This window comes from Scyliorhinus torazame, chromosome 5 (assembly GCF_047496885.1).
Source record: "Scyliorhinus torazame isolate Kashiwa2021f chromosome 5, sScyTor2.1, whole genome shotgun sequence".
NCBI lineage: Eukaryota > Metazoa > Chordata > Chondrichthyes > Carcharhiniformes > Scyliorhinidae > Scyliorhinus > Scyliorhinus torazame.
In genome coordinates, this window is record NC_092711.1 from 24,229,038 (window position 1) to 24,301,126 (window position 72,089).

Consider the following 72,089-nt stretch of genomic DNA (forward strand, 5'->3'; position numbering starts at 1 on the left):
TGTACTTTAGCTGAATGCTCGTAGTATTCGGAATAAGCTAAATGAGTTGATGGCGCAAATTATCGTGAATGACTATGATTTAGTGGCCATTACTGAAACATGGTTACAGGATGGTCACGACTGGGAGTTAAATATCGAGGGTATCAATCTATTCGGATTGACAGATTGAATGGTAAGGGAGGTGGTGTAGCTCTGTTATTTAAGGATGACATCCGGGCAATAGTGAGGGATTACATCAGTGTTATGCAGGCTAAGTTTGAATTCGTTTGGGTGGAACTCAGGGATAATAAGGCGAAAATGTCACTGATAGCAGAAGTCTATAGGCCACCAAAGGGTAACATTATGGTGGGGCAGGCAATAAACAAAGAAATAACGGATGCATGTAGAAATGATACAGCAGTTAGCATGGGGATTTTAATCTACATGTCGATTGGTTTAACCAGGTCGGTCAAGGCAGCCTTGAGGAGGAGTTTATAGAATGTATCCGGGATAGTTTCCTAGAACAGTATGTAATGGAATCTACGAGGGAACAAGCGGTCCTAGATCTGGTCCTGTGTAATGAGATAGGATTGATTAATGATCTCATAGTTAGGGATCCTCTCGGAAGGAGCGATCACAATATGGTGGAATTTGAAATACAGATGAAGGGCGAGAAGGTAAAATCAAACACTAGTGTTTTGTGCTTAAGCAAAGGCGAATACAATGGGATGAGAGAAGAGCTAGTTAAGGTAGACTGGGAGCAAAGACTTCATGGTGAAACAGTTCAGGAACAGTGGAGATCCATCCAAGCGATTTTTCTCAGTGCTCAGCAAAGGTTTATACCAACAAAAAGGAAGGACGGTAGAAAGAGGGAAAATTGACCGTGGATATTTAAGGGAGAGTATCAAATTGAAGGAAAACGCATACAAAGTGGCAACTATTAGTGGGAGACTAGAGGACTGGGAAATCTTCAAGGGGCAACAGAAAGATACTCAAAAAGCTATAAAGAAGAGTAAGATAGATTATGAGAGTAACCATGCTCAGAATATAAAAACAGATAGTAAACGTTTCTACAAATATATAAAACAAAAATGAGTGGCTAAGGTAAATATTGGTCCTTTAGAGGATGAGAAGGGAGATGAAGAAATGGCTGAGGAACTGAACTGGTGTTTTGGGTCGGTCTTCACAGTGGAAGACACAAATAACATGCCACTGACTGATTGAAATGAGGCTTTGACAGGTGAGAACCTTGAGATGATTGTTATCAGTAAGGCGATAGTGATGGGCAAGCTAATTGGGCTAAAGGTAGACAAGTCTCCTGGCCCTGATGGAATGCATCCCAGTGTGCTAAAATAGATGGTTAGGGAAATTGCAAATGCACTAGTGATAATTTACCAAAATTCACCAGACTTTGGGGTGGTCCCGGCGGATTCGAAATTCGCAAACTTGACACCACTGTTTAAAAAAGGAGGTAGCAGAAAGCGGGTAATAAGCGGATGAGCTTAACTTCGGTAGTAGGGAAGATGCTGGAATCTATCATCAAGGAAGAAATAGCGAGGCATCTGGATGGAAATTGTCCCACTGGGCAGTCGCAGCATGGGTTCATAAAGGGCAGGTCGTGCCGAACTAAATTAGTGGATTTCTTTGATGGCATTGCCACTGCGGTAGATAACGGGGAGACAGTGGATGTGGTATATCCGGATTTCCAGAAAGCCTTTGACTTGTCACACCTTGGTGCCACACAAAAGGTTGATGCTTAAGATAAAGACGCATGGCATTAAGGGTAAAGTAGTAGCATGGTTAGAGGATTGGTTAATTAATAGAAAGCAAAAAGCGGGGATTAATGGTTGTTTCTCTGGTTGGCTATCAGTAGCTAGTGGTGTCCCTCAGGGATGTTGAGCCCACAATTGTTCACAATTTACATGGATGATTTGGAGTTGGGGACCAAGTGCAATGTGTCCAAGTTTGCAGACGACACTAAGATGAGTGGTAAAGCAAAAAATGCAGAGGATACCGGAAGTCTGCAGAGGGATTTGGATAAGTTAAGTGAATGGCCTTGACTCTGGCAGATGGAATACAATGTTGACAAGTGTGAGGTAATCCATTTTGGTAGGAATAACAGCAAAAGGGATTATTATTTAAATGATAAAATATTAAAACATGCTGCTATGCAGAGAGACATGGGTGTGCTAGTGCATGAGTCGCAAAAAGTTGGTTCACAGGTGCAACAGGTGTTTAAGAAGGCGAATGGAATGTTGTCCTTCATTGCTAGAGGGATGGAGTTTAAGACTAGGGAGGTTATGCTGCAATTGTATAAGGTGTTAGTGAGGCCACACCTGGAGTATTGTGTTCAGTTTTGGTCACCATACATGAGAAAGGACATACTGGCACTGGAGGGAGTGCAGAGGAGATTCACTAGTTTAATCTCGGAGCTGAATGGGTTGGATTACGAGGCAATGTTGAGGAGACTGGGACTGTACTCGTTGTAATTTAGAAGGATGAGCGGGGATCTGACAGAAACATATAAGATTATGAAGGGAATAGATAGGATAGATGCGGGCAGGTTGTTTCCACTGGCGGGTGAAAGCAGAACAAGGGGGCATAGCCTCAAAAGGGGAAGTAGATTTAGGATTGAGTTAAGAAGCAACTTCTTCTCCCAAAGGGTTGTGAATCTATGGAATTCCTTGCCCAGTGAAGCAGTAGAGGCTCCTTCACTAAATGTTTTTAAGATAAAGATAGATAGTTTTTTGAAGAATAAAGGGATTAAGGGTTATGGTGTTCGGTGGGAAAGTGGAGCTGAGTCCACAAAAGATCAGCCATGACCTCATTGAATGGTGGAGCAGGCTCGAGGGGCCAGATGGCCTACTCCTGCTCCTAGTTCTTATGTTCTGTTCTTAAAGATCATTGTGATGTGGATGGGTTTCTGGAGGTTGTGCTATTGGGAAGTTAATGGAGGTGATGAGGTTGTGTTTCCGGATGTTGTGTTATTGGGAAGTTAGTGGCGGTGATGAGGATGTGTTTCTGGATGTTGTGTTATTGGGGAGTTAGTGGAGGTGATGAGGATGGGTTTCTGGAGGTTGTGTTATTGGGAGGTTTAAGGGGGTGATGAGGATGTGTTTCTGGAGTTTGTGTTATTGGGAAGTTAGTGGAGGTGATCTGGACGTGTTTCTGGAGGTTGTGTTATTGGGGAGTTAGTGGAGGTGATGTCGATGGGTTTCTGGAGGTTGTGTTATTGGGAGGTTTAAGGGGGTGATGAGGATGTGTTTCTGGAGGTTGTGTTATTGGGATGTTAGTGGAGGTGATGTGGATGTGTTTCTGGAGGTTGTGTTATTGGGAAATAAGTGGAGGTGATGTGGATGGGTTCCTGGAGGTTGTGTTATTGGGAAGTTAGTGGAGGTGATGAGGATGTGTTTCTGGAGGTTGTGTTCTTGAGGAGTTAGTGGAGGTGATGAGGATGTGTTTCTGGAGGTTGTGTTATTGGGATGTTAGTGGAGGTGATGTGGATGTGTTTCTGGAGGTTGTGTTATTGGGGAATTAGTGGAGGTGATGTGGATGGGTTTCTGGAGGTTGTGTCATTGGGAGGTTTAAGGGGGTGATGTGAATGGTTTTCTGGAGTTTGTGTTATGGGGGAGTTCGTGGAGGTGATGTGCATGTGTTTACTGGAGGTTGTGTTATTGGATGGTTAGTGGAGCTGATATGGATCGGTTTTTATAGGTTGTGTTGTTGGTAAGTTCGTGGTGGTGATGTGGATGTGTTTCTGGTGATTTTGTTATTGGGAAGTTAATCGAGATGGTGAGGATGTGTTTCTGGAGATTGTGCTATTGGGAAATTAGTCGAGATGGTGAGCATGTGTTTCTGGGGGTTGTGTTATTGGGAGGTTAGTGGAGGTGATGAGGATGTGTTTCTGGAGGTTGTGTTATTGGGAAGTTAATGGAGGTGATGTGGATGTGTTAATGGAGGTTGTGTTATTGGGATGTTAGTGGAGGTGTTGAGTATGTGTTTCTGGAGGTTGTGTTATTGGGAGGTTAGTGGAGGTGATGTGAATGTGTTTCTGGAGGTTGTGTTATTGGGAAGTTAGTGGAGGTGATGTGGATGGGTTTCTGGAGGTTCTGTTATTGGGAGGTTAGTGGAGGTGATGTGGATGTGTTTCTGGAGGTTGTGTTATTGGGAAGTTAGTGGAGTTGATGTGGATGTGTTTCTGGAGGTTGCGTTATTGGGAAGTTAGTGGAGTTGATGTGGATGTGTTTCTGGAGGTTGCGTTATAGGGACGTTTAAGGGGGTGATGTGAATGGGTTTCTGGAGGTTGTGTGATTGGGAAGTTAGTGGAGGTGATGAGGATGTGTTTCTGGAGGTTGTGTGATTGGGAATTAGTGGAGGTGATGAGGATGTGTTTCTGGAGGTTGTGTTATTGGGAGGTTAGTGGAGGTGATGAGGATGTGTTTCTGGAGGTTGTGTTATTGGGAAGTTAGTGAAGTTGATGTGGATGTGTTTCTGGAGGTTGCATTTTTGGGAAGTTAGTGGAGTTGATGTGGATGTGTTTCTGGAGGTTGCGTTATTTGGAAGTTAGTGGAGTTGATGTGGGTGTGTTCCTGGAGGTTGCGTTAAAGGGACGTTTAAGGGGGTGATGTGAATGGGTTTCTGGAGGTTGTGTGATTGGGAAGTTAGTGGAGGTGATGAGGATGTGTTTCTGGAGGTTGTGTTATTGGGAAGTTAGTGGAGGTGATGAGGATGTGTTTCTGGAGGTTGTGTTATTGGGAAGTTAGTGGTGGTGATGAGGATGTGTTTCTGGAGGTTGTGTTATTGGGAAGTTAGTGGAGGTGATGAGGATGTGTTTCTGGAGGTTGTGTTATTGGGAAGTTAGTGGAGGTGATGAGGATGTGGTTCTGGTGGTTGTGTTATTGGGAAGTTAGTGATGGTGATGAGGATGTGTTTCTGCAGGTTGTGTTATTGGGAAGTTAGTGGAGGTGATGAGGATGTGGTTCTGGAGGTTGTGTTATTGGGAAGTTAGTGGAGGTGATGAGGATGTGGTTCTGGAGGTTGTGTTATAGGCAGGTTAGTGGTGGTGATGAGGATGTGTTTCTGGAGGTTGTGTTATTGGGAAGCTGGTGGAGGTGATGAGGATGTGGTTCTGGAGGTTGTGTTATTGGGAAGTTAGTGGAGGTGATGAGGATGTGTTTCTGGAGGTTGTGTTATTGTGAAGTTAGTGGAGGTGGTGTGGATGTGTTTCTGGAGGTTGTGTTATTGGGAAGTTAGTGGAGGTGATTGTTTTTGTTTTAACAATACAGCGCAGTACAGGCCCTTCGGCCCACGATGTTGCACCGAAACAAAAGCCATCTAACCTACACTATGCCATTATCATCCATATGTTTATCCAATAAACTTTTAAATGCCCTCAATGTTGGCGAGTTCACTACTGTAGCAGGTAGGGCATTCCACGGCCTCACTACTCTTTGCGTAAAGAACCTACCTCTGACCTCTGTCCTATATCTATTACCCCTCAGTTTAAAGTTATGTCCCCTCGTGCCAGCCATATCCATCCGCGGGAGAAGGCTCTCACTGTCCACCCTATCCAACCCCCTGATCATTTTGTATGCCTCTATTAAGTCTCCTCTTAACCTTCTTCTCTCCAACGAAAACAACCTCAAGTCCATCAGCCTTTCCTCATAAGATTTTCCCTCCATACCAGGCCACATCCTGGTAAATCTCCTCTGCACCCGCTCCAAAGCCTCCACGTCCTTCCTATTATGCGGTGACCAGAACTGTACGCAATACTCCAAATGCGGCCCTACCAGAGTTCTGTACAGCTGCAACATGACCTCCCGACTCCGGAACTCAATCCCTCTACCAATAAAGGCCAACACTCCATAGGCCTTCTTCACAACCCTATCAACCTGGGTGGCAACTTTCAGGGATCTATGTACATGGACACCTAGATCCCTCTGCTCATCCACATTTTCAAGAACTTTACCGTTAGCCAAATATTCCGCATTCCTGTTATTCCTTCCAAAGTGAATCACCTCACACTTCTCTACATTAAACTCCATTTGCCACCTCTCAGCCCAGCTCTGCAGCTTATCTATATCCCTCTGTAACCTGCTACATCCTTCCACACTATCGACAACACCACCGACTTTAGTATCGTCTGCAAATTTACTCACCCACCCTTCTGCGCCTTCCTCTAGGTCATTGATAAAAATGACAAACAGCAACGGCCCCAGAACAGATCCTTGTGGTACTCCACTTGTGACTGTACTCCATTCTGAACATTTCCCATCAACCACCACCCTCTGTCTTCTTTCAGCTAGCCAATTTCTGATCCACATCTCTAAATCACCCTCAATCCCCAGCCTCCGTATTTTTTGCAATAGCCTACCGTGGGGAACCTTATCAAACGCTTTGCTGAAATCCATATACACCACATCAACTGCTCTACCCTCGTCTACCTGTTCAGTCACCTTCTCAAAGAACTCAATAAGGTTTGTGAGGCATCACCTACCCTTCACAAAGCCATGCTGACTATCCCTGATCATATTATTCCTATCTAGATGATTATAAATCTTGTCTCTTATAATCCCCTCCAAGACTTTACCCACTACAGACGTGAGGCTCACCGGTCTATAGTTGCCGGGGTTGTCTCTGCTCCCCTTTTTGAACAAAGGGACCACATTTGCTGTCCTCCAGTCCTCTGGCACTATTCCTGTAGCCAATGATGATATAAAAATCAAAGCCAAAGGTCCAGCAATCTCTTCCCTGGCCTCCCATAGAATCCTAGGATAAATCCCATCAGGTCCCGGGGACTTATCTATTTTCAGCCTGTCCAGAATTGCCAACACCTCTTCCCTACGTACCTCAATGCCATCTATTCTATTAGCCTGGGGCTCAGCATTCTCCTCCACAACATTATCTTTTTCCTGAGTGAATACTGACGAAAAATATTCATTTAGTATCTCGCCTATCTCTTCAGAATCCACACACAATTTCCCATCCCTGTCCTTGACTGGTCCTACTCTTTCCCTAGTCATTAGCTTATTCCTGACATACCTATAGAAAGCTTTTGGGTTTTCCTTGATCCTTCCTGCCAAATACTTCTCATGTCCCCTCCTTGCTCGTCTTAGCTCTCTCTTTAGATCCTTCCTCGCTACCTTGTAACTATCCATCGCCCCAACCGAAACTTCACACTTCATCTTCACATAGGCCTCCTTCTTCCTCTTAACAAGAGATTCCACTTCCTTGGTAAACCACGGTTCCCTCGCTCGACGCCTTCCTCCCTGTCTGACCAGTACATACTTATCAAGAACACGCAGTAGCTGATCCTTGAACAAGCCCCACTTATCCAGTGTGCCCAACACTTGCAGCCTACTTCTCCACCTTATCACCTCCAAGTCACGTCTAATGGCATCATAATTGCCCTTCCCTCAGCTATAACTCTTGCCCTGCTGTGTATACTTATCCCTTTCCATCATGATAAGGATGTGTTTCTGGAGGTTGTGTTATAGGGAAGTTAGTGGTGGTGATGAGGATGTGTTTCTGGAGGTTGTGTTATTGGGACGTTAGTGGAGGTGATATAGATGGGTTTGTCGAAGCTTTCTAATTGGGAAGTTAGTGTTGGTGATGTGGATGGGTTTCTGGTGGTTGTGTGATTGGGACGTTAGTGGAGGGGATGAGGATGTGTTTCTGGAGGTTGTGTGATTGGGAAGTTAGTGGAGTTGATGAGGATGTGTTTCTGGAGGTTGTGTTATTGGGAAGTTAGTGGAGGTGATGAGGATGTGTTTCTGGAGGTTGTGTTATTGGGGTGTTAGTGCAGGCCATGAGGATGGGATTCTGAAGTTTGTGTTATTGGGAAGTAAGTGGAGATGATGAGGATGTGTTTCTGGAGGATGTGTTATTGGGAAGTTAGTGGAGGTGATGTAGATGGGTTTGTCGAAGCTTTCTAATTGGGAAGTTAGTGTTCGTGATGTGGTTGGGTTTCTGGTGGTTGTGTGATTGGGACGTTAGTGGAGGGGATGAGGATGTGTTTCTGGAGGTTGTGTTATTGGGAAATTAGTGGAGGTGATGTGGATGTGTTTCTGGAGGTTGTGTTATTGGGAAGTTAGTGGCGGTGATGAGGATGAGTTTCTGGAGGTTGTGTTATTGGAAGTTAGTGGAGGTGAAGTGGATGTGTTTCTGGAGGTTGTGTTACTGGGAAGTTATTGGAGGTGATGTGGATGTGTTTCTGGTGGTTGTGTTATTGGCAGGTTAGTGGAGGTGATGTGAATGTTTTTCTGGAGGTTGTGTTATTGGGAAGTTAGTGGAGGTGATGAGGATTTGTTTCTGGAGGTTGTGTTATTGGGACGTTAGTGGAGGTGATGAGGATGTGTTTCTGGAGGTTGTGTTATTGGGAAGTTAGTGGAGGTGATGTGGGTGTGTGTCTGGAGGTTGTGTTATTGGGACGTTAGTGGAGGTGATGAGGATGTGTTTCTGGAGGTTGCGTTATTGGGAGGTTAGTGGAGGTGATGTGGATGTGTTTCTGGAGGTTGTGTTATTGGGAAGTTAGTGGAAGTGATGAGGATGTGTTTCTGGAGGATGTGTTATTGGGAGGTTAGTGGAGGTGATGATGATGGATTTCTGGAGGTTGTTTTATTGGGACGTTAGTGGAGGTGATGAGGATGTGTTTCTGGAGGATGTGTTATTGGGAAGTTAGTGGAGGTGATGATGATGGGTTTCTGGAGGTTGTTTTATTGCGACGTTAGCGGAGGTGATGAGGATGTGTTTCTGGAGGTTGTGTTATTGGGAAGTTAGTGGAGGTGATGTGGGTGTGTGTCAGGAGGTTGCGTTACTGGGAGGTTAGTGGAGGTGATGTGGATGTTTTTCTGGAGGTTGTGTTATTGGGAAGTTAGTGGAAGTGATCAGGATGGGTTTCTGGAGGTTGTGTTATTGGAAAGTTAGTGGAGGTGATGTGGATGTGTTTCTGGAGGTTGTGTTATTGGGAATTTTGTGGGGTTGTTGTGGTTGGGTTTCTTGAGATTGTGCTGTTGGAAGTTTCGTGGAGGTGATGAGGATGTGTTTACCAAGGTTGTGTTATTGGGATGTTGGTGGGGGTGCTCTGGATGTGTTTCTGGAGGTTGTATTATTGAAATTAAAAGAAAAATTGAAAATCGCTTATTGTTACAAGTAGGCTTCAACTGAAGGTCCCCAGTCGCCACATTCCGGCGACTGTTCGTGGAAGCTGGGACGGGGATTGAACCGTGCTGCTGGCCCGTTTGGTCTGCTTTCAAAGCCAGCGATTTAGCCCTGTGCTAAACCAGTCCCTACTGTAAACAGTGGAGGTTCGCTGGATGTGGTTCTGGAGGTTGTGTTATAGGGACGTTATTGGCGGTGATGAGGATGTGTTTCTGGAGGTTGTCTTATTGAGAAGTTAGTGGAGGTGATGAGGATGTGTTTCTGGTGGTTGTGTTATTGGGAGGTTAGTGGCGGTGATGAGGATGTGTTTCTGGAGGTTGTGTTATTGGAAAGTTAGTGGAGGTGATGTGGATGTGTTTCTGGAGGTTGTGTTATTGGGAATTTTGTGGGGTTGTTGTGGTTGGGTTTCTTGAGATTGTGCTGTTGGAAGTTTCGTGGAGGTGATGAGGATGTGTTTACCAAGGTTGTGTTATTGGGATGTTGGTGGGGGTGCTCTGGATGTGTTTCTGGAGGTTGTATTATTGGGAAGTTAGTTGAGGTGATGTGATGTGTTTCTGGAGGTTGTTTTATTGGGAAGTTAGTGGCGGTGATGAGGATGTGTTTCTGGAGGTAGTGTTATTGAGGAGTTAGCGGAGGTGATGAGGATGTGTTTATGGAGGTTGTGTTATTGGGAGGTTAGTGGCGGTGATGAGGATGTGTTTCTGGAGGTAGTGTTATTGAGGAGTTAGTGGAGGTGATGAGGATGTGTTTCTGGATGTTGTGTTATTGGGAAGTTAGTGGCGGTGATGAGGATGTGTTTCTGGAGGTAGTGTTATTGAGGAGTTAGTGGAGGTGATGAGGATGTGTTTCTGGAGGTTGTGTTATTGGGAGGTTAGTGGCGGTGATGTGGATGTGTTTCTGGAGGTAGTGTTATTGAGGAGTTAGTGGAGGTGATGATGATGGGTTTCTGCAGGTTCTGTTATTGAGAAGTTAGTGGAGGTGATGAGGATGTGTTTCTGGAGGTTGTGTTATTGGGAAGTTAGTTGGGTTGATGAGGATGGGTTTTTGGAGGTTGTGTTATTGGGAAATTAGTGGAGGTGATGTGGATGTGGTTCTGGAGGTTGTGTTATTGGGAAGTTAGTGGAGGAGATGAGGATGTGTTTCTGGAGGTTGTGTTATTGGGGAGTTAGTGGAGGTGATGAGGATGTGTTTCTGGAGGTTGTGTTATTGGGGAGTTAGTGGAGGTGGTGAGGATGTGTTTCTGGAGGTTGTGTTATTGGGAAGTTAGTGGAGGAGATGAGGATGTGTTTCTGGTGGTTGTGTTATTGGGAGGTTAGTGGCGGTGATGAGGATGTGTTTCTGGAGGTTGTGTTATTGAGGAGTTAGTGGAGGTGATGAGGATGTGTTTCTGGAGGTTGTGTTATTGGTAAGTTAGTGGCGGTGATGAGGATGTGTTTCTGGAGGTTGTGTTATTGGGAAGTTAGTGGCGGTGATGAGGATGTGTTTCTGGAGGTTGTGTTATTGAGGAGTTAGTGGAGGTGATGAGGATGTGTTTCTGGAGGTTGTGTGATTGGGAAGTTAGTGGAGGTGATGAGGATGTGTTTCTGGAGGTTGTGTTATTGGGAAGTTAGTGGAGGTGATGAGGATGTGGTTCTGGTGGTTGTGTTATTGGGAAGTTAGTGATGGTGATGAGGATGTGTTTCTGCAGGTTGTGTTATTGGGAAGTTAGTGGAGGTGATGAGGATGTGTTTCTGGAGGTTGTGTTATTGGGAAGTTAGTGGAGGTGATGTGGGTGTGTGTCTGGAGGTTGTGTTATTGGGACGTTAGTGGAGGTGATGAGGATGTGTTTCTGGAGGTTGCGTTATTGGGAGGTTAGTGGAGGTGATGTGGATGTGTTTCTGGAGGTTGTGTTATTGGGAAGTTAGTGGAAGTGATGAGGATGTGTTTCTGGAGGATGTGTTATTGGGAGGTTAGTGGAGGTGATGATGATGGATTTCTGGAGGTTGTTTTATTGGGACGTTAGTGGAGGTGATGAGGATGTGTTTCTGGAGGATGTGTTATTGGGAAGTTAGTGGAGGTGATGATGATGGGTTTCTGGAGGTTGTTTTATTGCGACGTTAGCGGAGGTGATGAAGATGTGTTTCTGGAGGTTTTGTTATTGGGAAGTTAGTGGAGGTGATGTGGGTGTGTGTCAGGAGGTTGCGTTACTGGGAGGTTAGTGGAGGTGATGTGGATGTTTTTCTGGAGGTTGTGTTATTGGGAAGTTAGTGGAAGTGATCAGGATGGGTTTCTGGAGGTTGTGTTATTGGAAAGTTAGTGGAGGTGATGTGGATGTGTTTCTGGAGGTTGTGTTATTGGGAATTTTGTGGGGTTGTTGTGGTTGGGTTTCTTGAGATTGTGCTGTTGGAAGTTTCGTGGAGGTGATGAGGATGTGTTTACCAAGGTTGTGTTATTGGGATGTTGGTGGGGGTGCTCTGGATGTGTTTCTGGAGGTTGTATTATTGAAATTAAAAGAAAAATTGAAAATCGCTTATTGTTACAAGTAGGCTTCAACTGAAGGTCCCCAGTCGCCACATTCCGGCGACTGTTCGTGGAAGCTGGGACGGGGATTGAACCGTGCTGCTGGCCCGTTTGGTCTGCTTTCAAAGCCAGCGATTTAGCCCTGTGCTAAACCAGTCCCTACTGTAAACAGTGGAGGTTCGCTGGATGTGGTTCTGGAGGTTGTGTTATAGGGACGTTATTGGCGGTGATGAGGATGTGTTTCTGGAGGTTGTCTTATTGAGAAGTTAGTGGAGGTGATGAGGATGTGTTTCTGGTGGTTGTGTTATTGGGAGGTTAGTGGCGGTGATGAGGATGTGTTTCTGGAGGTTGTGTTATTGGAAAGTTAGTGGAGGTGATGTGGATGTGTTTCTGGAGGTTGTGTTATTGGGAATTTTGTGGGGTTGTTGTGGTTGGGTTTCTTGAGATTGTGCTGTTGGAAGTTTCGTGGAGGTGATGAGGATGTGTTTACCAAGGTTGTGTTATTGGGATGTTGGTGGGGGTGCTCTGGATGTGTTTCTGGAGGTTGTATTATTGGGAAGTTAGTTGAGGTGATGTGATGTGTTTCTGGAGGTTGTTTTATTGGGAAGTTAGTGGCGGTGATGAGGATGTGTTTCTGGAGGTAGTGTTATTGAGGAGTTAGCGGAGGTGATGAGGATGTGTTTATGGAGGTTGTGTTATTGGGAGGTTAGTGGCGGTGATGAGGATGTGTTTCTGGAGGTAGTGTTATTGAGGAGTTAGTGGAGGTGATGAGGATGTGTTTCTGGATGTTGTGTTATTGGGAAGTTAGTGGCGGTGATGAGGATGTGTTTCTGGAGGTAGTGTTATTGAGGAGTTAGTGGAGGTGATGAGGATGTGTTTCTGGAGGTTGTGTTATTGGGAGGTTAGTGGCGGTGATGTGGATGTGTTTCTGGAGGTAGTGTTATTGAGGAGTTAGTGGAGGTGATGATGATGGGTTTCTGCAGGTTCTGTTATTGAGAAGTTAGTGGAGGTGATGAGGATGTGTTTCTGGAGGTTGTGTTATTGGGAAGTTAGTTGGGTTGATGAGGATGGGTTTTTGGAGGTTGTGTTATTGGGAAATTAGTGGAGGTGATGTGGATGTGGTTCTGGAGGTTGTGTTATTGGGAAGTTAGTGGAGGAGATGAGGATGTGTTTCTGGAGGTTGTGTTATTGGGGAGTTAGTGGAGGTGATGAGGATGTGTTTCTGGAGGTTGTGTTATTGGGGAGTTAGTGGAGGTGGTGAGGATGTGTTTCTGGAGGTTGTGTTATTGGGAAGTTAGTGGAGGAGATGAGGATGTGTTTCTGGTGGTTGTGTTATTGGGAGGTTAGTGGCGGTGATGAGGATGTGTTTCTGGAGGTTGTGTTATTGAGGAGTTAGTGGAGGTGATGAGGATGTGTTTCTGGAGGTTGTGTTATTGGGAAGTTAGTGGCGGTGATGAGGATGTGTTTCTGGAGGTTGTGTTATTGGGAAGTTAGTGGCGGTGATGAGGATGTGTTTCTGGAGGTTGTGTTATTGAGGAGTTAGTGGAGGTGATGAGGATGTGTTTCTGGAGGTTGTGTGATTGGGAAGTTAGTGGAGGTGATGAGGATGTGTTTCTGGAGGTTGTGTTATTGGGAAGTTAGTGGAGGTGATGAGGATGTGGTTCTGGTGGTTGTGTTATTGGGAAGTTAGTGATGGTGATGAGGATGTGTTTCTGCAGGTTGTGTTATTGGGAAGTTAGTGGAGGTGATGAGGATGTGTTTCTGGAGGTTGTGTTATTGGGAAGTTAGTGGAGGTGATGTGGGTGTGTGTCTGGAGGTTGTGTTATTGGGACGTTAGTGGAGGTGATGAGGATGTGTTTCTGGAGGTTGCGTTATTGGGAGGTTAGTGGAGGTGATGTGGATGTGTTTCTGGAGGTTGTGTTATTGGGAAGTTAGTGGAAGTGATGAGGATGTGTTTCTGGAGGATGTGTTATTGGGAGGTTAGTGGAGGTGATGATGATGGATTTCTGGAGGTTGTTTTATTGGGACGTTAGTGGAGGTGATGAGGATGTGTTTCTGGAGGATGTGTTATTGGGAAGTTAGTGGAGGTGATGATGATGGGTTTCTGGAGGTTGTTTTATTGCGACGTTAGCGGAGGTGATGAAGATGTGTTTCTGGAGGTTGTGTTATTGGGAAGTTAGTGGAGGTGATGTGGGTGTGTGTCAGGAGGTTGCGTTACTGGGAGGTTAGTGGAGGTGATGTGGATGTTTTTCTGGAGGTTGTGTTATTGGGAAGTTAGTGGAAGTGATCAGGATGGGTTTCTGGAGGTTGTGTTATTGGAAAGTTAGTGGAGGTGATGTGGATGTGTTTCTGGAGGTTGTGTTATTGGGAATTTTGTGGGGTTGTTGTGGTTGGGTTTCTTGAGATTGTGCTGTTGGAAGTTTCGTGGAGGTGATGAGGATGTGTTTACCAAGGTTGTGTTATTGGGATGTTGGTGGGGGTGCTCTGGATGTGTTTCTGGAGGTTGTATTATTGAAATTAAAAGAAAAATTGAAAATCGCTTATTGTTACAAGTAGGCTTCAACTGAAGGTCCCCAGTCGCCACATTCCGGCGACTGTTCGTGGAAGCTGGGACGGGGATTGAACCGTGCTGCTGGCCCGTTTGGTCTGCTTTCAAAGCCAGCGATTTAGCCCTGTGCTAAACCAGTCCCTACTGTAAACAGTGGAGGTTCGCTGGATGTGGTTCTGGAGGTTGTGTTATAGGGACGTTATTGGCGGTGATGAGGATGTGTTTCTGGAGGTTGTCTTATTGAGAAGTTAGTGGAGGTGATGAGGATGTGTTTCTGGTGGTTGTGTTATTGGGAGGTTAGTGGCGGTGATGAGGATGTGTTTCTGGAGGTTGTGTTATTGGAAAGTTAGTGGAGGTGATGTGGATGTGTTTCTGGAGGTTGTGTTATTGGGAATTTTGTGGGGTTGTTGTGGTTGGGTTTCTTGAGATTGTGCTGTTGGAAGTTTCGTGGAGGTGATGAGGATGTGTTTACCAAGGTTGTGTTATTGGGATGTTGGTGGGGGTGCTCTGGATGTGTTTCTGGAGGTTGTTTTATTGGGAAGTTAGTGGCGGTGATGAGGATGTGTTTCTGGAGGTAGTGTTATTGAGGAGTTAGCGGAGGTGATGAGGATGTGTTTATGGAGGTTGTGTTATTGGGAGGTTAGTGGCGGTGATGAGGATGTGTTTCTGGAGGTAGTGTTATTGAGGAGTTAGTGGAGGTGATGAGGATGTGTTTCTGGATGTTGTGTTATTGGGAAGTTAGTGGCGGTGATGAGGATGTGTTTCTGGAGGTAGTGTTATTGAGGAGTTAGTGGAGGTGATGAGGATGTGTTTCTGGAGGTTGTGTTATTGGGAGGTTAGTGGCGGTGATGTGGATGTGTTTCTGGAGGTAGTGTTATTGAGGAGTTAGTGGAGGTGATGATGATGGGTTTCTGCAGGTTCTGTTATTGAGAAGTTAGTGGAGGTGATGAGGATGTGTTTCTGGAGGTTGTGTTATTGGGAAGTTAGTTGGGTTGATGAGGATGGGTTTTTGGAGGTTGTGTTATTGGGAAATTAGTGGAGGTGATGTGGATGTGGTTCTGGAGGTTGTGTTATTGGGAAGTTAGTGGAGGAGATGAGGATGTGTTTCTGGAGGTTGTGTTATTGGGGAGTTAGTGGAGGTGATGAGGATGTGTTTCTGGAGGTTGTGTTATTGGGGAGTTAGTGGAGGTGGTGAGGATGTGTTTCTGGAGGTTGTGTTATTGGGAAGTTAGTGGAGGAGATGAGGATGTGTTTCTGGTGGTTGTGTTATTGGGAGGTTAGTGGCGGTGATGAGGATGTGTTTCTGGAGGTTGTGTTATTGAGGAGTTAGTGGAGGTGATGAGGATGTGTTTCTGGAGGTTGTGTTATTGGGAAGTTAGTGGCGGTGATGAGGATGTGTTTCTGGAGGTTGTGTTATTGGGAAGTTAGTGGCGGTGATGAGGATGTGTTTCTGGAGGTTGTGTTATTGAGGAGTTAGTGGAGGTGATGAGGATGTGTTTCTGGAGGTTGTGTGATTGGGAAGTTAGTGGAGGTGATGAGGATGTGTATCAGGAAGGTGTGTTATTGGGAGGTTATTGGCGGTGATGAGAATGTGTTTCTGGAGGTTGTGTTATTGGGAAGTTAGTTGGGTTGATGAGGATGGGTTTTTGGAGGTTGTGTTATTGGGAAATTAGTGGAGGTGATGAGGATGTGTTTCTGGAGGTTGTGTTATTGGGACGTTAGTGGAGGTGATGAGGATGTGTTTCTGGTGGTTGTGTTATTGGGAGGTTAGTGGAGGTGATGAGGATGTGTTTCTGGTGGTTGTGTTATTGGGAGGTTAGTGGCGGTGATGAGGATGTGTTTCTGGAGGTTGTGTTATTGAGGAGTTAGTGGAGGTGATGAGGATGTGTTTCTGGAGGTTGTGTTATTGGGAAGTTAGTGGCGGTGATGAGGATGTGTTTCTGGAGGTTGTGTTATTGGGAAGTTAGTGGCGGTGATGAGGATGTGTTTCTGGAGGATGTGTTATTGAGGAGTTAGTGGAGGTGATGAGGATGTGTTTCTGGAGGTTGTGTTATTGAGGAGTTAGTGGAGGTGATGAGGATGTGTTTCTGGAGGTTGTGTTATTGGGAATTTAGTGGCGGTATTGAGGATGTGTTTCTGGAGGTTGTGTTATTGAGGAGTTAGTGGAGGTGATGAGGATGTGTTTCTGGAGGTTGTGTGATTGGGAAGTTAGTGGAGGTGATGAGGATGTGTATCAGGAAGGTGTGTTATTGGGAGGTTATTTGCGGTGATGAGGATGTGTTTCTGGAGGTTGTGTTATTGAGGAGTTAGTGGAGGTGATGAGGATGTGTTTCTGGAGGATGTGTTATTGGGAAATTAGTGGAGGTGATGTGGATGTGTTTCTGGAGGTTGTGTTATTGGGAGGTTAGTGGCGGTGATGAGGATGTGTTTCTGGAGGTTGTGTTATTGGGAAGTTAGTGGAGGTGATGAGGATGTGTATCAGGAAGGTGTGTTATTGGGAGGTTATTTGCGGTGATGAGGATGTGTTTCTGGAGGTTGTGTTATTGAGGAGTTAGTGGAGGTGATGAGGATGTGTTTCTGGAGGATGTGTTATTGGGAAATTAGTGGAGGTGATGTGGATGTGTTTCTGGAGGTTGTGTTATTGGGAGGTTAGTGGCGGTGATGAGGATGTGTTTCTGGAGGTTGTGTTATTGGGAAGTTAGTGAAGGTGTTGAGGATGTGTTTCTGGAGGTTGTGTTATTGGGAAGTTACTGGAGGTGATGAGGATGTGTTTCTGGAGGTTGTGTTATTGGGAAGTTAGTGAAGGTGATGAGGATGTGTTTCTGGAGGTTGTGTTATTGGGAAATTAGTGGAGGTGATGAGGATGTGTTTCTGGAGGTTGTGTTATTGGGAAGTTAGTGGCGGTGATGAGGATGTGTTTCTGGTGGTTGTGTTATTGGGAGGTTAGTGGAGGTGATGAGGATGTGTTTCTGGTGGTTGTGTTACTGGGAAGTTATTGGATGTGATGTGGCTGCATTTCTGGAGGTTGTGTTATTGGGAAGTTAGTGGAGGTGATGTGGATGCATTTCTGGAGGTTGTGTTATTGGGAAGTTATTGGAGGTGATGATGATGGGTTTCTGGAGGTTGTGTCACTGGGAAGTTAGTGGAGGTGATGATGATGGGTTTCTGGAGGTTGTGTTATTGGGAAGTTAGTGGAGGTGATGTGGATGGGTTTCTGGAGGTTGTGTTATTGGGGGGTTAGTGGAGGTGATGTGTATGCGTTTCCGTAGGTTGTCTGTGTTATTGGGGAGTTAGTGGAGATGGTGTGAATGTGTTTCTGGATTTTGTGTTTTTGGTAGTTTCGTGGAGGTGATGTAAATGTGTTTCTGGAGGATGTGTTATTGGGAAGTTAATGAACGTGCTGTGGATGAGTTTCTGGAGGTTGTGTTATTGGGAGGTTAGTGGAGGGGATAAAGATCGGCATGTGGACGTTGTGTTGTGAGCTGCTGCAGATATTCAGTGAGAACAGATAATTTGGTGACCCAGTTCTGGACTAGGTCTTGGGACTGCAGTTACCGTGAAACTGGGTCTGGGACATGACTAACAAATGGAGCAAACTCTGCCGAGAGTGGAAAGGCTGGAAAGAGAGAGGAGGAAGGTCTCAGTGCCAGAATCTTGGGGAATTACAAGAACACTTTAACAATCTACTCCTAAACCAGGAGCAGAGCGTCTGGCACATCTGATACAACAAGGAGCTGGTTACAGAACGGTGTCACCTCCTTCAGCACGGCCTGGAGCCTGATACCAGGCTGTGGATGGTCCTGTCAAATCTGATATAACAAGGAGCTGGTTACAGAACGGTGTCGCCTCCTCCAGCACGGCCTGGAGCCTGACACCAGGCTGTGGATGGTCCTGTCAAATCTGATATAACAAGGAGCTGGTTACAGAACGGTGACGCCTCCTTCAGCACGGCCTGGAGCCTGACACCAGGCTGTGGATGGTCCTGTCAAATCTGATATAACAAGGAGCTGGTTACAGAACGGTGTCACCACTTTCAGCACGGCTTGCGGCCTGACACCAGGCTGTGGATGGTCCTGTCAAATCTGATATAACAAGGTGCTGGTTACAGAACGGTGTCGCCTCCTTCAGCACGGCCTGGAGACTGACACCAGGCTGTGGATGGTTCTGTCATATCTGATATAACAAGGAGCTGGTTACAGAACGGTGTCGCCTCCTTCAGCACGGCCTGGAGCCTGACACCAGGCTGTGGATGGTCCTGTCAAATCTGATATAACAAGGAGCTGGTTACAGAACGGTGTCGCCTCCTTCAGCACGGCCTGGAGCCTGACACTAGGCTGTGGATGGTCCTGTCAAATCTGCTACAACAAGGAGCTGGTTACAGAACGGTGTCGCCTCCTTCAGCGCGGCCTGGAGCCTGACACCAGGCTGTGGATGGTCCTGTCAAATCTGATACAACAAGGAGCTGGTTATAGAACGGTGTCGCCTCCTTCAGCACGGCCTTGAGTCTGACACCAGGCTGTGGATGGTCCTGTCAAATCTGATATAACAAGGAGCTGGTTACAGAACGCTGTCACCTCCTTCAGCACGGCCTGGAGCCTGACACCAGGCTGTGGATGGTCCTGTCAAATCTGATACAACAAGGAGATGGTTACAGAACGGTGTCACCTCCTTCAGTTCGGTCTGGAGCCTGACACCAGGCTGTGGATGGTCCTGTCAAATCTGCTACAACAAGGAGCTGGTTACAGAACGGTGACGCCTCCTTCAGCACGGCCTGGAGCCTGACACCAGGCTGTGGATGGTCCTGTCAAATCTGATATAACAAGGAGCTGGTTACAGAACGGTGTCGCCTCCTTCAGCACGGCCTGGAGCCTGACACCAGGCTGTGGATGGTCCTGTCAAATCTGATATAACAAGGAGCTGGTTACAGAATGGTGTCGCCTCCTTCAGCACGGCCTGGAGCCTGAAACCAGGCTGTGGATGGTCCTGTCAAATCTGATATAACAAGGAGCTGGTTACAGAACGGTGTCGCCTCCTTCAGCACGGCCTGGAGCCTGACACCAGTCTGTGGATGGTCCTGTCAAATCTAATATAACAAGGAGCTGGTTACAGAACGGTGTCGCCTCCTTCAGCACGGCCTGGAGCCTGACACCAGGCTGTGGCTGGCCCTGTCAAATCTGATATAACAAGGAGCTGGTTACAGAACGGTGTCGCCTCCTTCAGGACGGCCTGGAGCCTGACACCAGGTTGTGGATGGTCCTGTCAAATCTGATATAACAAGGAGATGGTTACAGAACGGTGTCGCCTCCTTCAGCACGGCCTGGAGCCTGACACCAGGCTGTGGCTGGTCCTGTCAAATCTGACATAACAAGGAGCTGGTTACAGAACGGTGTCACCTCCCTCAGCACGGCCTGGAGCCTGACACCAGGCTATGGATGGTCCTGTCGAATCTGATATAACAAGGTGCTGGTTACAGAACTTCGTCACCTCCTTCAGCATGGCCTGGAGTCTGACACCAGGCTGTGGATGGTCCTGTCAAATCTGATATAACAAGGACCTTGTTGCAGAACGGTGTCGCCTCCTTCAGCACGGCCTGGAGCCTGACACCAGACTGTGGATGGTGCTGTCAAATCTGATATAACAAGGAGCTGGTTACAGAACGGTGTCGCCTCCTTCAGCGTGGCCTGGAGCGTGACACCAGGCTGTGGATGGTCTTGTCATATCTGATATAACAAGGAGCTGGTTACAGAACGGTGTCGCCTCCTTCAGCACGGCCTGGAGCCTGACACCAGGCTGTGGATGGTCCTGTCAAATCTGACATAACAAGGTACTGGTTACAGAACGGGGTCACCTCCTTCAGCACGGCCTGGAGCCTGACACCAGGCTGTGGATGGTCCTGTCAAATCTGACATAACAAGGAGCTGGTTACAGAACGGTGTCGCCTCCTTCAGCGCGGCCTGGAGCCTGACACCAGGCTGTGGATGGTCCTGTCAAATCTGATATAACAAGGTGCTGGTTACAGAACGGTGTCACCTCCTTCAGCACGGCCTGGAGCCTGACACCAGGCTGTGGATGGTCCTGTCAAATCTGATATAACAAGGAGCTGGTTACAGAACGGTGTTGCCTCCTTCAGCACGGCCTGGAGCCTGACACCAGGCTGTGGATGGTCCTGTCAAATCTGATACAACAAGGAGCTGCTTTCCGAACGGTGTCGCCTCCTTCAGCGCGGCCTGGAGCCTGACACCAGGCTGTGGATGGTCCTGTCAAATCTGATATAACAAGGAGCTGGTTACAGAACGGTGTCGCCTCCTTCAGCATGGCCAGGAGCCTGACACCAGGCTGTGGATGGTCCTGTCGAATCTGATATAACAAGGTGCTGGTTACAGAACTTCGTCACCTCCTTCAGCACGGCCTGGAGCCTGACACCAGGCTGTGGATGGTCCTGTCAAATCTGATACAACAAGGAGCTGGTTACAGAACGGTGTCGCCTCCTTCAGCACGGCCTGGAGTCTGACACCAGGCTGTGGATGGTCCTGTCAAATCTGATATAACAAGGAGCTGGTTACAGAACGGTGTCGCCTCCTTCAGCACGGCCTGGAGCCTGACACCAGACTGTGGATGGTGCTGTCAAATCTGATATAACAATGAGCTGGTTACAGAACGGTGTCGCCTCCTTCAGCGCGGCCTGGAGCCTGACACCAGGCTGTGGATGGTCTTGTCATATTTGATATAACAAGGAGCTGGTTACAGAACGGTGTCGCCTCCTTCAGCAAGGCCTGGAGCCTGACACCAGGCTGTGGATGGTCCTGTCAAATCTGATATAACAAGGTGCTGGTTACAGAACGGTGTCGCCTCCTTCAGCGCGACCTGGAGACTGACACCAGTCTGTGGATGGTCCAGTCAAATCTGATATAACAAGGAGCTGGTTACAGAACGGTGTCGCCTCCTTCAGCACGGCCTGGAGCCTGACACCAGGCTGTGGATGGTCCTGTCAAATCTGATATAAGGTGCTGGTTACAGAACGGTGTCGCCTCCTTCAGCAGGGCCTGGAGCGTGACACCAGGCTGTGGATGGTCCTGTCAAATCTGATATAACAAGGAGCTGGTTACAGAACGGTGTCGCCTCCTTCAGCACGGTCTGGAGCCTGACACCAGGCTGTGGATGGTCCTGTCAAATCTAACATAACAAGGAGCTGGTTACCTTGTGGTACGCCACTTGTAACTGAACTCCATTCTGAACATTTCCCATCAACCACCACCCTCTGTCTTCTTTCAGCTAGCCAATTTCTGATCCACATCTCTAAATCACCCTCAATCCCCAGCCTCCGTATTTTATGCAATAGCCTACCGTGGGGAACCTTATCAAACGCTTTACTGAAATCCACATCAACTGCTCTACTCTCGTGTACCAGTTCAGTCACCTTCTCAAAGAACTCGATAAGGTTTGTTAGGCATGACCTACCCTTCACAAAGCCATGCTGACTATCCCTAATCATATTATTCCTATCTAGATGATTATAAATCTTGTCTCTTATAATCCCCTCCAAGACTTTACCCACAACAGACGTGAGGCTCACCGGTCTATAGTTGCCGGGGTTGTCTCTATTCCCCTTCTTGAACAAAGGGACCACATTTGCTATCCTCCATTCCTCTGGCACTATTCCTGTAGCCAATGATGACATAAAAATCAAAGCCAAAGGCTCAGCAATCTCTTCCCTGGCCTCCCAGACAATCCAAGGATAAATCCCATCAGGCCCCGCGGACTTATCTATTTTCAGCCTGTCCAGAATTGCCAATACCTCTTCCCTACGTACCTCAATGCCATCTATTCTAATAGCCTGGGTCTCAGCATTCTCCTCCACAACATTATCTTTTTCCTGACTGAATACTGACGAAAAATATTCATTTAGTATCGCTCCTATCTTTTCAGATTCCACACACAACTTCCCATCCCTGTCCTTGACTGGCCCTACTCTTACCCTAGTCATTCTTTTATTCCTGACATACCTATAGAAAGCTTTTGGGTATCCCTTGATCCTACCTGCCAAATACTTCTCATGTCCCCTCCTTGCTCATCTTAGCTCTCTCTTTAGATCCTTCCTCGCTACCTTGTAACTATCAAGCACCCCAACTGAAACTTCACACCTCATCTTCACATAGGCCCCCTTCTTCCTCTTAACAAGAGATTCCACTTCTTTGGTAAACCACGTTTCCCTCGCTCGACGCCTTCCTCCCTGCCTGATCGGTACGTACTTATCATGAACACGCAGTAGCTGTTCCTTGAACAAGCTCCACATATCCAGTGTGCCCAACACTTGCAGCCTACTTCTCCAACCTATCCCCCCCAAGTCATGTCTAATGGCATCATAATTGCCCTTCCCCCAGCTATAACTCTTGCCCTGCGGGGTATACTTATCCCTTTCCATCACTAACGTAAACATCACCGAATTGTGGTCACTGTCCCCAAAGTGCTCAAATACCTCCAAATCTAACACCTGGTGTTTCTCCCTGTTGTATGTGAGATTCAGGGCGTTTGCGGTCTGGAGGAATTTGCGGAGGTTGGCGTCGTAGTCCTGCTGGTCGTGGCCACAGATGATGATGTTGTCGAGGTACGGGAACGTGGCCCGCAAACCATCCCGGTCAACCATTCGGTCCATCTCCCGTTGGAAGACCGAGACCCTGTTAATGACTCCGAATGGAGCCCTTAAAAAGTGATAGAGCCGCCCATCTGCTTCAAAAGCAGTGTATTTGCGGTCGCTCGAGCGGATGGGGAGCTGGTGGTAGGCGGACTTAAGGTCCACCGTGGAAAGACATTGTACTGTGCAATCCGATTGACCATGTCGGATATGCGGGGGAGAGGGTACGCATCCAGCTGTGTGTACCTATTGATGGTTTGACTATAGTCTACGACCATCCTCTGCTTCTTCCTGATCTTTACAACTACCACCTGAACTCTCCAGGGACTATAGCTGGCCTTGATTATGCCTTCCCTCAGGCTGGGCCTCTGACCGGATAAATGTCTGGTCCTGGGCGCTGTACCGTCTGCTCCTAGTGGCGACGGGTTTGCAATCCGGGGTGAGGTTCGCAATCAGGGACGGTGGGTCGACCTTGAGGGTCGCGAGGCCGCAGATAGTGAGTGGGGGTATAGGGCCGCCGAATTGAAACGTTAAACTCTGGAGGTTACACTGAAAATCCAACCCCAGGAGTGAGGCAGCGCAGAGGTGGGGAAGGACGTAAAGCTGGTAGTTCTTGAACTCCCACCCCTGCACCGTGAGGTTTGCGATGCAGAACCCTTTGATCTCTATGGAATGGGACCCTGCCGCCAGAACATTTTTTTGATTACTCGGGTGGATCAAAACAGCGTCTTACCGTATCGGGATGTATAACACTCTCCGTGCTCCCAGAGTCGATCAGGCAGGTCTCGTACCCGTTTATAAATACTGTTGTTGTTGCTGTTTGGAGCCTTCGGGGCCGCGACTGGCCCAGGGTCACAGAAGCCAGTCGTAGTTGCTGCATTGGGGCGTTTTCTTCAGGCCCCGTGGGGACGTCCATCCCGGGGTCCTTAGCCGTCAGCCAAGATGGCGGCTTCCACGGGTCGCACACGGTCGGGGGTGGACAAGGTGGCACCGCCCATGGATCGCACGTTGCCGGAGGAGCACAAAATGGCGGCGCCCATCCCTCCCGCATGGAGTCCGGGACCCAAGATGGCGGCGCCGGTTTGCCGCACATGGATTGCTGGGGGGTGGGTTGAGATTGGGGTTCTCCCCCGGAGATAGCGGCTACCTCCCGGGCCTGGAACACTGCTAAAAAGTGCCCCTATTTGCCGCACCCTTTACAGGGGGCCGAGCGGGCCGGGCAGCACATTCGGGGGTGTTTCCCTTGCCCACAAAAGTAGCAGCGGGGCCCCCCTGGGTGATCTGCTGCTCTGGCAGCGCAGGCCTGTGGGGGGGGAGGGGCTGCCGCGCGGTCGGCGGCGTAGGCACGGGAGTTCTGCGATGCCACATCGAACGAGGCCGCGAGGGCCCGTGCTCTTTGAGGCCTAGTGTGTCTTTTTCCAGCAAGCGCTGGCGAATTTGGGACGAAAGCATACCTGCCACGAACGCATCTCAGACCAGCAGCTCTGTGTGTTCGTTAGCCGAAACCGATGGGCAGTTGCAGTTTCTCCCCAGTATTAACAGCGCACTGTAGAATTCGCCCAGCGATTCCCCGGGGATTTGCCGTCTCGCCGCGAGCTGGTGGCGTGTGTAGACCTGGTTGACGGGGCTGACGTAGATTCCTCTCAGCATGGCGATTGCCGTCGGGAAATCGTCCGCGTCCTCTATGACAGTGTAGATTTCCGGGCTCACCCTGGCAGGACCTGCAGTTTCTGGTCTTCTGTAACTATGCCATGGGCCGTTCGGAGGTATCCATGAAAACACGCTAGCCAGTGTTTAAAAGTGGCCGCTGAGTCTGCCGCGTGGGGGCTGATTCGCAGACACTCCGGAGTGAGTCGGAGCTCCATGTCCTTTAAGTCTGCGTAATAAATTGCAGCACAATCAATCATTCACGAGACGAGAAGAGAAGGAGTCGATCGATGGCTTTATTACGCAGACTTGTTCCCCAGCAGCACAGTTACAGAATGCGGCTGCTGGGAGAACCCGGGCTCTTATTCTCCGCCTTACTGGGTGGAGCCAGTAGGCGGCTGATCCACTCGGGACCCAGCGTCTATCCACCAATAGCCACTCGACATCACAGGGTACCGCAATACCCCTAATACATACCACCACACAGAGGTGTCTGAAACAGCTTTTTAATTGGGGCTCCCTGACCACATTGCCTGTCCCCTGCTCCCAGGGATTATTGAGAAGTAAATGGTTAACTATATACAGCACAGAGGTCACTGAAACAGCTTTTTAATTGGAGGCTCCCGAGGCCACACTGCCTGTCCCCTGCTCCCAGGGATTATTGAGAAGTAAATGGTTAACTATATACAGCACAGAGGTCTCTGAAACAGCTTTTTTATTTGGGGCTCCCTGAACACAATGCCTGTCCCCTGCTCCCAGGGATTATTGAGAAGTAAATGGTTAACTGTATACAGCACAGAGGTCACTGAAACAGCTTTTTAATTGGGGCTCCCGGACCACACTGCCTGTCCCCTGCTCCCAGGGATTATTGAGCAGTAAATGGTTAACTGTATACAGGCACAGAGGTCTCTGAAACAGCTTTTTAACTGTGGGCTCCCGGAGCCACACTGCCTGTCCCCTGCTCCCAGGGATTATTGAGCAGTAAATGGTTAACTATATACAGCACAGAGGTCTCTGAAACAGCTTTTTAATTGGGGGCGCCTGAGGCCACACTACCTGTCTCCTGCTCCCAGGGATTATTGAGCAGTAAATGGTTAACTATATACAGCACAGAGGTCACTGAAACAGCTTTTTAATTGGGGGCGCCTGAGGCCACACTGCCTGTACCCTGCTCCCAGTGATTATTGAGCAGTTAATGGTTAACTATATACAGCACAGAGGTCTCTGAAACAGCTTTTTAATTGGGGGCTCCCGGAGCCACACTCCCTGTCCCCTGCTCCCAGGGATTATTGAGCAGTAAATGGTTAACTATATACAGCACAGAGGTCTCTGAAACAGCTTTTTAATTGGGGCTCCCGAGGCCACACTGCCTGTCCCCTGCTCCCAGGGAATTTTGAGCAGTAAATGGTTAACTATATACAGCACAGAGGTCACTGAAACAGCTTTTTAATTGGGGGCGCCTGAGGCCACACTGCCTGTACCCTGCTCCCAGGGATTATTGAGCAGTTAATGGTTAACTATATACAGCACAGAGGTCTCTGAAACAGCTTTTTAATTGGGGGCTCCCGGAGCCACACTGCCTGTCCCCTGCTCCCAGGGATTATTGAGCAGTAAATGGTTAACTATATAAAGCTCAGAGGTCTCTGAAACAGATTTTTTATTGGGGCCGCCTGAGGCCACACTACCTGTCCCCTGCTCCCAGTGATTATTGAGCAGTAAATGGTTAACTATATACAGCACAGAGGTCACTGAAACAGCTTTTTAATTGGGGGCGCCTGAGGCCACACTGCCTGTACCCTGCTCCCAGTGATTATTGAGCAGTTAATGGTTAACTATATACAGCACAGAGGTCTCTGAAACAGCTTTTTAATTGGGGGATCCCGGAGCCACACTGCCTGTCCCCTGCTCCAGGGATTATTGAGCAGTAAATGGTTAACCATATACAGCACAGAGGTCTCTGAAACAGCTTTTTAATTGTGGGCTCCCGAGGCCACACTGCCTGTCCCCTGCTCCCAGGGATTATTGAGCAGTAAATGGTTAACAATATACAGCACAGAGGTCTCTGAAACAGCTTTTTAATTGGGGGCTCCCGGAGCCACACTGCCTGTCCCCTGCTCCCAGGGATTATTGAGCAGTAAATGGTTAACTATATTGAGGCACAGAGGTCTCTGTAACAGCTTTTTAATTGTGGGCTCCCGGACCACACTGCCTGTCCCCTGCTCCCAGGGATTATTGAGAAGTAAATGGTTAACTATATACAGCACAGATGTCACTGAAACCGCTTTTTAATTGGGGGCGCCTGAGGCCAAGCTGCCTGTTCCCTGCTCCCAGGGATTATTGAGCAGTAAATGGTTAACTCTATACAGGCACAGAGGTCTCTGAAACAGCTTTTTAATTGGGGGCTCCCGAGGCCACACTGCCTGTCTCCTGCTCTCAGGGATTATTGAGCAGTAAATGGTAAACTATATACAACACAGAAGTCTCTGAAACAGCTTTTTAATTGTGGGCTCCCGGACTACACTGACTGTCCCCTGCTCCCAGGGATTATTGAGAAGTAAATGGTTAACTATATACAGCACAGAGGTCACTGAAACTGCTTTTTAATTGGGGGCGCCTGAGGCCACACTGCCTGTCCCCTGCTCCCAGGTATTATTGTGCAGTGAATGGTTAACTATATACAGCACAGAGGTCACTGAAATTGCTTTTTAATTGGGGGCGCCTGAGGCCACAGTGCCTGTCCCCTGCTCCCAGGGATTATTGAGCAGTAAATAGAACATAGAACATAGAACAATACAGCGCAGTACAGGCCCTTCGGCCCACGATGTTGCACCGAAACAAAAGCCATCTAACCTACACTATACCATTATCATCCATATGTTTATCCAATAAACTTTTAAATGCCCTTAATGTTGGCGAGTTCACTACTGTAGCAGGTAGGGCATTCCACGGCCTCACTACTCTTTGCGTAAAGAACCTACCCCTGACCTCTGTCCTATATCTATTACCCCTCAGTTTAAGGCTATGTCCCCTCGTGCTAGCCATTTCCATCCGCGGGAGAAGGCTCTCACTGTCCACCCTATCTAACCCTCTGATCATTTTGTATGCCGCTATTAAGTCTCCTCTTAACCTTCTTCTCTCTAATGAAAACAACTTCAAGTCCATCAGCCTTTCCTCATAAGATTTTCCCTCCATACCAGGCAACATCCTGGTAAATCTCCTCTGCACCCGTTCCAAAGCCTCCACGTCCTTCCTATAATGCGGTGACCAGAACTGTACGCAATACTCCAAATGCGGCCGTACCAGAGTTCTGTACAGCTGCAACATGACCTCCTGACTCCGGAACTCAATCCCTCTCCCAATAAAGGCGAACACTCCATAGGCCTTCTTCACCACCCTATCAACCTGGGTGGCAACTTTCAGGGATCTATGTACATGGACACCTAGATCCCTCTGCTCATCCACACTTTCAAGAACTTTTCCATTAGCCACATATTCCACATTCCTGTTTTTCCTTCCAAAGTGAATCACCTCACACTTCTCTACATTAAACTCCATTTGCCACCTCTCAGCCCAGCACTGCAGCTTATCTATATCCCTCTGTAACCTGCTACTTCCTTCCACACTATCGACAACACCACCGACTTTAGTATCGTCTGCAAATTTACTCACCCACCCTTCTGCGCCTTCCTCTAGGTCATTGATAAAAATGACAAACAGCAACGGCCCCAGAACAGATCCTTGTGGTACTCCACTTGTGACAGAACTCCATTCTGAACATTTCCCATCAACCACCACCCTCTGTCTTCTTTCAGCTAGCCAATTTCTGATCCACATCTCTAAATCACCCTCAATCCCCAGCCTCCGTATTTTCTGCAATAGCCTACCGTGGGGAACCTTATCAAACGCTTTGCTGAAATCCATATACACCACATCAACTGCTCTACCCTCGTCTACCTGTTCAGTCACCTTCTCAAAGAACTCGATAAGGTTTGTGAGGCATGACCTACCCTTCACAAAGCCATGCTGACTATCCCTGATCATATTATTCCTATCTAGATGATTATAAATCTTGTCTCTTATAATCCCCTCCAAGACTTTACCCACTACAGACGTGAGGCTCACCGGTCTATAGTTGCCGGGGTTGTCTCTGCTCCCCTTTTTGAACAAAGGGACCACATTTGCTATCCTCCAGTCCTCTGGCACTATTCCTGTATCCAATGATGACAATAAAATCAAAGCCAATGGTCCAGCAATCTCTTCCCTGGCCTCCCAGAGAATCCTAGGATAAATCCCATCAGGTCCCGGGGACTTATCTATTTTCAGCCTGTCCAGAATTGCCAACACCTCTTCCCTACTTACCTCAATGCCATCTAATCTATTTACCTGGAGCTCAGCATTCTCCTCCACAACCTTATCTTTTTCCTGAGTGAATACTGACGAAAAATATTCATTTAGTATCTCGCCTATCTCCTCAGACTCTACACACAACTTCCCATCCCTGTCCTTGACTGGTCCTACTCTGTCCCGAGTCATTCGCTTATTCCTGACATACCTATAGAAAGCTTTTGGGTTTTCCTTGATCCTTCCTGCCAAATACTTCTCATGTCCCCTCCTTGCTCGTCTTAGCTCTCTCTTTAGATCCTTCCTCGCTACCTTGTAACTATCCATCGCCCCAACTGAAACTTCACACCTCATCTTCACATAGGCCTCCTTCTTCCTCTTAACAAGAGATTCCACTTCTTTGGTAAACCACGGTTCCCTCGCTCGGCACCTTCCTCCCTGCCTGACCGGTACATACTTATCAAGAACACGCAGTAGCTGATCCTTGAACAAGCTCCACTTATCCAGTGTGTCCAAAACTTGCAGCCTACTTCTCCACCTTATCCCCCCCAAGTCACGTCTAATGGCATCATAATTTCCCTTCCCCCAGCTATAACTCTTGCCCTGCGGTGTATACTTATCCCTTTCCATCCTTAACGTAAACGTCACCGAATTGTGGTCACTGTCCCCAAAGTGCTCACCTACCTCCAAATCTAACACCTGGCCTGGTTCATTACCCAAAACCAAATCCAATGTAGCCTCGCCTCTTGTTGACCTGTCAACAAACTGTGTCAGGAAACCCTCCTGCACACTCTGAACAAAAAACGACCCATCTAATGTACTCGAACTATATCTTTTCCAGTCAATATTTGGAAAGTTAAAGTCTCCCATAATAACTACCCTATTACTTTCGCTCTTATCCAGGATCATCCTCGCCATCCTTTCCTCTACATCCCTAGAACTATTTGGAGGCCTATAGAAAACTCCCAACAGGGTGACCTCTCCTTTCCTGTTTCTAACCTCAGCCCATACTACCTCGGAAGATGAGTCCCCATCTAGCATCCTCTCCGCCACCGTAATACTGCTCTTGACTAGCAGCGCCACACCTCCCCCTCTTTTGCCTCCTTCTCTGAGCTTACTAAAACACCTAAACCCCGGAACCTGCAACATCCATTCCTGTCCCTGCTCTATCCACGTCTCCGAAATGGCCACAACATCGAAGTCCCAGGTACCAACCCATGCTGCCAGTTCCCCTACCTTATTTCGTATACTCCTGGCATTGAAGTAGACACACTTCAAACCACCTACCTGAACACTGGCCCCCTCCTGCGACGTCAAATCTGAGCTCCTGACCTCTATACTCTCATTCTCCCTTACCCTAAAACTACAATCCAGGTTCCCATGCCCCTGCTGCATTAGTTTAAACCCCCCCAAAGAGCACTAACAAATCTCCCCCCCAGGATATTTGTGCCCCGCAGGTTCAGATGTAGACCATCCTGTCTGTAGAGGTCCCACCTTCCCCAGAAAGCGCCCCAGTTATCCAGAAATCTGAATCCCTCCCGCCTGCACCATCCCTGTAGCCACGTGTTTAATTGCTCTCTCTCCCTATTCCTCATCTCACTATCACGTGGCACGGGCAACAACCCAGAGATAACAACTCTGTTTGTTCTAGTTCTGAGCTTCCATCCTAGCTCCCTGAAAGCCTGCCTGACATCCTTATCCCCTTTCCTACCTATGTCGTTAGTGCCAATGTGGACCACGACTTGGGGCTGCTCCCCCTCCCCCTTAAGGACCCGGAAAACACGATCCGAGACATCACGTACCCTTGCACCTGGGAGGCAACATACCAAACGTGAGTCTCTCACGCTCCCACAAAATCTCCTATCTGTGCCCCTGACTATAGAGTCCCCAATTACTAATGCTCTGCTCCTCTCCCCCCTTCCCTTCTGAGCAACAGGGACAGACTCTGTGCCAGAGGTCTGTACCCCATGGCTTACCCCTGGTAAGTCGTCCCCCCCACAAGTATCCAAAGCGGTATACTTGTTTCTCAGGGGAACGACCGCAGGGGATCCCTGCACTGACTATTTTTTCCCCGTCCCTCTTACAGTTACCCATCTATCTCCAATCTTTGGTGTAACTAATTCCCTGAAGCTGCTATCTATGACCCCCTCTGCCTCCCGAATGATCCGAAGTTCTTCCAACTCCAGCTCCAGGTTAACTATATACAGCACAGAGGTCACTGAAACTGCTTTTTAATTGGGGGCTCCAGGACCACACTGCCTGTCCCTGTTCCCAGGGATTATTGAGCAGTAAATGGTTAACTATATACTGCACAGAGGTCACTGAAACTGCTTTTTAATTGGGGGCGCCTGAGGCCACGCTGCCTGTCCCCTGCTCCCAGGGATTTTTAAAAAATATATATATCTTATTCAAATTTTCCGGCCAAAAACAGTCCAAAGGTTTTTCCCTTTTTACAGCAACAAAACAATATAAATAACAGCGACCGTTTTTTAACAAATCAGTAGATATGATATATACTAAATGGCAACTGCCATAATAAAAATAATAACTCTCCCAAATAATAAAATCAAACAATCCAATATACATAACCAAGTACAAATATCTATACATAAACACCCCTGAGGACCAGCTCGAACCTTCCCCCTCCCCCTCCCCCCTGGGTTGCTGCTGCTACCTTCCCATTTCCTTTATCGTTCTGCGAGGTAGTCAATGAACGGTTGCCACCGCCTGGTGAACCCTTGAGCAGAACCCCTTAGTGCAAACTTTATCCGTTCCAGCTTTATAAACCCTGCCATGTCATTTATCCAGGTCTCCACCCCCGGGGGTTTGGCTTCCTTCCACATTAACAGTATCCTGCGCCGGGCTACTAGGGACGCAAAGGCCAAAACATCAGCCTCTCTCGCCTCCTGCACTCCCGGCTCTTCTGCAACCCCAAATATAGCCAACCCCCAGCTTGGCTCGACCCAGACCCCCACCACCTTCGAAAGCACATTCGCCACCCTCACCCAGAACCCCTGCAGTGCCGGACATAACCAGAACATGTGGGTGTGGTTTGCTGGGCTTCTCGAGCATTTCCCACACCTATCCTCTACCCCGAAAAATTTACTGAGCCTTGCTCCGGTCATATGCGCCCTGTGCAAAACCTTGAATTGTATCAGGCTTAGCCTGGCGCACGAGGACGATGAGTTTACCCTACGTAGGGCATCTGCCCACAGCCCCTCTTCAATCTCTTCCCCCAGCTCTTCTTCCCATTTCCCCTTCAGCTCATCCACCATTATCTCCCCCTCATCTCTCATTTCCCTGTAGATATCTGACACCCTACCATCCCCCACCCATGTCTCTGAGATCACTCTATCCTGAATCTCCTGCGTCGGGAGCTGCAGAAATTCCCTCCCCTGTTGCCTCGCAAAAGCCCTCAGTTGCATTTACCGAAATTCATTCCCTTGGGGCAACCCATATTTTTCCGTCAGTGCTCCCAGACTCGCAAACGTCCCGTCCAGGAACAGATCCCTCAGTTGTACAATCCCAGCTCTCTGCCATGCTCCAAATCCCCCGTCTATTCTCCCCGGGACAAACCTATGATTATTTCTTATCGGGGACCGCACCGAGGCTCCCGTCATTCCCCTATGCCGTCTCCACTGCCCCCAAATTTTCAGTGTTGCCACCACCACTGGACTTGTGGTGTATTTCTTCGCGGAGAACGGCAACGGCGCCGTCGCCAGTGCTTGTAGGCTGGTTCCTTTGCAGGACACCATCTCCAATCTCTTCCACGCCGCTCCCTCCTCTTCTCCCATCCACTTACACACCATTGAGATATTGGCGGCCCAGTAGTATTCACTTAGGCTCGGTAGTGCCAGTCCCCCCCCCCCCCCTATCCCTGCTACCCTCCAAAAAACCCCTCCTCACTCTCAGGGTCTTCCCAGCCCACGCAAAACACATGACACTTTTCTCGATTTTCTTGAAAAAGGCCTTCGTGACCATCACCGGGAGGCACTGAAACACAAAAAGAAATCTCGGGAGGATACCATTTTAACCGCCTGCACCCTACCCACCAGTGACAGGGGCACCATGTCCCATCTCTTAAAATCCTCCTCCATCTGTTCCACCAATGGTGTTAGATTAAGCCTATGTAAGGTTCCCCAACTCCTGGCTATCTGAATCCCTAAGTACCGGAAATCTCTTGTTACCTTCCTCAGCGGTAAATCATCTATTTCCCTGCTCTGCTCCCCCGGATGCACCACAAACAACTCACTCTTCCCCGTATTCAATTTGTACCCTGAGAATTCCCCAAACTCCCCGAGCGTCTGCATTATCTCAGGCATACCCTCCACCGGGTCCGCAACATACAGCAACAAATCATCTGCATACAAAGATACCCGGTGTACTTCTCCTCCCCTGAGCACTCCCCTCCACTTCCTGGAGCCCCTCAGTGCTATGGCCAGGGGCTCAATCGCCAATGCAAACAGTAACGGAGACAGGGGACACCCCTACCTCGTCCCTCTATAAAGACGGAAGTAGTCAGATCTCTGCCTGTTCGTGACCAAACTTGCCACCGGGGCCCTAGGGAGCAGCTGTACCCATCCAATAAACCTTTCTCCAAAGCCAAATCTCCTCAACACTTCCCACAGACAGTCCCACTTCACTCTGTCGAATGCTTTCTCGGCGTCCATCGCCACCACTATCTCCGCCTCCCCCTCTGGTGGGGGCATCATCATCACCCCTAGCAGCCTCCGTATGTTCGTGGTCAGCTGTCTCCCCTTGACGAACCCAGTTTGATCCTCGTGGACCACCCCCATAACACAATCCTCTATCCTCGTCGCCATCACCTTGGCCAGGAGCTTAGCATCTACGTTCAAAAGGGAAATGGGCCTGTAGGACCCACACTGCAGCGGGACTTTTTCCTTCTTCAAAAGGAGCGATATCGTCGCCTCCGACATAGTCGGGGGCAACTTAACCCTTTCCCTGGCCTCATTAAAGGTTCTCGTCAAAAGCGGGGCCAGTAGGTCCATATATTTCCTATAAAATTCCACCGGGAACCCATCCGGTCCCGGGGCCTTCCCCGCCTGCATGCTCCCAATCCCCTTTACCACCTCCTCCATCTCAATCTGTGCTCCCAGTCCCGCCCTCTCCTGCTCCTCCACCTTCGGGAATTCCAGCTGATCCAGGAAACACATCATTCCCTCCTTCCCTTCCGGGGGCTGAGCCTTATATAACCTCTCATAGAATGCCTTGAACACCCCGTTCACTCTCTCCGCTCCCCGTTCCATCTCTCCCTCCTCATCGCTCACCCCACCTATCTCCCTCACCGCTCCCCTCTTCCTCAATTGGTGGGCCAGTAGCCGACTCGCCTTCTCTCCATACTCATACTGTACACCCTGTGCCCTCCTCCACTGTGCCTCTGCCTTACCCGTGGTCAGCAGGTCAAATTCCACATGCAGCCTTTGTCTTTCCCTGTACAGTCCCTCCTCCGGTGCCTCTGCATATTGCCTGTCCACCCTCAGAAGTTCTCTCAACAATCGCTCCCTTTCTTTACCCTCTTACTTCCCTTTATGTGCCCTTATGGATATCAGTTCCCCTCTGACCACCACCTTCAATGCCTCCCAGACCACTCCCACCTGAACCTCTCCATTGTCATTAAGCTCCAAGTACCTTTCGATGCACCCCCTCACCCTTAGACATACCCCCTCATCCGCCAATAAGCCCATATCCATTCTCCAGAGTGGGTGCTGTTCTTTTTCCTCTCCTACCTCCAGGTGTACCCAATGTGGAGCGTGATCCGAAATGGCTATGGCCGTATACTCCATCCCTGTCACCTTCGGAATCAGTGCCCTTCCCAAGACAAAAAAGTCTATCCGTGAATATACCTTGTGAACATGGGAGAAAAATGAGAACTCCTTACTCCTAGGCCTACTAAATCTCCAAGGGTCTACCCCTCCCATCTGCTCCATGAAGTCCTTGAGCACCCTGGCCGCTGCCGGCCTCCTCCCGGTCCTGGACCTCGACCGGTCCAGCCCTGGATCAAGCACCGTATTGAAATCTCCCCCCATTACCAACTTTCCCGCCTCCAGGTCCGGGATACGTCCCAACATACGCCTCATAAAATTTGCATCATCCCAGTTCGGGGCGTATACGTTCACCAGAACCACCGCCTCCCCTTGCAATCTGCCACTCACCATCACGTATCTACCCCCACTATCCGCCACTATGGTCTTTGCCTCAAACAGTACCCGTTTCCCCACTAAGGTAGCCACCCCCCTATTCTTCGCATTTAAACCCGAATGAAAGACCTGCCCCACCCATCCTTTACGAAGTCTGACCTGGTCTATCAGTTTCAGATGCGTCTCCTGCAACATAACCACATCTGCCTTTAATTTCTTTAGGTGTGCGAGTACCCGTGCCCTTTTAATCGGCCCGTTCAGCCCTCTCACGTTCCACGTGATCAGCCGGGTTGGGGAGCTCTTTACCCCCCCCCCCCCGCCTTGTCGAGTCACCATCCCCTTTTTTAACCCAGCTCCTCACCCGGTTCCCACGTACCCGTATATCCCCCCGACGGTGCCCCCCCACCTCGACCACCCCATCCCATAACAGCTCCACCTTCTCCTTAGCAGCAGCAACGCAGTTACCCCCCCCCCCCTCCGCTAGATCCCCCTCTAGCGTAGTTGCACCCCCCATGTTGCTCCCAGAAGTCATCGAACTCTGGCTGACCTCGGCTTCCCCCCTTTTTCCCGGCCCCTCACTGTGCGAGGCCCCCTCCTTCCTGCGTCCCTGTTCCCGCCACAATTACCATAGCGCGGGAACAAAGCCAGCGTTTCACACTCGGCCCCGCCCCTAGTGGCGCCTTTCCCTTCTCCTTCCCCTTTCCTTCCCACGGCGCCCACAGTTCCTCATACTCCCCCCCCCACCCCCCCCCCCCACCCCCAACGAGGGGAAGAGAGAAAAGTTACAGGGTCGAAGAATTAACAAATTGAAACATCATTCCCCCCCTTCCCCCTCCTCGTCCCACATAGTCACCCCACCACTTTATCCCAGAAGCTCTTTCTCTCGCGAGACTATTCCAGCTTCTCGTCCACTATGAATGTCCACGCCTCTTCTGCCGTCTCAAAGGAGTGGTGCTTCCCTTGGTATGTGACCCACAGTCTCGCCGGTTGCAGCATTCCAAATTGAACCTTTTTGTGAAGCACCGCCTTAGCCCGATTGAAACTTGCCCTCCTTCTCGCCACCTCCGCACTCCAATCGTGGTATACGCGGATCACCGCATTCTCTCACCTACAGCCCCGAGTTTTCTTGGCCCATCTTAGGACCGTCTCTCTGTCGTTGTAGCGGTGAAACCTCACCACTATAGCTCGAGGTATTTCTCCAGCCTTTGGTCTTCGCGCCAGAACTCGATAAGCTCCCTCCACCTCCAAGGGGCCCGTCGGGGCCTCCGATCCCATTAGCGAGGGAAGCATCGTGCTTACATATGCCCCGACGTCCGCCCCCTCTGCGCCTTCGGGAAGACCCAGGACTCTTACATTCTTCCTCCTCGAATTATTCTCCAGTGCTTCCAACCTCTCCACACACCTTTTGTGCTGTGCCTCGTGCGTCTCTGTCTTCACCACCAGGCCCTGTATTTCATCTTCGTTTTCAGCAGTCTTTGCCTTCACGACCCGAAGCTCCAGCTCCTGGGTCCTCTGCTCCTCCTTTAGCCCTTCAATCACCTGTAATATCGGGGCCAACAGCTCCTTCTTCAGCTCCTTCTTCAGCTCTTCCACACAGCGCCGTAGGAAATCTTGTTGCTCCGGGCCCCATAACAAGCGGCCACCTTCCGACGCCATCTTGCTTCGAGCTTCCCTACCTTGCCGCTGCTCCAGAGGATCTTCTGCAATCCGGCCGCTCCTCCCAGGGATTATTGAGAAGTAAATGGTTAATTATATACAGCACAGAGGCCTCTGAATCAGTTTTTTAATTGGGGGTTCCCAAGGCCACACTGCCTGTCCCCTGCTCCCAGGGATTATTGAGCAGTAAATGGTTAACTATATACAGCACAGAGGTCTCTGAAACAGCTTTTTAATTGGGAGCTCCCGAGGCCAAACTGCCTGTCCCCTGCTCCCAGGGATTATTGAGCAGTAAATGGTTAACTATATACAGCACAGAGGTCTCTTAAACAGCTTTTTAATTGGGAGCTCCCGAGGCCACACTGCCTGTCCCCTGCTCCCAGGGATTATTGAGCAGTAAATGGTTAACAATATACAGGCACAGAGGTCTCTGAAACAGCTTTTTAATTTGGGCTCCCGGAGACACACTGCCTGTCCCCTGCTCCCAGGGATTATTGAGAAGTAAATGGTTAATTATGTACAGCACAGAGGTCTCTGAAACAGCTTTTTAATTGGGGGCTCACGAGGCCACACTGCCTGTCCCCTGCTCCTCGGGATTATTGAGCAGTAAATGGTTAACTATATTCAGGCACAGAAGTCTCTGAAACAGCTTTTTAATTGGGGGCTCCCGAGGCCGCACTGCCTGTCCCCTGCTCCCATCGATTATAGAGCAGTAAATGGTTAGCTATATACAGCACAGAGTATCTGAAACACCTTTTTAACTGGGGGCTCCCGAGGCCACACTGCCTGTCCCCTGCTCCCAGGGATTATTGGGAAGTAAATGGTTAACTACGTACAGCACAGAGGTCTCTGAAACAACTTTTTTACTGGGGGCTCCCGAGGCCACACTGCCTGACCCCTGCTCCCAGGGATTATTGAGCAGTAAATGGTTAACTATATACAGCACAGAGGCCTCTGAAACAGCTTTTTAATTGGGGGCTCCCGAGGCCACACTGCCTGTCCCCTGCTCCCAGGGATTATTGAGCAGTAAATGGTTAACTATATACAGCACAGAGGTATCTGAAACACCTTTTTAACTGGGGGCTCCCGAGGCCACACTGCCTATCCCCTGCTCCCAGGGATTATTGAGCAGTAAATTGTTAACTATATACAGCACATAGGTCTCTAAAAGAGCTTTTTAATTGGGGGCTCTCGAGACCACACTGCCTGACCCCTGCTCCCACGGATTATTGAGCAGTAAATGGGTAACTATGTACAGCACAGAGGACTCTGAAACAGCTTTTTAATTGGGGGCTCCCGAGGCCACACTGCCTGTCCCCTGGTCCCAGGGAATATTGAGCAGTAAATGGTTAACTGTATACAGCACAGAAGTCTCTGAAACACTTTTTAATTGGGGGCTCCCGAGGCCACACTGTCTGCTCCCTGCTCCCAGGGAGTATTGAGAAGTAAATGATTAATTATATACTGCACAGAGGACTCTGAAGCAGCTCTTTAATTGCGGGTTCCCGGACCACACTGCCTGTCCCCTGCTCCCAGGGATTATTGAGCAGTAAATGGTTAAATAGGTACAGCACAGAGGTCTCTGAAACAGCCATTTAATTGCGGGCTCTTGAAGCCACACTGCCTTTCCCCTGCTGCCAGGGATTATTGGGAAGTAAATGGTTAACTGTATACAGCACAGAGGTCTCCCAAACAGCTTTTTCATTGGGTGCTGCGAGGCCACACTGCCTGTCCCCTGCTCCCAGGGATTATTGAGCAGTAAATGGTTAACTATATACAGCACAGAGGTCTCTGAAACAGCTTTTTAATTGGGAGCTCCCGAGGCCAAACTGCCTGTCCCCTGCTCCCAGGGATTATTGGACAGTAAATGGTTAACTATATACAGCACAGAGGTCTCTGAAACAGCTTTTTAATTGGGAGCTCCCGAGGCCACACTGCCTGTCCCCTGCTCCCAGGGATTATTGAGCAGTAAATGGTTAACAATATACAGGCACAGAGGTCTCTGAAACAGCTTTTTAATTTGGGCTCCCGGAGACACACTGCCTGTCCCCTGCTCCCAGGGATTATTGAGAAGTAAATGGTTAATTATGTACAGCACAGAGGTCTTTGAAACAGCTTTTTAATTGGGGACTCACGAGGCCACATTGCCTGTCCCCTGCTCCTCGGGATTATTGAGCAGTAAATGGTTAACTATATTCAGGCACAGAAGTCTCTGAAACAGCTTTTTAATTGGGGGCTCCCGAGGCCACACTGCCTGTCCCCTGCTCCCATCGATTATTGAGCAGTAAATGGTTAGCTATATACAGCACAGAGTATCTGAAATACCTTTTTAACTGGGGGCTCCCGAGGCCACACTGCCTGTCCCCTGCTCCCAGGGATTATTGGGAAGTAAATGGTTAACTACGTACAGCACAGAGGTCTCTGAAACAACTTTTTTACTGGGGGCTCCCGAGGCCACACTGCCTGACCCCTGCTCCCAGGTATTATTGAGCAGTAAATGGTTTACTATATACAGCACAGAGGCCTCTGAAACAGCTTATTAATTGGGGGCTCCCGAGGCCACACTGCCTGTCCCCTGCTCCCAGGGATTATTGAGCAGTAAATGGTTAACTATATAGAGCACAGAGGTATCTGAAACACCTTTTTAACTGGGGGCTCCCGAGGCCACACTGCCTATCCCCTGCTCCCAGGGATTATTGAGAAGTAAATGGTTAACTATATACAGCACATAGGTCTCTAAAAGAGCTTTTTAATTGGGGGCTCTCGAGACCACACTGCCTGACCCCTGCTCCCACGGATTATTGAGCAGTAAATGGGTAACTATGTACAGCACAGAGGACTCTGAAACAGCTTTTTAATTGGGGGCTACCGAGGCCACACTGCCTGTCCCCTGCTCCCAGGGATTATTGAGCAGTAATTGGTTAACTATATACAGCACAGAGTATCTGAAACACCTTTTAAACTGTGGGCTCCCGAGGCCACACTGCCTGTCCCCTGGTCCCAGGGATTATTGAGCAGTAAATGGTTAACTGTATACAGCACAGAGGTCTCTGAAACACTTTTTAATTGGGGGCTCCCGAGGCCACACTGTCTGCTCCCTGCTCCCAGGGATTATTGAGAAGTAAATGATTAATTATATACTGCACAGAGGACTCTGAAGCAGCTTTTTAATTGGGGGCTCCCGAGTCCACACTGCCTGTCCCCTACTCCCAGGGATTATTGAGCAGTAAATGGTTAACTATACAGCACAGAGTATCTGAAACATATTTTTAACTGGGAGCTCCCGCGGCCTCATTGCCTGACCCCTGCTCCCAGGGATTATTGAGCAGTAAATGGTTAAATACGTACAGCACAGAGGTCTCTGAAACAGCCATTTAATTGCGGGCTCTTGAAGCCACACTGCCTTTCCCCTGCTGCCAGGGATTATTGGGAAGTAAATGGTTAACTGTATATAGCACAGAGGTCTCCCAAACAGCTATTTCATTGGGTGCTGCGAGGCCACACTGCCTGTCCCCTGCTCCCAGGGATTATTGAGCAGTAACTGGTTAACTATATACAGCACAGAGGTCTCTGAAAAAGCTTTTTAATTGGGAACTCCCGAGGCCACACTGCCTGTCCCCTGCTCCCAGGGATTATTCAGCAGTAAATAGTTAATTATATACAGCACAGAGGTCTCTGAAACAGCTTTTTAATTGGGGGCTCCTGAGGCCACACTGCCTGACCCCTGCGCCGAGGGATAATTGAGCAGTAAATGTTTAATTATATACAGCACAGAGGTCTCTGAAAAAGCTATTTAATTGGGAACTCCCGAGGCCACACTGCCTGTCCCCTGCTCCCAGGGATTATTCAGCAGTAAATAGTTAATTATATACAGCACAGAGGTCTCTGAAACAGCTTTTTAATTGGGGGCTCCCTAGGCCATACTGCCTGTCCCCTGCTCCCAGGGATTATTGAGCAGTAAATGGTTAACTATATACAGCACAGAGGTCTCTGAAAAAGCTTTTTAATTGGGAACTCCCGAGGCCACACTGCCTGTCCCCTGCTCCCAGGGATTATTCAGCAGTAAATAGTTAATTATATACAGCACAGAGGTCTCTGAAACAGCTTTTTAATTGGGGGCTCCTGAGGCCACACTGCCTGACCCCTGCGCCGAGGGATAATTGAGCAGTAAATGTTTAATTATATACAGCACAGAGGTCTCTGAAAAAGCTTTTTAATTGGGAACTCCCGAGGCCACACTGCCTGTCCCCTGCTCCCAGGGATTATTCAGCAGTAAATAGTTAATTATATACAGCACAGAGGTCTCTGAAACAGCTTTTTAATTGGGGGCTCCTGAGGCCACACTGCCTGACCCCTGCTCCCAGGGATTATAGAGCAGTAAATGGTTAACTATATACAGCACAGAGGTCTCTGAAACTGCTTTTTAATTGGGGGCTCCCGGAGCCACACTGCCTGTCCCCTGCTCCCAGGGATTATTGAGCAGTAAATGGTTAACTATATACAGGCACAGAGGTCTCTGAAACAGCATTTTAATTGGTGGCTCCCGGAGCCACACTGCCTGTCGCCTGCTCCCAGTGATTATTGAGAAGCAAATGGTTAACTATATACTGCACAGAGGTCTCTGAAACAGCTTTTTAATTTGGGCTCCCGGAGACACACTGCCTGTCCCCTGCTCCCAGGGATTATTGAGAAGTAAATGGTTAATTATGTACAGCACAGAGGTCTCTGAAACAGCTTTTTAATTGGGGGCTCACGAGGCCACACTGCCTGTCCCCTGCTCCTCGGGATTATTGAGCAGTAAATGGTTAACTATATTCAGGCACAGAAGTCTCTGAAACAGCTTTTTAATTGGGGGCTCCCGAGGCCACACTGCCTGTACCCTGCTCCCAGGGATTATTGGGAAGTAAATGGTTAACTGTATACAGCACAGAGATCTCGGAAACATCTTTTTAATTGGGGGCTCCCGAGGCCAACCTGCCTGTCCCCTTCTCCCAGGGATTATTGAGAAGTAAATGGATAACTCTGTACAGCACAGAGGTCTCTGAAACAGCTTTTTAATTGGGGTCTCCCAGACCACACTGCCTGTCCCCTGCTCCCAGGGATTATTGAGCAGTGAATGGCTAACAATATACAGCACAGAGGTCTCTGAAACAGCTTTTTAATTGGGGGCTCCCAAGACCAAACTGCCTGTCCCCTGCTCCGAGGGATTATTGAGCAGTAAATGGTTAACTATATACAGGAACAGAGGTCTCTGAAACAGTTTTTTAATTGGGGGCTCCCGAGGCCACACTGCCTGTACCCTGCTCCCAGGGATTATTGGGAAGTAAATGGTTAACTACGTACAGCACAGAGGTCTCTGAAACAACTTTTTAACTGGGGGCTCCCGAGGCCACACTGCCTGACCCCTGCTCCCAGGGATTATTGAGCAGTAAATGGTTAACTATATACACGCGAAGTGTTCTCTGACACAGCATTTTAATTGGGGGCTCACAGACAACACTGCCTGTCCCCTGCTCCCAGGGATTATTGAGCAGTAAATGGTTAACTATATACAGCACAGAGGTCTCTGAAACAGCTTTTTAATTGGGGGCTCCCGGACCACACTGCATGTCCCCTGCTCCCAGGGATTATTGAGCAGTATATGGTTAACTATATACAGGCACAAAGATCTCTGAAACAGCTTTTTAATTAGTGACTCCCAAGGCCAAACTGCCTGTCCCCTGCTCCCAGGGATTATTGAGCAGTAAATGCTTAACTATATACAGCACAGAGGTCTCTGAAACAGCTTTTTAATTGGGATCTCCCAGACCACACTGCCTGTCCCCTGCTCCGAGGGATTATTGAGCAGTAAATGGTTAACTATATACAGCACAGAGGTTTCTGAAACAGCTTTTTAATTGGGGGCTCCCGAGGCCACACTGCCTGTCCCCTGCTCCCACGGATTATTGAGCAGTAAATGCTTAACTATATACAGCACAGAGGTCTCTGAAACAGCTTTTTAATTGGGGTCTCCCAGACCACACTGCCTGTCCCCTGCTCCGAGGGATTATTGAGCAGTAAATGGTTAACTATATACAGCACAGAGGTCTCTGAAACAGCTTTTTAATTGGGGGCAACCAAGGCCACACTGCCTGTCCCCTGCGCCCAGGGACAATTGAGCAGTAAATGTTTAATTATATACAGCACAGAGGTCTCTGAAACAGCTTTTTAATTGGGAGCTCCCGAGGCCACACTGCCTGTCCCCTGCTCCCAGGGATTATTCAGCAGTAAATAGTTAATTATATACAGCACAGAGGTCTCTGAAACAGCTTTTTAATTGGGGGCTCCCGAGGCCTCACTGCCTGTCCCCTGCTCCCAGGGATTATTGAGCAGTAAATGGTTAACTATATACAGCACAGAGGTCTCTGAAACAGCTTTTTAGTTCTGGGCACCCGAGGACGAACTGCCTGTCCCCTGCTCCCAGGGATTATTGAGCAGTAAATGGTTAACTATATACAGCACAGAGGTCTCAGAAACCCCTTTTTAACTGTGTGCTCCCGAGGCCACGCTGCCTGTCCCCTGCTCCCAGGGATTATTGACCAGTAAATGGTTAACTATATACAGCACATAGGTCTCTGAAACAGCTTTTTAATTGGGAGCTCTCGAGACCACACTGCCTGACCCCTGCTCCCACGGATTATTGAGCAGTAAATGGGTAACTATGTACAGCACAGAGGTCTCTGAAACAGCCTTTTAATTGGGGGCTCCCGAGGCCACACTGCCTGTCCCCTGCTCCCAGGGATTATTGAGCGGTAAATGGTTAACTGGAAACAGCACAGAGATCTCGGAAACAGCTTTTTAATTGGGGGCTCCCGAGACCACACTGCCTGACTCTTGCTCTCAGGGATTATTGAGCAGTAAATGGTTAACAGATACAGGCACAGAGGTCTCTGAAACAGCCATTTAATTGAGGGCTATTGAAGCCACACTGCCTTTCCCCTGCTGCCAGGGATTATTGGGAAGTAAATGGTTAACTGTATACAGCACAGAGGTCTCCCAAACAGCTTTTTCATTGAGTGCTGCGAGGCCACACTGCCTGTCCCCTGCTCCAAGGGATTATTGAGCAGTAAATGGTTAACTATATACACGCGCAGTGTTCTCTGACACAGCATTTTAATTGGGGGCTCCCGAGGCCTCACTGCCTGTCCCCTGCTCCCAGGGATTATTGAGAAGTAAATGGTTAATTACATACAGCACAGAGTTCTCTGAAACAGCTTTTTAATTGGGGGCCCCCGAGGCCACACTGCCTGACCCCTGCTCCCAGTGATTATTGAGCAGTATATGGTTAATTACATACAGCACAGAGTTCTCTGAAACAGCTTTTTAATTGGGGGCCCCCGAGGCCACACTGCCTGTCCCCTGCTCCCAGTGATTATTGAGCAGTATATGGTTAACTATATACAGGCACAAAGGTCTCTGAAACAGCTTTTTAATTGGTGACACCCAAGGCCAAACTGCCTGTCCCCTGCTCCGAGGGATTATTGAGCAGTAAATGGTTAACTATATACAGGCACAGAGGTCTCTGAAACAGCTTTTTAATTGGTGTCTCCCAGACCACACTGCCTGTCCCCTGCTCCGAGGGATTATTGAGCAGTAAATGGTTAACTATATACAGGCACAGAGGTCTCTGAAACAACATTTTAATTGGGTGCTCCCGGAGCCACACTGCCTGTCCCCTGCTCCCAGGGATTATTGAGCAGTAAATGGTTAACTATATACAGCACAGAGGTATCTGAAACACCTTTTTAACTGGGGGCTCCCGAGGCCACACTGCCTGTCCCCTGCTCCCAGGGATTATTGAGCAGTGAATGGTTAACTATATACAGCACATAGGTCTCTAAAACAGCTTTTTAATTGGGGGCTCTCGAGACCACACTGCCTGACCCGTGCTCCCACGGATTATTGAGCAGTAAATGGGTAACTATGTACAGCACAGAGGACTCTGAAACAGCCTTTTAATTGGGGGCTCCCGAGGCCACACTGCCTGTCCCCTGCTCCCAGGGATTATTGAGCAGTAAATGGTTAACTGTATACAGCACAGAGATCTCGGAAACAGCTTTTTAATTGGGGGCTCCCGAGGCCAACCTGCCTGTCCCGTGCTCCCAGGGATTATTGAGAAGTAAATGGATAACTATATACAGCACAGACGTCTCTGAAACAGCTTTTTAATTGGGGTCTCCCAGACCACACTGCCTGTCCCCTGCTCCGAGGGATTATTGAGCAGTAAATGGTTAACTATATACAGCACAGAGGTCTCTGAAACAGCTTTTTAATTGGAGGCTCCCGAGGCCACACTGCCTGTCCCCTGCTCCCAGGGTTTAGTGAGAAGTAAATGGTTAATTAAATACAGCACAGAGGTCTCTGAAACAGCTTTTTAATTGGGGGCTCCCAAGGCCTCACTGGCTGTCCCCTGCTCCCAGGGATTATTGAGCAGTAAATGGTTAACTATATACAGCACAGAGGTCTCAGAAACCCCTTTTTAACTGTGTGCTCCCGAGGCCACGCTGCCTGTCCCCTGCTCCCAGGGATTATTGACCAGTAAATGGTTAACTATATACAGCAAAGTGGCCTCTGAAACAGCTTTTCAAATGGGTGCTCCCGGACCACACTGCCTGTCCCTTGCTCCCAGGGATTATTGAGCAGTAAATGGTTAACTATATACAGGCGCAGAGGTCACTGAAACAGCTTTTTAATTGGGTGCTCCCTAGGCCACGCTGCCTGACCCTTGCTCTCAGGGATTATTGAGCAGTAAATGGTTAACTATATACAGGCACAGAGGTCTCTGAAACAGCCATTTATTTGAGGGCTCTTGAAGTCACACTTCCTTTCCCCTGCTGCCAGGGATTATTGGGAAGTAAATGGTTAACTGTATACAGCACAGAGGTCTCCCAAACAGCTTTTTAATTGGGGGCTCCCAAGGCCTCACTGGCTGTCCCCTGCTCCCAGGGATTATTGACCAGTAAATGGTTAACTATATACAGCACAGAGGTCACCCAAACAGCTTTTTCATTGGGTGCTGCGAGGCCACACTGCCTGTCCCATGCTCCAAGGGATTATTGAGCAGTAAATGGTTAACTATATACACGCGCAGTGTTCTCTGACACAGCATTTTAATTGGGGGCTCCCGGACCACACTGCCTGTCCCCTGCTCCCAGGGATTATTGAGCAGTAAATGGTTAACTATATACAGCACAGAGGTCTCTGAAACAGCTTTTTAATTGGGGGCTCCCGAGGCCACACTGCCTGTCCCCTGCTCCCAGGGATTATTGAGCAGTAAATGCTTAACTATATACAGCACAGAGGTCTCTGAAACAGCTTTTTAATTGGGGTCTCCAAGACCACACTGCCTGTCCCCTGCTCCGAGGGATTATTGAGCAGTAAATGGTTAACTATATACAGCACAGAGGTCTCTGAAACAGCTTTTTAATTGGGGGCTCCCAAGGCCTCACTGGCTGTCCCCTGCTCCCAGGGATTATTGGGAAGTACACGGTTAACTATATACAGCATAGAGGCCTCTGAAACAGCTTTTTAATTGGGGGCTCCCGAGGCCACCCTGCCTGTCCCCTGCTCCCAGGGATTATTGAGCAGTAAATGGTTAACGATATACAGCACAGAGGTCTCTGAAACCCCTTTTTAACTGTGTGCTCCCGAGGCCACGCTGCCTGTCCCCTGCTCCCAGGGATTATTGAGCAGTAAATGGTTAACTATATACAGGCACAGAGGTCTCTGAAACAGCATTTTAATTGGGTGCTCCCGAGGCCACACTGCCTGTCCCCTGCTCCCACGGATTATTGAGCAGTAAATGGGTAACTATGTAAAGCACAGAGGTCTCTGAAACAGCCTTTTAATTGGGGGCTCCCGAGGCCACACTGCCTGTCCCCTGCTCCCAGGGATTATTGAGCAGTAAATGGTTAACTGTATACAGCACAGAGATCTCGGAAACAGCTTTTTAATTGGGGGCTCCCGAGGCCAACCTGCCTGTCCCCTGCTCGCAGGGATTATTGAGAAGTAAATGGATAACTCTGTACAGCACAGAGGTCTATGAAACAGCTTTTTAATTGGGGGCACCCGAGGCTACACTGCCTGTCCCCTGCTCCGAAGGATTATTGAGCAGTAAATGGTTCACTATATACAGCAAAGAGGTCTCTGAAACAGCTTTTTAAATGCGTGCTCCCGGACCACACTGCCTGTCCCTTACTCCCTGGGATTATTGAGCAGTAAATGGTTAACTATATACAGGCGCAGAGGTCACTGGAACAGCTTTTTAATTGGGTGCTCCCTAGGCCGCGCTGCCTGACCCTTGCTCTCAGGGATTATTGAGCAGTAAATGGTTAACTATATACAGGCACAGAGGTCTCTGAAACAGCCATTTATTTGAGGGCTCTTGAAGTCACACTTCCTTTCCCCTGCTGCCAGGGATTATTGGGAAGTAAATGGTTAACTGTATACAGCACAGAGGTCTCCCAAACAGCTTTTTAATTGGGGGCTCCCAAGGCCTCACTGGCTGTCCCCTGCTCCCAGGGATTATTGGGAAGTACACGGTTAACTATATACAGCATAGAGGCCTCTGAAACAGCTTTTTAATTGGGGGCTCCCGAGGCCACCCTGCCTGTCCCCTGCTCCCAGGGATTATTGACCAGTAAATGGTTAACTATATACAGCACAGAGGTCACCCAAACAGCTTTTTCATTGGGTGCTGCGAGGCCACACTGCCTGTCCCATGCTCCAAGGGATTATTGAGCAGTAAATGGTTAACTATATACACGCGCAGTGTTCTCTGACACAGCATTTTAATTGGGGGCTCCCGGACCACACTGCCTGTCCCCTGCTCCCAGGGATTATTGAGCAGTAAATGGTTAACTATATACAGCACAGAGGTCTCTGAAACAGCTTTTTAATTGGGGGCTCCCGAGGCCACACTGCCTGTCCCCTGCTCCCAGGGATTATTGAGCAGTAAATGGTTAACTATATACAGGCACAAAGGTCTCTGAAACAGCGCTTTAATTGGTGACACCCAAGGCCAAACTGCCTGTCCCCTGCTCCGAGGGATTATTGAGCAGTAAATGCTGGACTATACACAGCACAGAGGTCTCTGAAACAGCTTTTTAATTGGGGGCTCCCGAGGCCACACTGCCTGTCCCCTGCTCCGAGGGATTATTGAGCAGTAAATGGTTAACTATATACAGGCACAGAGGTCTCTGAAACAGCTTTTTAATTGGGGGCTCCCAAGGCCTCACTGGCTGTCCCCTGCTCCCAGGGATTATTGGGAAGTACACGGTTAACTATATACAGCATAGAGGCCTCTGAAACAGCTTTTTAATTGGGGGCTCCCGAGGCCACCCTGCCTGTCCCCTGCTCCCAGGGATTATTGAGCAGTAAATGGTTAACGATATACAGCACAGAGGTCTCTGAAACCCCTTTTTAACTGTGTGCTCCCGAGGCCACGCTGCCTGTCCCCTGCTCCCAGGGATTATTGACCAGTAAATGGTTAACTATATACAGCAAAGTGGCCTCTGAAACAGCTTTTCAAATGGGTGCTCCCGGACCACACTGCCTGTCCCCTGCTCCCAGGGATTATTGAGCAGTAAATGGTTAACTATATACAGGCACAGAGGTCTCTGAAACAGCATTTTAATTGGGGGCTCCCGAGGCCACACTGCCTGTCCCCTGCTCCCACGGATTATTGAGCAGTAAATGGGTAACTATGTACAGCACAGAGGTCTCTGAAACAGCCTTTTAATTGGGGGCTCCCGAGGCCACACTGCCTGTCCCCTGCTCCCAGGGATTATTGAGCAGTAAATGGTTAACTGTATACAGCACAGAGATCTCGGAAACAGCTTTTTAATTGGGGGCTCCCGAGGCCAACCTGCCTGTCCCCTGCTCGCAGGGATTATTGAGAAGTAAATGGATAACTCTGTACAGCACAGAGGTCTATGAAACAGCTTTTTAATTGGGGGCACCCGAGGCTACACTGCCTGTCCCCTGCTCCGAAGGATTATTGAGCAGTAAATGGTTAACTATATACAGCAAAGAGGTCTCTGAAACAGCTTTTTAAATGCGTGCTCCCGGACCACACTGCCTGTCCCTTGCTCCCTGGGATTATTGAGCAGTAAATGGTTAACTATATACAGGCGCAGAGGTCACTGGAACAGCTTTTTAATTGGGTGCTCCCTAGGCCACGCTGCCTGACCCTTGCTCTCAGGGATTATTGAGCAGTAAATGGTTAACTTTTTACAGGCACAGAGGTCTCTGAAACAGCCATTTATTTGAGGGCTCTTGAAGTCACACTTCCTTTCCCCTGCTGCCAGGGATTATTGGGAAGTAAATGGTTAACTGTATACAGCACAGAGGTCTCCCAAACAGCTTTTTAATTGGGGGCTCCCAAGGCCTCACTGGCTGTCCCCTGCTCCCAGGGATTATTGGGAAGTACACGGTTAACTATATACAGCATAGAGGCCTCTGAAACAGCTTTTTAATTGGGGGCTCCCGAGGCCACCCTGCCTGTCCCCTGCTCCCAGGGATTATTGACCAGTAAATGGTTAACTATATACAGCACAGAGGTCACCCAAACAGCTTTTTCATTGGGTGCTGCGAGGCCACACTGCCTGTCCCATGCTCCAAGGGATTATTGAGCAGTAAATGGTTAACTATATACACGCGCAGTGTTCTCTGACACAGCATTTTAATTGGGGGCTCCCGGACCACACTGCCTGTCCCCTGCTCCCAGGGATTATTGAGCAGTAAATGGTTAACTATATACAGCACAGAGGTCTCTGAAACAGCTTTTTAATTGGGGGCTCCCGAGGCCACACTGCCTGTCCCCTGCTCCCAGGGATTATTGAGCAGTATATGGTTAACTATATACAGGCACAAAGGTCTCTGAAACAGCGTTTTAATTGGTGACACCCAAGGCCAAACTGCCTGTCCCCTGCTCCCAGGGATTATTGAGCAGTAAATGCTTAACTATATACAGCACAGAGGTCTCTGAAACAGCTTTTTAATTGGGGTCTCCAAGACCACACTGCCTGTCCCCTGCTCCGAGGGATTATTGAGCAGTAAATGGTTAACTATATACAGCACAGAGGTCTCTGAAACAGCTTTTTAATTGGGGGCTCCCAAGGCCTCACTGGCTGTCCCCTGCTCCCAGGGATTATTGGGAAGTACACGGTTAACTATATACAGCATAGAGGCCTCTGAAACAGCTTTTTAATTGGGGGCTCCCGAGGCCACCCTGCCTGTCCCCTGCTCCCAGGGATTATTGAGCAGTAAATGGTTAACGATATACAGCACAGAGGTCTCTGAAACCCCTTTTTAACTGTGTGCTCCCGAGGCCACGCTGCCTGTCCCCTGCTCCCAGGGATTATTGAGCAGTAAATGGTTAACTATATACAGGCACAGAGGTCTCTGAAACAGCATTTTAATTGGGGGCTCCCGAGGCCACACTGCCTGTCCCCTGCTCCCACGGATTATTGAGCAGTAAATGGGTAACTATGTACAGCACAGAGGTCTCTGAAACAGCCTTTTAATTGGGGGCTCCCGAGGCCACACTGCCTGTCCCCTGCTCCCAGGGATTATTGAGCAGTAAATGGTTAACTGTATACAGCACAGAGATCTCGGAAACAGCTTTTTAATTGGGGGCTCCCGAGGCCAACCTGCCTGTCCCCTGCTCGCAGGGATTATTGAGAAGTAAATGGATAACTCTGTACAGCACAGAGGTCTATGAAACAGCTTTTTAATTGGGGGCACCCGAGTCTACACTGCCTGTCCCCTGCTCCGAAGGATTATTGAGCAGTAAATGGTTAACTATATACAGCAAAGAGGTCTCTGAAACAGCTTTTTAAATGCGTGCTCCCGGACCACACTGCCTGTCCCTTGCTCCCTGGGATTATTTAGCAGTAAATGGTTAACTATATACAGGCGCAGAGGTCACTCAAACAGCTTTTTAATTGGGGGCTCCCGAGGCCACGCTGCCTGTCCCCTGCTTCCAGGGATTATTGAGCAGTAATTGGTTAACTATATACAGTCACAAATGTCTCTGAAACAGTTTTTTAATTGGGGACTCCCAAGGCCAAACAGCCTACCCCTGCTCCCAGGGATTATTGAGCAGTAATTGGTTAACTATATACAGCACAGAGGCCACTGAAACAGTTTTTTTAATTGGCGGCTCCCGAGGCCACACTGCCTGTCCCCTGCTCCCAGGGATTAGTGAGAAGTAAATGGTTAACTATATACAGCACAGAGGTCTCTGAAACTCCTTTTTAACTGTGTGCTCCCGAGACCACGCTGCCTGTCCCCTGCTCCCAGGGATTATTGAGCAGTAAATGGTTAACTATATACAGGCACAGAGGTCTCTGAAACAGCATTTTAATTGGGGGCTCCCGAGGCCACACTGCCTGTCCCCTGCTCCCAGGGATTATTGAGCAGTAAATGGGTAACTATGTACAGCACAGAGGTCTCTGAAACAGCCTTTTAATTGGGGGCTCCCGAGGCCACACTGCCTGTCCCCTGCTCCCAGGGATTATTGAGCAGTAAATGGTTAACTGTATACAGCACAGAGATCTCGGAAACAGCTTTTTAATTGGGGGCTTCCGAGGCCAAACTGCCTGTTCCCTGCTCCCAGGGATTATTGAGCAGTAATTGGTTAACTATATACTGCTCAGAGGTCTCTGAAACAGCTTTTTAATTGGGGGCTCCCGGAGACACACTGCCTGTCCCCTGCTCCCAGGGATTCTTGAGAAGTAAATAGTTAATTATATACAGCACAGAGGTCTCTGAAACAGCTTTTTAATTGGGGGCTCCCGAGGCCACACTGCCTGTCCCCTGCTCCTAGGTATTATTGAGCAGTAAATGGTTAACTATATTCAGGCACAGAAGTCTCTGAAACAGCTTTTTAATTGGGGGCTCCCGAGCCCACACTGCCTGTCCCCTGCTCCCATCGATTATTGAGCAGTAAATGGTTAACTATATACAGCACAGTGTATCTGAAACACCTTTTTAACTGGGGGCTCCAGAGGCCACACTGCCTGTCCCCTGCTCCCAGGGATTATTGAGCAGTAAATGGTTAACCTTGTACAGCACAGATGTCTCTGAAACAGTCTTTTAATTGGGGGCTCCCGAGGCCACACTGCCTGTACCCTGCTCCCAGGGATTATTGGGAAGTAAATGGTTAACTATATACAGGCGCAGAGGTCACTGAAACAGCTTTTTAATTGGAGGCTCCCGAGACCACGCTGCCTGACCCTTGCTCTCAGGGATTATTGAGCAGTAAATGGTGAACTATATACAGGCACAGAGGTCTCTGAAACAACTTTTTAATTGGGGGCTCCCGTAACCACACTGCCTGTCCCCTGCTCCCAGGGATTATTGAGCAGTAAATGGTTAACTATATACAGCACAGAAGTCTCTGAAACAGCCTTTTAATTGGGGCTCCCGAGGCCACACTGCCTGTCCCCTGCTCCCAGGGATTATTGAGCAGTAAATGGTTAACTATATACAGCACAGAGTATCTGAAACAGCTTTTTAATTGGGGACTCCCAAGGCCACACTGCCTGTCCCCTGCTCCCAGGGATTATTGAGCAGTAAATGGTTAACTATATACAGCACAGAGGTCTCTGAGACAGCTTTTTAATTGGGGCTCCCGAGGCCGCACTGCCTGTACTCTGCTCCCAGGGATTATTGAGCAGTAAATGGTTAATTATATACTGCACAGAGGTCTCTGAAACAGCTTTTTAATTGTGGGCTCCCGGACCACACTGCCTGTCCCCTGCTCCGAAGGATTATGGAGCAGTAAATGGTTAACTATATACAGGCGCAGAGATCACTGAAACAGCTTTTTAATTGGGGGCTCCCGAGGCCACACTGCCTGTCCCCTGCTCCCAGGGATTATTGAGAAGTAAATGGTTAATTATATACAGCACAGAGGTCTCTGAAACAGCTTTTTAATTGGGGGCTCCCAAGGCCTCACTGGCTGTCCCCTGCTCCCAGGGATTATTGGAAAGTACACGGTTAACTATATACAGCATATAAGTCTCTGAAACAGCTTTTTAATTGGGGGCACCCGAATCCAAACTACCTGTTTCCTGCTCCCAGGGATTATTGGGACGTACACGGTTAACTACATACAGCATAGAGGTCTCTGAAACAACTTTTTAATTGGGGGCTCCCGAGGCCACACTGTCTGTCCCCTGCTCCCAGGGATTATTGAGCAGTAAATGATTAACTATATACAGCTCAGAGGTCTCTGAAACAGCTTTTTAATTGGGAGCTCCCGGACCACACTGCCTGTCACCTGCTCAGAGGGATTATTGAGCAGTAAATGGTTAACTATATACAGCACAGAGTATCTGTAACACCTTTTTAACTGGGGGCTCCCGAGGCCACACTGCCTGTCCCCTGCTCCCAGGAATTATTGAGCAGTAAATGGTTAACTATATACAGCACAGAGTATCTGAAACAGTCTTTTAATTGGGGGCTCCCGAGGCCACACTGCCTGTACCCTGCTCCCAGGGATTATTGGGAAGTAAATGGTTAACTATATACAGGCGCAGAGGTCACTGAAACAGCTTTTTAATTGGAGGCTCCCGAGACCACGCTGCCTGACCCTTGCTCTCAGGGATTATTGAGCAGTAAATGGTGAACTATATACAGGCACAGAGGTCTCTGAAACAACTTTTTAATTGGGGGCTCCCGTAACCACACTGCCTGTCCCCTGCTCCCAGGGATTATTGAGCAGTAAATGGTTAACTATATACAGCACAGAAGTCTCTGAAACAGCCTTTTAATTGGGGCTCCCGAGGCCACACTGCCTGTCCCCTGCTCCCAGGGATTATTGAGCAGTAAATGGTTAACTATATACAGCACAGAGTATCTGAAACAGCTTTTTAATTGGGGACTCCCAAGGCCACACTGCCTGTCCCCTGCTCCCAGGGATTATTGAGCAGTAAATGGTTAACTATATACAGCACAGAGGTCTCTGAGACAGCTTTTTAATTGGGGCTCCCGAGGCCGCACTGCCTGTACTCTGCTCCCAGGGATTATTGAGCAGTAAATGGTTAATTATATACTGCACAGAGGTCTCTGAAACAGCTTTTTAATTGTGGGCTCCCGGACCACACTGCCTGTCCCCTGCTCCGAAGGATTATGGAGCAGTAAATGGTTAACTATATACAGGCGCAGAGATCACTGAAACAGCTTTTTAATTGGGGGCTCCCGAGGCCACACTGCCTGTCCCCTGCTCCCAGGGATTATTGAGAAGTAAATGGTTAATTATATACAGCACAGAGGTCTCTGAAACAGCTTTTTAATTGGGGGCTCCCAAGGCCTCACTGGCTGTCCCCTGCTCCCAGGGATTATTGGAAAGTACACGGTTAACTATATACAGCATAGAAGTCTCTGAAACAGCTTTTTAATTGGGGGCACCCGAATCCAAACTACCTGTTTCCTGCTCCCAGGGATTATTGGGACGTACACGGTTAACTATATACAGCATAGAGGTCTCTGAAACAACTTTTTAATTGGGGGCTCCCGAGGCCACACTGTCTGTCCCCTGCTCCCAGGGATTATTGAGCAGTAAATGATTAACTATATACAGCTGAGAGGTCTCTGAAACAGCTTTTTAATTGGGAGCTCCCGGACCACACTGCCTGTCACCTGCTCAGAGGGATTATTGAGCAGTAAATGGTTAACTATATACAGCACAGAGTATCTGTAACACCTTTTTAACTGGGGGCTCCCGAGGCCACACTGCCTGTCCCCTGCTCCCAGGAATTATTGAGCAGTAAATGGTTAACTATATACAGCACAGAGTATCTGAAACACCTTTTTAACTGGGGGCTCCCGAGGCCACACTGCCTGTCCCCTGCTCCCAGGGATTATTGAGCAGTAAATGGTTAAATATATACAGGCGCAGAGGTCTCTGAAACAGCTTTTTAATTGGGAGCTCCCGAGGCCGCACTGCCTGTCCCTTGCTCCCAGGGATTATTGAGCAGTAAATGGTTAAATACGTACAGCTCAGAGGTCTCTGAAACAGCCTTTTAATTGGGGGCTCCCATGGCCACACTGCCTTTCCACTGCTGCCAGGGATTATTGGGAAGTAAATGGTTAATTTTATACAGCACAGAGGTCTCCCAAACAGCTTTTTCATTGGGTGCTGCCAGGCCACACTGCCTGTCCCCTCCTCCAAGGGATTATTGAGCAGTAAATGGTTAACTATATACAGGCACAGAGGCCTCTGAAACAGCTTTTTAATTGGGGGATCCCGGAGCTACACTGCCTGTCCCCAGCTCCCAGGGATTATTGAGCAGTAAATGGTTGACTACATATAGCACAGAGGTCTCTGAAACAGTTTTATAATTGGGGGCCCCCGAGGCCAAACTGCATGTCCCCTGCTCCCAGGGATTATTGAGCAGTAATTGGTTCACTATATACACCACAGAGGTCTCTGAAACTGCTTTTTAATTGGGGGCTCCCGGAGCCACACTGCCTGTCCCCTGCTCCCAGGGATTATTGAGCAGTAAATGGTTAACTATATACAGGCACAGAGGTCTCTGAAACAGCTTTTTAATTGGGGCTCCCGAGGCCGCACTGCCTGTACTCTGCTCCCAGGGATTATTGAGCAGTAAATGGTTAATTATATACTGCACAGAGGTCTCTGAAACAGCTTTTTAATTGTGGGCTCCCGGACCACACTGCCTGTCCCCTGCTCCGAAGGATTATGGAGCAGTAAATGGTTAACTATATACAGGCGCAGAGATCACTGAAACAGCTTTTTAATTGGGGGCTCCCGAGGCCACACTGCCTGTCCCCTGCTCCCAGGGATTATTGAGAAGTAAATGGTTAATTATATACAGCACAGAGGTCTCTGAAACAGCTTTTTAATTGGGGGCTCCCAAGGCCTCACTGGCTGTCCCCTGCTCCCAGGGATTATTGGAAAGTACACGGTTAACTATATACAGCATAGAAGTCTCTGAAACAGCTTTTTAATTGGGGGCACCCGAATCCAAACTACCTGTTTCCTGCTCCCAGGGATTATTGGGACGTACACGGTTAACTATATACAGCATAGAGGTCTCTGAAACAACTTTTTAATTGGGGGCTCCCGAGGCCACACTGTCTGTCCCCTGCTCCCAGGGATTATTGAGCAGTAAATGATTAACTATATACAGCTCAGAGGTCTCTGAAACAGCTTTTTAATTGGGAGCTCCCGGACCACACTGCCTGTCACCTGCTCAGAGGGATTATTGAGCAGTAAATGGTTAACTATATACAGCACAGAGTATCTGTAACACCTTTTTAACTGGGGGCTCCCGAGGCCACACTGCCTGTCCCCTGCTCCCAGGAATTATTGAGCAGTAAATGGTTAACTATATACAGCACAGAGTATCTGAAACACCTTTTTAACTGGGGGCTCCCGAGGCCACACTGCCTGTCCCCTGCTCCCAGGGATTATTGAGCAGTAAATGGTTAAATATATACAGGCGCAGAGGTCTCTGAAACAGCTTTTTAATTGGGAGCTCCCGAGGCCGCACTGCCTGTCCCTTGCTCCCAGGGATTATTGAGCAGTAAATGGTTAAATACGTACAGCTCAGAGGTCTCTGAAACAGCCTTTTAATTGGGGGCTCCCATGGCCACACTGCCTTTCCACTGCTGCCAGGGATTATTGGGAAGTAAATGGTTAATTTTATACAGCACAGAGGTCTCCCAAACAGCTTTTTCATTGGGTGCTGCCAGGCCACACTGCCTGTCCCCTCCTCCAAGGGATTATTGAGCAGTAAATGGTTAACTATATACAGGCACAGAGGCCTCTGAAACAGCTTTTTAATTGGGGGATCCCGGAGCTACACTGCCTGTCCCCAGCTCCCAGGGATTATTGAGCAGTAAATGGTTGACTACATATAGCACAGAGGTCTCTGAAACAGTTTTATAATTGGGGGCCCCCGAGGCCAAACTGCCTGTCCCCTGCTCCCAGGGATTATTGAGCAGTAAATGGTTCACTATATACACCACAGAGGTCTCTGAAACTGCTTTTTAATTGGGGGCTCCCGGAGCCACACTGCCTGTCCCCTGCTCCCAGGGATTATTGAGCAGTAAATGGTTAACTATATACAGGCACAGAGGTCTCTGAAACAGCATTTTAATTGGGGGCTCCCGGAGCCACACTGCCTGTCGCCTGCTCCCAGTGATTATTGAGAAGCAAATGGTTAACTATATACTGCACAGAGGTCTCTGAAACAGCTTTTTAATTTGGGCTCCCGGAGACACACTGCCTGTCCCCTGCTCCCAGGGATTATTGAGAAGTAAATGGTTAATTATGTACAGCACAGAGGTCTCTGAAACAGCTTTTTAATTGGGGGCTCACGAGGCCACACTGCCTGTCCCCTGCTCCTCGGGATTATTGAGCAGTAAATGGTTAACTATATTCAGGCACAGAAGTCTCTGAAACAGCTTTTTAATTGGGGGCTCCCGAGGCCACACTGCCTGTTCCCTGCTCCCAGGGATTATTGAGCAGTAAATGGTTAACTGTATACAGCACAGAGATCTCGGAAACAGCTTTTTAATTGGGGGCTCCCGAGGCCAACCTGCCTGTCCCCTTCTCCCAGGGATTATTGAGAAGTAAATGGATAACTCTGTACAGCACAGAGGTCTCTGAAACAGCTTTTTAATTGGGGTCTCCCAGACCACACTGCCTGTCCCCTGCTCCCAGGGATTATTGAGCAGTGAATGGCTAACAATATACAGCACAGAGGTCTCTGAAACAGCTTTTTAATTGGGGGCTCCCAAGACCAAACTGCCTGTCCCCTGCTCCGAGGGATTATTGAGCAGTAAATGGTTAACTATATACAGGAACAGAGGTATCTGAAACAGCTTTTTAATTGGGGGCTCCCGAGGCCACACTGCCTGTACCCTGCTCCCAGGGATTATTGGGAAGTAAATGGTTAACTACGTACAGCACAGAGGTCTCTGAAACAACTTTTTAACTGGGGGCTCCCGACGCCACACTGCCTGACCCCTGCTCACAGGGATTATTGAGCAGTAAATGGTTAACTATATACACGCGCAGTGTTCTCTGACACAGCATTTTAATTGGGGGCTCACAGACAACACTGCCTGTCCCCTGCTCCCAGGGATTATTGAGCAGTAAATGGTTAACTATATACAGCACAGAGGTCTCTGAAACAGCTTTTTAATTGGGGGCTCCCGGACCACACTGCCTGTCCCCTGCTCCCAGGGATTATTGAGCAGTAAATGGTTAACTATATACAGGCACAAAGATCTCTGAAACAGCTTTTTAATTGGTGACTCCCAAGGCCAAACTGCCTGTCCCCTGCTCCCAGGGATTATTGAGCAGTAAATGCTTAACTATATACAGCACAGAGGTCTCTGAAACAGCTTTTTAATTGGGGTCTCCCAGACCACACTGCCTGTCCCCTGCTCCGAGGGATTATTGAGCAGTAAATGGTTAACTATATACAGCACAGAGGTTTCTGAAACAGCTTTTTAATTGGGGGCTCCCGAGGCCACACTGCCTGTCCCCTGCGCCCAGGGATAATTGAGCAGTAAATGTTTAATTATATACAGCACAGAGGTCTCTGAAACAGCTTTTTAATTGGGAGCTCCCGAGGCCACACTGCCTGTCCCCTGCTCCCAGGGATTATTCAGCAGTAAATAGTTAATTATATACAGCACAGAGGTCTCTGAAACAGCTTTTTAATTGGGGGCTCCTGAGGCCACACTGCCTGACCCCTGCTCCCAGGGATTATTGAACAGTAGATGGTTAACTATATACAGCACAGAGGTCTCTGAAACTGCTTTTTAATTGGGGGCTCCCGGAGCCATACTGCCTGTCCCCTGCTGCCAGGGATTATTGAGCAGTAAATGGTTAACTATATACAGGCACAGAGGTCTCTGAAACAGCATTTTAATTGGGGGCTCCCAGAGCCACACTGCCTGTCCCCTGCTCCCAGGGATTATTGAGAAGCAAATGGTTAACTATATACTGCACAGAGGTCTCTGAAACAGCTTTTTAATTTGGGCTCCCGGAGACACACTGCCTGTCCCCTGCTCCCAGGGATTATTGAGAAGTAAATGGTTAATTATGTACAGCACAGAGGTCTCTGAAACAGCTTTTTAATTGGGGGCTCACGAGGCCACACTGCCTGTCCCCTGCTCCTCGGGATTATTGAGCAGTAAGTGGTTAACTATATTCAGGCACAGAAGTCTCTGAAACAGCTTTTTAATTGGGGGCTCCCGAGGCCACACTGCCTGTCCCCTGCTTCCGTCGATTATTGAGCAGTAAATGGTTAGCTATATACAGCACAGAGTATCTGAAACACCTTTTTAACTGGGGGCTCCCGAGGCCACACTGCCTGTACCCTGCTCCCAGGGATTATTGGGAAGTAAATGGTTAACTACGTACAGCACAGAGGTCTCTGAAACAACTTTTTTACTGGGGGCTCCCGAGGCCACACTGCCTGACCCCTGCTCCCAGGGATTATTGAGCAGTAAATGGTTAACTATATACAGCACAGAGGCCTCTGAAACAGCTTTTTAATTGGGGGCTCCCGAGGCCACACTGCCTGTCCCCTGCTCTCAGGGATTATTGAGCAGTAAATGGTTAACTATATACAGCACAGAGGTATCTGAAACACCTTTTTAACTGGGGGCTCCCGAGGCCACACTGCCTATCCACTGCTCCCAGGGATTATTGAGCAGTAAATGGTTAACTATATACAGCACATAGGTCTCTAAAAGAGCTTTTTAATTGGGGGCTCTCGAGACCACACTGCCTGACCCCTGCTCCCACGGATTATTGAGCAGTAAATGGGTAACAATATACAGCACAGAGGTGTCTGAAACAGCTTTTTAATTGGGGGCTCCCAAGACCAAACTGCCTGTCCCCTGCTCCCAGGGATTATTGGGAAGTACACGGTTAACTATATACAGCACAGAAGTCTCAGAAACCCCTTTTTAACTGTGTGCTCCCGAGGCCACGCTGCCTGTCCCCTGCTCCCAGGGATTATTGACCAGTAAATGGTTAACTATATACAGCACATAGGTCTCTGAAACAGCTTTTTAATTGGGGGCTCTCGAGACCACACTGCCTGACCCCTGCTCCCACGGATTATTGAGCAGTAAATGGGTAACTATGTACAGCAAAGAGGTCTCTGAAACAGCCTTTTAATTGGGGGCTCCCGAGGCCACACTGCCTGTCCCCTGCTCCCAGGGATTATTGAGCGGTAAATGGTTAACTGGAAACAGCACAGAGATCTCGGAAACAGCTTTTTAATTGGGGGCTCCCGAGACCACACTGCCTGACTCTTGCTCTCAGGGATTATTGAGCAGTAAATGGTTAACAGATACAGGCACAGAGGTCTCTGAAACAGCCATTTAATTGAGGGCTATTGAAGCCACACTGCCTTTCCCCTGCTGCCAGGGATTATTGGGAAGTAAATGGTTAACTGTATACAGCACAGAGGTCTCCCAAACAGCTTTTTCATTGAGTGCTGCGAGGCCACACTGCCTGTCCCCTGCTCCAAGGGATTATTGAGCAGTAAATGGTTAACTATATACACGCGCAGTGTTCTCTGACACAGCATTTTAATTGGGGGCTCCCGAGGCCTCACTGCCTGTCCCCTGCTCCCAGGGATTATTGAGAAGTAAATGGTTAATTACATACAGCACAGAGTTCTCTGAAACAGCTTTTTAATTGGGGGCCCCCGAGGCCACACTGCCTGTCCCCTGCTCCCAGTGATTATTGAGCAGTATATGGTTAACAATATACAGGCACAAAGGTCTCTGAAACAGCTTTTTAATTGGTGACACCCAAGGCCAAACTGCCTGTCCCCTGCTCCGAGGGATTATTGAGCAGTAAATGGTTAACTATATACAGGCACAGAGGTCTCTGAAACAGCTTTATAATTGGTGTCTCCCAGACCACACTGCCTGTCCCCTGCTCCGAGGGATTATTGAGCAGTAAATGGTTAACTATATACAGGCACAGAGGTCTCTGAAACAACATTTTAATTGGGTGCTCCCGGAGCCACACTGCCTGTCCCCTGCTCCCAGGGATTATTGAGCAGTAAATGGTTAACTATATACAGCACAGAGGTATCTGAAACACCTTTTTAACTGGGGGCTCCCGAGGCCACACTGCCTGTCCCCTGCTCCCAGGGATTATTGAGCAGTGAATGGTTAACTATATACAGCACATAGGTCTCTAAAACAGCTTTTTAATTGGGGGCTCTCGAGACCACACTGCCTGACCCCTGCTCCCACGGATTATTGAGCAGTAAATGGGTAACTATGTACAGCACAGAGGACTCTGAAACAGCCTTTTAATTGGGGGCTCCCGAGGCCACACTGCCTGTCCCCTGCTCCCAGGGATTATTGAGCAGTAAATGGTTAACTGTATACAGCACAGAGATCTCGGAAACAGCTTTTTAATTGGGGGCTCCCGAGGCCAACCTGCCTGTCCCCTGCTCCCAGGGATTATTGAGAAGTAAATGGATAACTATATACAGCACAGACGTCTCTGAAACAGCTTTTTAATTGGGGTCTCCCAGACCACACTGCCTGTCCCCTGCTCCGAGGGATTATTGAGCAGTAAATGGTTAACTATATACAGCACAGAGGTCTCTGAAACAGCTTTTTAATTGGGGGCTCCCGAGGCCACACTGCCTGTCCCCTGCTCCCAGGGTTTAGTGAGAAGTAAATGGTTAATTAAATACAGCACAGAGGTCTCTGAAACAGCTTTTTAATTGGGGGCTCCCAAGGCCTCACTGGCTGTCCCCTGCTCCCAGGGATTATTGAGCAGTAAATGGTTAACTATATACAGCACAGAGGTCTCAGAAACCCCTTTTTAACTGTCTGCTCCCGAGGCCACGCTGCCTGTCCCCTGCTCCCAGGGATTATTGACCAGTAAATGGTTAACTATATACAGCACAGAGGTCTCTGAAACAGCTTTTTAATTGGGGGCTCTCGAGACCACACTGCCTGAGCCCTGCTCCCACGGATTATTGAGCAGTAAATGGATAACTCTGTACAGCACAGAGGTCTCTGAAACCGCTTTTTAATTGGGGGCACCCGAGGCTACACTGCCTGTCCCCTGCTCCCAGGGATTATTGAGCAGTATATGGTTAACTATATACAGGCACAGAGGTCTCTGAAACAGCCATTTATTTGAGGGCTCTTGAAGTCACACTTCCTTTCCCCTGCTGCCAGGGATTATTGACCAGTAAATGGTTAACTAGATACAGCACAGAGGTCTCCCAAACAGCTTTTTCATTGGGTGCTGCGAGGCCACACTGCCTGTCCCATGCTCCAAGGGATTATTGAGCAGTAAATGGTTAACTATATACACGCGCAGTGTTCTCTGACACAGCATTTTAATTGGGGGCTCCCAGACCACACTGCCTGTCCCCTGCTCCCAGGGATTATTGAGCAGTAAATGGTTAACTATATACAGCACAGAGGTCTCTGAAACAGCTTTTTAATTGGGGGCTCCCGAGGCCACACTGCCTGTCCCCTGCTCCCAGGGATTATTGAGCAGTATATGGTTAACTATATACAGGCACAAAGGTCTCTGAAACAGCGTTTTAATTGGTGACACCCAAGGCCAAACTGCCTGTCCCCTGCTCCCAGGGATTATTGAGCAGTAAATGCTTAACTATATACAGCACAGAGGTCTCTGAAACAGCTTTTTAATTGGGGTCTCCAAGACCACACTGCCTGTCCCCTGCTCCGAGGGATTATTGAGCAGTAAATGGTTAACTATATACAGCACAGAGGTCTCTGAAACAGCTTTTTAATTGGGGGCTCCCAAGGCCTCACTGGCTGTCCCCTGCTCCCAGGGATTATTGGGAAGTACACGGTTAACTATATACAGCATAGAGGCCTCTGAAACAGCTTTTTAATTGGGGGCTCCCGAGGCCACCCTGCCTGTCCCCTGCTCCCAGGGATTATTGAGCAGTAAATGGTTAACGATATACAGCACAGAGGTCTCTGAAACCCCTTTTTAACTGTGTGCTCCCGAGGCCACGCTGCCTGTCCCCTGCTCCCAGGGATTATTGAGCAGTAAATGGTTAACTATATACAGGCACAGAGGTCTCTGAAACAGCATTTTAATTGGGGGCTCCCGAGGCCACACTGCCTGTCCCCTGCTCCCACGGATTATTGAGCAGTAAATGGGTAACTATGTACAGCACAGAGGTTTCTGAAACAGCCTTTTAATTGGGGGCTCCCGAGGCCACACTGCCTGTCCCCTGCTCCCAGGGATTATTGAGCAGTAAATGGTTAACTGTATACAGCACAGAGATCTCGGAAACAGCTTTTTAATTGGGGGCTCCCGAGGCCAACCTGCCTGTCCCCTGCTCGCAGGGATTATTGAGAAGTAAATGGATAACTCTGTACAGCACAGAGGTCTATGAAACAGCTTTTTAATTGGGGGCACCCGAGGCTACACTGCCTGTCCCCTGCTCCGAAGGATTATTGAGCAGTAAATGGTTAACTATATACAGCAAAGAGGTCTCTGAAACAGCTTTTTAAATGCGTGCTCCCGGACCACACTGCCTGTCCCTTGCTCCCTGGGATTATTTAGCAGTAAATGGTTAACTATATACAGGCGCAGAGGTCACTCAAACAGCTTTTTAATTGGGGGCTCCCGAGGCCACGCTGCCTGTCCCCTGCTTCCAGGGATTATTGAGCAGTAATTGGTTAACTATATACAGTCACAAATGTCTCTGAAACAGTTTTTTAATTGGGGACTCCCAAGGCCAAACAGCCTACCCCTGCTCCCAGGGATTATTGAGCAGTAATTGGTTAACTATATACAGCACAGAGGCCACTGAAACAGTTTTTTTAATTGGCGGCTCCCGAGGCCACACTGCCTGTCCCCTGCTCCCAGGGATTAGTGAGAAGTAAATGGTTAATTATATACAGCACAGAGGTCTCTGAAACAGCTTTTTAATTGGGAGCTCCCAAGGCCTCACTGGCTGTCCCCTGCTCCCAGGGATTATTGGGAAGTACACGGTTAACTATATACAGCATAGAGGCCTCTGAAACAGCTTTTTAATTGGGGGCTCCCGAGCCACCCTGCCTGTCCCCTGCTCCCAGGGATTATTGAGCAGTAAATGGTTAACTATATACAGCACAGAGGTCTCTGAAACTCCTTTTTAACTGTGTGCTCCCGAGACCACGCTGCCTGTCCCCTGCTCCCAGGGATTATTGAGCAGTAAATGGTTAACTATATACAGGCACAGAGGTCTCTGAAACAGCATTTTAATTGGCGGCTCCCGAGGCCACACTGCCTGTCCCCTGCTCCCAGGGATTATTGAGCAGTAAATGGGTAACTATGTACAGCACAGAGGTCTCTGAAACAGCCTTTTAATTGGGGGCCCCCGAGGCCACACTGCCTGTCCCCTGCTCCCAGGGATTATTGAGCAGTAAATGGTTAACTGTATAGAGCACAGAGATCTCGGAAACAGCTTTTTAATTGGGGGCTTCCGAGGCCAAACTGCCTGTTCCCTGCTCCCAGGGATTATTGAGCAGTAATTGGTTAACTATATACAGCACAGAGGTCTCAGAAACAGCTTTTTAATTGGGGGCTCCCGAGGCCACACTGCCTGTCCCCTGCTCCCAGGGAATATTGAGAAGCAAATGGTTAACTATATACTGCTCAGAGGTCTCTGAAACAACTTTTTAATTGGGGGCTCCCGGAGACACACTGCCTGTCCCCTGCTCCCAGTGATTATTGAGAAGTAAATAGTTAATTATATACAGCACAGAGGTCTCTGAAACAGCTTTTTAATTGGGGGCTCCCGAGGCCACACTGCCTGTCCCCTGCTCCTAGGTATTATTGAGCAGTAAATGGTTAACTATATTCAGGCACAGAAGTCTCTGAAACAGCTTTTTAATTGGGGGCTCCCGAGCCCACACTGCCTGTCCCCTGCTCCCATCGATTATTGAGCAGTAAATGGTTAACTATATACAGCACAGTGTATCTGAAACACCTTTTTTACTGGGGGCTCCAGAGGCCACACTGCCTGTCCCCTGCTCCCAGGGATTATTGAGCAGTAAATGGTTAACCTTGTACAGCACAGATGTCTCTGAAACAGTCTTTTAATTGGGGGCTCCCGAGGCCACACTGCCTGTACCCTGCTCCCAGGGATTATTGGGAAGTAAATGGTTAACTATATACAGGCGCAGAGGTCACTGAAACAGCTTTTTAATTGGAGGCTCCCGAGACCACGCTGCCTGACCCTTGCTCTCAGGGATTATTGAGCAGTAAATGGTGAACTATATACAGGCACAGAGGTCTCTGAAACAACTTTTTAATTGGGGGCTCCCGTAACCACACTGCCTGTCCCCTGCTCCCAGGGATTATTGAGCAGTAAATGGTTAACTATATACAGCACAGAAGTCTCTGAAACAGCCTTTTAATTGGGGCTCCCGAGGCCACACTGCCTGTCCCCTGCTCCCAGGGATTATTGAGCAGTAAATGGTTAACTATATACAGCACAGAGTATCTGAAACAGCTTTTTAATTGGGGACTCCCAAGGCCACACTGCCTGTCCCCTGCTCCCAGGGATTATTGAGCAGTAAATGGTTAACTATATACAGCACAGAGGTCTCTGAGACAGCTTTTTAATTGGGGCTCCCGAGGCCGCACTGCCTGTACTCTGCTCCCAGGGATTATTGAGCAGTAAATGGTTAATTATATACTGCACAGAGGTCTCTGAAACAGCTTTTTAATTGTGGGCTCCCGGACCACACTGCCTGTCCCCTGCTCCGAAGGATTATGGAGCAGTAAATGGTTAACTAAATACAGGCGCAGAGATCACTGAAACAGCTTTTTAATTGGGGGCTCCCGAGGCCACACTGCCTGTCCCCTGCTCCCAGGGATTATTGAGAAGTAAATGGTTAATTATATACAGCACAGAGGTCTCTGAAACAGCTTTTTAATTGGGGGCTCCCAAGGCCTCACTGGCTGTCCCCTGCTCCCAGGGATTATTGGAAAGTACACGGTTAACTATATACAGCATAGAAGTCTCTGAAACAGCTTTTTAATTGGGGGCACCCGAATCCAAACTACCTGTTTCCTGCTCCCAGGGATTATTGGGACGTACACGGTTAACTATATACAGCATAGAGGTCTCTGAAACAGCTTTTTAATTGGGGACTCCCAAGGCCATACAACCTACCCCTGCTCCCAGGGATTATTGAGCAGTAATTGGTTAACTATATACAGCACAGAGGTCTCTGAAACAACTTTTTAATTGGGGGCTCCCGAGGCCACACTGTCTGTCCCCTGCTCCCAGGGATTATTGAGCAGTAAATGATTAACTATATACAGCACAGAGGTCTCTGAAACAGCTTTTTAATTGGGAGCTCCCGGACCACACTGCCTGTCCCCTGCTCAGAGGGATTATTGAGCAGTAAATGGTTAACTATATACAGCACAGAGTATCTGTAACACCTTTTTAACTGGGGGCTCCCGAGGCCACACTGCCTGTCCCCTGCTCCCAGGAATTATTGAGCAGTAAATGGTTAACTATATACAGCACAGAGTATCTGAAACACCTTTTTAACTGGGGGCTCCCGAGGCCACACTGCCTGTCCCCTGCTCCCAGGGATTATTGAGCAGTAAATGGTTAAATATATACAGGCGCAGAGGTCTCTGAAACAGCTTTTTAATTGGGAGCTCCCGAGGCCGCACTGCCTGTCCCTTGCTCCCAGGGATTATTGAGCAGTAAATGGTTAAATACGTACAGCTCAGAGGTCTCTGAAACAGCCTTTTAATTGGGGGCTCCCATGGCCACACTGCCTTTCCACTGCTGCCAGGGATTATTGGGAAGTAAATGGTTAATTGTATACAGCACAGAGGTCTCCCAAACAGCTTTTTCATTGGGTGCTGCCAGGCCACACTGCCTGTCCCCTGCTCCCAGGGATTATTGAGCAGTAAATGGTTCACTATATACACCACAGAGGTCTCTGAAACAGCTTTTTAATTGGGGGCTCCCGGAGCCACACTGCCTGTCTCCTGCTCCCAGGGATTATTGAGCAGTAAATGGTTAACTGTATACAGCACAGAGGTCTTTGAAACAGCTTTTTAATTGGCGGCTCCCAAGGCCACACTGCCTGACCCCTGCTCCCAGGGATTATTTAGCAGTAAATGGTTAAATACGTACAGCACAGAGGTCTCTGAAACAGCTTTTGAATTGGGGGCTCCCGAGGCCACACTGCCTGTCCCCTGCTCCCAGGGATTATTGAGAAGTAAATGGTTAACTATATACAGGCACAGAGGTCTCTGAAACAGCTTTTTAATTGGTGGCTCCCGAGTCCACACTGCCTATCCCCTGCTCTCAGGGATTGTTGAGAAGTAAATGGTTAAATATGTACAGCACAGAGTATCTGAAACACCTTTTTAACTGGGGGCTCCCGAGGCCACACTGCCTGACCCCTGCTCCCAGGGATTATTCAGCAGTAAATGGTTAAATACGTACAGCACAGAGGTCTCTGACACAGCATTTTAATTGGGGGCTCCCGGACCACACTGCCTGTCCCCTGCTCCGAGGGATATTGAGCAGTAAATGGTTAACTATATACAGCACAGAGGTCTCTGAAACAGCTTTTTAATTGGGGGCTACTGGACCACACTGCCTGTCCCCTGCTCCCAGGGATATTGAGCAGTAAATGGTTAACTATATACAGCACAGAGGTCACTGACACAGCATTTTAATTGGGGGCTCCCGGACCACACTGCCTGTCCCCTGCTCCCAGGGATATTGAGCAGTAAATGGTTAACTATATACAGCACAGAGGTCTCTGAAACAGCTTTTTAATTGGGGGCTCCCGGACCACACTGCCTGTCCCTGCTCCCAGGGATTATTGAGCAGTAAATGGTTAACGATATACTGCACAGATGTCACTGAAACAGCTTTTTAATTGGGGGCGCCTGAGGCCACGCTGCCTGTCCCCTGCTCCCAGGGATTATTGAGCAGTAAATGGTTAACTCTATACAGGCACAGAGGTCTCTGAAACAGCTTTTTAATTGGGGGCTCCCGGACCTCACTGCCTGTCTCTGCTCCCAGGGATAATTGAGCAGTAAATGGTTAACTATATACAGCACAGAGTATCTGAAACAGCTTTTTAATTGGTGACTCACAAGTCCAAACTGCCTGTCCCCTGCTCCCAGGGATTATTGAGCAGGAAATGGTTAACTATATAATGCACAGTGGCCTCTGAAACAGCTTTTTAATTGGGGGCTCCCGGACCACACTGCCTGTCCCCTGCTCAGAGGGATTATTGAGCAGTAAATGGTTAACTGTATTCAGCACAGAGATCTCGGAAACAGCTTTTTAATTGGGGGATCCCGAGGCCAACCTGCCTGCCCCCTTCTCCCAGGGATTATTAGGAAGTAAGTGGATAACTCTGTACAGTACAGAGGTCTCTGAAACAGCTTTTTAATTGGGGGCTCCCGGAGCCACACTGCCTGTCCCCTGCTCCGAAGGATTAATGAGCAGTAAATGGTTAACTATATACAGCAAAGAGGTCTCTGAAACAGCTTTTTAAATGGGTGCTCCCGGACCACACTGCCTGTCCCTTGCTCCCAGGGATTATTGAGCAGTAAATGGTTAACTATATACAGCACAGAGGTCTCTGAAACAGCTTTTTAATTGGGGGCTCCCGAGGCCAACCTGCCTGCCCCCTTCTTCCAGGGATTATTGAGAAGTAAATGGATAACTCTGTACAGTACAGAGGTCTCTGAAACAGCTTTTTAATTGGGAGCACCCGAGACTACACTGCCTGTCCCCTGCTCCGAAGGATTAATGAGCAGTAAATGGTTAACTATATACAGCAAAGAGGTCTCTGAAACAGCTTTTTAAATGGGGGCTCCCGAGGCCACACTGCCTGTGCCCTGCTCCCAGGGATTATTGAGAAGTAAATGTTTAACTATATACAGCACAGAGGTCTCTGAAACAGCTTTTTAATTGGGGGCTGCCGAGGCCACACTGCCTGTGCCCTGCTCCCAGGGATTATTGAGAAGTAAATGGTTAACTATATACAGGCGCAGAGGTCACTGAAACAGCTTTTTAATTGGAGGCTCCCGAGGCCACGCTGCCTGTCCCCTGCTCCCAGGGATTATTGAGCAGTAAATGGTTAACTATATACAGGCGCAGAGGTCACTGAAACAGCTTTTTAATTGGAGGCTCCCGAGGCCACGCTGACTGGCCCTTGCTCTCAGGGATTATTGAGCAGTAAATGGTTAACTATATACAGGCACAGAGGTCTCTGAAACAGCTTGTTAATTGGGGGCTCCCGTAACCACACTGCCTGTCCCCTGCTCCCAGGGATTATTGAGCAGTAAATGGTTAACTATATACAGCACAGAGGTCTCTGAAACAGTTTTTTAATTGGGAGCTCCCGGACCACACTGCCTGTCCCCTGCTCAGAGGGATTATTGAGCAGTAAATGGTTAATTATATACAGCACAGAAGTCTCTGAAACAGCCTTTTAATTGGGGCTCCCGAGGACACACTGCCTGTCCCCTCCTCCCAGGGATTATTGAGCAGTAAATGGTTAACTATATACAGGCACAGATGTCTCTGAAACAGCTTTTTAATTGGGGGCTCCCGAGGCCACACTGCCTGTCCCCTGCTCCCAGGGATTATTGAGCAGTAAATGGTTAACTATATACAGCACAGAGGTCTCTGAAACACCTTTTTAACTGGGGGCTCCCGTGGCCACACTGCCTGTCCCCTGCTCCCAGGGATTATTGAGCAGTAAATGGTTAACTATATACAGCACAGAGTATCTGAAACAGCTTTTTAATTGGGGGCTCCCGAGGCCACACTGCCTGTCCCATGCTCCCAGGGATTATTGAGCAGTAAATGGTTAACTATATACAGCACAGAGTATCTGAAACAGCTTTTTAATTGGGGGGCCCTGAGGCCAAACTGCCTGTCCCCTGCTCCCAGGGATTGTTGAGCAGTAAATGGTTAACTATATACAGCACAGAGGTCACTGATTCAGCTTTTTAATTGGGGGCTCCCAGAGCCACACTGCCTGTCCCCTGCTCCGAAGGATTATTGAGCAGTAAATGATTAACTATAAAATGCACAGAGGCCTCTGAAACAGCTTTTTAATTGGGGGCTCCCAAGGCCACACTGCCTGTCCCCTGCTCCCAGGGATTATTGAGCAGTAAATGGTTAACTGTATACAGCACAGATATCTCGGAAACAGCTTTTTAATTGGGGGATCCCGAGGCCAACCTGCCTGCCCCCTTCTCCCAGGGATTATTGAGAAGTAAATGGATAACTCTGTACAGTACAGAGGTCTCTGAAACAGCCTTTTAATTGGGGCTCCCGAGGCCTCACTGCCTGTCCCCTGCTCCCAGGGATTATTGAGCAGTAAATGGTTAACTATATACAGCACAGAGGTCTCTGAAACACCTTTTTAACTGGGGGCTCCCGAGGCCACACTGCCTGTCCCCTGCTCCCAGGGATTATTGAGCAGTAAATGGTTAACTATATACAGCACAGAGTATCTGAAACAGCTTTTTAATTGGGGGCTCCCGAGGCCACACTGCCTGTCCCCTGCTCCCAGGGATTATTGAGCAGTAAATGGTTAACTATATACAGCACAGAGTATCTGAAACAGCTTCTTAATTGGGGGCCCCTGAGGCCAAACTGCCTGTCCCCTGCTCCCAGGGATTATTGAGCAGTAAATGGTTAACTATATACAGGCACAAAGGTCTCTGAAACAGCTTTTTAATTGGTGACTGATAAGGCCAAACTGCCTGTCCCCTGCTCCCAGGGATTATTGAGCAGTAAATGGTTAACTATACAATGCACAGTGGCCTCTGAAACAGCTTTTTAATTGGGGGCTCCCCAGGCCACACTGCCTGTCCCCTGCTCCCAGGGATTGTTGAGCAGTAAATGGTTAACTATATACTGCACAGAGGTCACTGATTCAGCTTTTTAATTGGGGGCTCCCGAGGCCACACTGCCTGACCCCTGCTCCCAGGGATTATTGAGCAGTAAATGGTTAACTATATACAGCACAGAGGTCACTGAAACAGCTATTTAACTGGGGGCTCCCGAGGCCACACTGCCTGACCCCTGCTCCCAGGGATTATTGAGCAGTAAATGGTTAACTCTGTACAGCACAGAGGTCTCTGAAACAGTTTTTTAATTGGGGGCACCCGAGGCTACACTGCCTGTCCCCTGCTCCGAAGGATTATTGAGCAGTAAATGGTTAACTATATACAGGCGCAGAAGTCTCTGAAACAGCTTTTTAAATGGGTGCTCCCGGACCACACTGCCTGTCCCTTGCTCCCAGGGATTATTGAGCGGTAAATGGTTAACTATATACAGGCGCAGAGGTCACTGAAACAGCTTTTTAATTGGGAGCTCCCGAGGCCACACTGCCTGACCCTTGTTCTCAGGGATTATTGAGCAGTGAATGGTTAACTATATACAGGCACAGATGTCTCGGCAACAGCTTTTTAATTGGGGGCTCCCGAGGTCACACTGCCTGTCCCCTGCTCCCAGGGATTATTGAGCAGTAAATGGTTAACTATATACAGCACAGAGGTCTCTGAAACAACCTTTTAATTGGGGGCTCCCGAGGCCACACTGCCTGTCCCCTGCTCCCAGGGATTATTGAGCAGTAAATGGTTAACTATATACAGCACAGAGGTCTCTGAAACAGCTTTTTAATTGGGAGCTCCCGGACCACACTGCCTGTCCCCTGCTCAGAGGGATTATTGAGCAGTAAATGGTTAATTATATACAGCACAGAAGTCTCTGAAACAGCCTTTTAATTGGGGCTCCCGAGGCCACACTGCCTGTCCCCTCCTCCCAGGGATTATTGAGAAGTAAATGGTTAACTATGTACAGGCACAGATGTCTCCGAAACAGCTTTTTAATTGGGGGCTCCCGAGGCCACACTGCCTGTCCCCTGCTCCCAGGGATTATTGAGCAGTAAATGGTTAACTATATACAGCACAGAGTATCTGAAACAGCTTTTTAATTGGGGGCTCCCGAGGCCACACTGCCTGTTCCCTGCTCCCAGGGATTATTGAGCAGTAAATGGTTAACTATATACAGCACAGAGTATCTGAAACAGCTTTTTAATTGGGGGCCCCTGAGGCCAAACTGCCTGTCCCCTGCTCCCAGGGATTATTGAGCAGTAAATGGTTAACTATATACAGGCACAAAGGTCTCTAAAACAGCTTTTTAATTGGTGACTCATAAGACCAAACTGCCTGTCCCCTGCTCCCAGGGATTATTGAGCAGTAAATGGTTAACTATATAATGCACAGTGGCATCTGAAACAGCTTTTTAATTGTGGGCTCTCCAGGCCACACTGCCTGTCCCCTGCTCCCAGGGATTGTTGAGCAGTAAATGGTTAACTATATACAGCACAGAGGTCA